The sequence below is a fragment of the Pleurodeles waltl genome, chromosome 7 (genome assembly GCF_031143425.1).
Source record: "Pleurodeles waltl isolate 20211129_DDA chromosome 7, aPleWal1.hap1.20221129, whole genome shotgun sequence".
NCBI lineage: Eukaryota > Metazoa > Chordata > Amphibia > Caudata > Salamandridae > Pleurodeles > Pleurodeles waltl.
In genome coordinates this window covers 284,666,939-284,739,027 of record NC_090446.1, presented here as the reverse complement: position 1 = coordinate 284,739,027, position 72,089 = coordinate 284,666,939, and positions in this window count along the sequence as shown.

The following is a 72,089-nucleotide window of genomic DNA, read 5'->3' as shown; positions in this document are numbered from 1 at the left end:
ACTCTTTCTGTGCATCTAGGATGCCTGGGGTGGCCTAAATCATCGCGCCCCAGACGTGGTGCCTCTTTTCCTGGGAGGCGCAGACTATTTGTGGAGTCGAGTGTCTGGCTTGGCCGGGCACAACTGTGTACACCATGACGTCCTTTGCTGAATGGGGTCCATGCCAGAAGGTCAATGTGGCGACCCCTGAGTGAACTTCCCAAGCAGTAGTCAAACCTCCAGTTGTTGACTGATCAGTCATTCTCTCTTTCTCCCCCCCCTCCTTTGCCCAGGATCCTGAATACGTGCAACCACCAACCTAGAGCGGCCTAATATAGGGGAAAAGTTACTCCAGCTCCAGTTCTTGGGGGTGGAAATTGGTTGGAGGAAGTAAGGGGTCCATAAGGGTCTGCAAGCTCATTGACAACTCACCTGCTGAATGTCAGAGCACCGCATTAGGGTGCTGGAAGTGAGGGTGTGCAGGTGCGTGTATACTAGCATGCCTGATATCTGTGGCACAGTGTAGTGGTGTGGAATGAGTGTGTGAAAGTGATTATCTGGAATTGACTACACTGTGCGGCCGAGGTGCTGTGCACATTGTTTACGATTATGGTTGACATTACAGTTTACCTGTGTGGCCTAGGCTGCAAAGCTATTTTAAAAGTGCTGAGATTCACTATATATACAAATTGCTGCTATCGTTGAGAACCAAGATGCATCCCATTACCATTTGATATTGAATTAGGATGATCACTGGGGGGTGAGTCTTGTGCTACCAACATGATTGCACTGCATGAGGGTGCTGGGAGGGAAAATATTGTTTTTTTCTGATGTGTCCGAACTGTTTATGTTGTATTAGCACAGTGGTCTTAATACTACCAGTTATATTTCTAAATGTGATTGATGCCCAGAGGTACATGATGTTCTCATTGAGTTAATTAATGTGTATGTTGAATACAACCTTTATTTACATACACCTCATGTGAAGTCTCTTTTGTGACAGTGTAATTGTTGTGTGGTGGTGCTATGCCAGTGCTTTACACACTGCCCCTGCGATAAGCCGATTGCTCTGTGCCAAAGTACCCAAGGTTGAGCTCAGGTTATACAGTGAGTGTAATCACCCACCACTGACAGGAGTGGTAGTTTCTGCCTGGCTTGGCCACACCTCAGCCAACCAGAACATGCCTCCTTCAACACAGGAAGAACCACAAATCCAACAAGCTGAATGAACTGCACTTGAACAGGATGGCTCCTGCTTTGTTGCATGATTGTCCGTTTAAAGTCACCTTTTATTGCATCTGTGGCTAGTAGACCTGGACCTGCAACATTTCACAGACTCTAATTACTGCAGACAGCCAAAGTAAGAAATGTCTAAGCCTACTAATGATGCCAGATAAACTAATCTTCAAAAATTTACAAGAGGCCATAAATTGTAGCATAACCCTAATATCTAGTTCTTGCCATCCTTTCATTAAATAAATTGTTTAGAGGAGGAGCGCTAACTCCTGAACCTAGTTTAGAAGGAGCTGTCTGGGAGAAATGGCTTTTGTGGATGGCTAGACTATCTCTGTATTTACTGATGTATGTTTTATATTAGTTTACCCATCATCATAACCACCACAGTATTATGATCCTCTCCTGCAAGGAATCAGGGTTTACAAAAGTGGGTTGCAAAGAGGTGTCAACCAATAGTGGGTGTAAGAAACTGAAGTTCTGGCTCAGTTTTCTAGCCAGAGAAATGCCCGAGTGCATGGGAGATGATCCACCTTCAGTTGAACAAGCATGGCTGCAGAGACCAAATGTGATGAGAAGTCAACAGGAAACTAAACGCTGGGATTGATCAAAATAGTATTTCAATCATTAGAGCACTTCACACATGCCATTACAGTACATATTTGTTTTTCGCTGTGAATTAGTTATATTTGTTTATATATTTACTTATATATTTAAGTTTTTTGTATGGCGCTCAACAAAAATATGCACTAATTTTAACGTGCTATACATTGGGTACACCTGTTTGAATGAAAACATTTATAAGGTTACAGGAGCACAAAAAGTGAGGCTGAAGATGAGCCATGAAATTTGCCTACATACTTCCTTCAGTCCATTGTGTTTGAATGTCTTAACCCCTTCGCTGCCAGGTCTTTTTCCCCTCAGATGCCATGCCTTTTTTTGATATTTGGGGCAGTTCACGCTTAGGCCCTCAGAACTTTTTTGTCCAGATAAGCTACCCATGCCAAATTTGTATTCTTTTTTCCAATATCCTAAGGATTCTAGAGGTACCCTGAGTGTGTGGGTTCACCTGGAGGAGACCAAGAAATTAGCCAAAATACAGCGACAATTTCTTTTTTTAAAAAAATAAATTGGAAAAAAGGTCTGCAGAAGAAGTCTTGTGTTTTGTTTCAATGAAGATGACATCAACAAATGGTTTGCAGTGCTAAACTCACCATATGCCCAGCTTTCAGGAATAGGCAGACTTGAATCAGAAAACCACATTTTTCAACACAATTTTGGCATTTTATTGGGACATCCCCATTTTTACAAATTTTTGTGCTTTCAGCCTTCTTCCAGTTAGTGACAGAAATGGGTGTGGAACCAATGCTGGATCCCAGAAAGCTAAACATTTCTGAAAAGTAGACACACTTCTAACTTCAGCAAGGGGTAATTTGTGTAGATCATACAAGGTTTTCCTAAAGAAAATAACAGCTGAAATAAAAAAAATGTATTGAAATTGAGGTGAAATAAAAGCCATCTTTCTCCACATTTTACTCTTTAACTTTTTCCTGCGATGTCAGATTTTCAAAAGTAATATACTGTTCCATCTACTGAAATCTTCTGGTTGCGGGGATATATAGGGCTTGCAGGTTCATCAAGAACCCTAGGTACACACAGCCAATAAAGGAGCTGCACCTTGCAATGGGTTTTCATTCTACACCGGGTATACAGCAATTCATTTGGTGAAATATAAAGAGTAAAAAATAGGTATCAAGGAAACGTTTGTATTTCCAAAATGGGCACAAGATAAGGTGCTGAAAAGCAGTGGTTAGTTGCATATCTCTAAATTCCAGGGTGCCCTTACTAGCATGTGAATTACAGGGCATTTCTCAAATAGACATCTTTTTACACACTGTCTGACATTTGTAAGGAAAAAATGTAGAGAAAGACAAGGGGCAATAACACTTGTTCTGCTATTCTGTGTTCCCTCAAGTCTCCTGATAAAAATGGTACCTCACTTGCGTGGGTAGGCCTAATGACCATGACAGGAAATGGAACATGGACACATATTGAAATCTGACGTGTTTTTTGAAAAGTGCCTAGCTGTGGATTTTGGCCTCTAGCTCAGCCGGCACATAGGGAAACCTACCAAACCTGTGCATTTTTTAAACTCCAGGGTGAGGTGACTTGTTGGGCTCTCATCAGGTTCTGTTACCCAGAATCCTTTGCAAACCTCAAAATTAGGCAAAAAAACACTTTTTCCTCACATTTCAGTGATAAAAAGTTTTGGAATCTGTGAGAAGCCACAAATTTCCTTCCACCCAGCATTCCCCCAAGTCTACCAATAAAAATGGTACCTCGCTTGTGTGGGTAGTCCTAGTGCCCATGACAGGAAATGCCCCAAAACACAACATGGACACATCACATTTTCCCAAAGAAAACAGAACTGTTTTTTACAAAGTGCTTAGCTGTGGATTTTGGCATCTAGCTCAGCCTGCACTAGGGAAACCTATTAAACATGTGCATGTTTGAAAACCAGACACCTAGGGTAATCCAAGATGGGGTGACTTGTGGGGCTCTCACCAGGTTCTGTTACCCAGAATCCTTTGCAAACCTCAAAATTTGGCGAAACAACACTTTTTCCGCACATTTCGGTGACAGAAAGTTCAGGAATCTGAGAGGAGCCACAAATTCCCTTCTACCCAGCATTCCCCCAAGTCTCCCGCTAAAAATGGTACCTCCCTTGTGTGGGTAACCCTAGTGCCCATGAAAGGAAATGCCCCAAAACACTATGTGGCACATCAAAATAATTAAATGCAAAACTACATGTTTTGCGGGGGGCATCTGCATCTTTGCTCCTGTGCTCAGCAGCCATATGGGGAAACCTACCAAACCCAAACATATCTGAGAACTAGACACCCAAGGGAGTTCAGGGAGGTGTGACTTGCATGGATCCCCCACTGTTTTCTTACACAGAATCCTCAGCAAACCTCAAATTTAACAAAAACAATCATATTTTCACACATTTCTGTGTGGGATCACCTTACCGGCACAAATTTCCTACCACCCAACGTTACCCTCAGTATCCTGATAAAAATTATAACTCACTTGTGTAGGTGGGCCAAGTGCCTGTGACAGGGAAGAGCCAAAAACATGTCGAAATTGATGGGGAACCAAAGCGGGTCCAAAAGGGCAATTTGAAAAAAAAACATTTTTAGGCTAAAAAGTGGAACAGAGTTTTTATCAGTATAGATGCGCCAATGCTGGGTGGTAGGAATTTTGTGGATTCTTGTAGATTCCGGAAGGTTCCACCACGCATATGTGGAAAAAATGTGTGATTTCCAGCAAAGTTGGAGGTTTGCAGGGTATTGTGGGTAAGAAAATGGTGAGGGGTGCATGTGAAGCACACCACCCTGGATTCACCTAGATGTTTGGTTTTCATATGTGTCTAGGTCTCGTAGATTTTTCTACATGGCAGCATCCCAAAGTCCAAAAAGTGCAGCCCTCATCTTTCCAAGTGGGACGATTTTGAGAGTTAGACAAGCTCTCATGGCCTAAATGTAAAACCAAAACCCAAAATATTCAAATGTTATCTTGCTTGCTGTGGCATAAGATGTTTTAGTGGACAAGGAGGAGCTGAAAGACTGATAGCCCCTTCAGTTGGGGTGGGTGCATAGCCATGCCCATACTGGTTGGTAACCACCACCCCACTATTTTTTATTTGTTTTTAATTCCCTGGCATCTAGTAGGCTTTCTGCCCCCCGAGGAGTGGATCGGGGGTAATTGCCCCATCTGCCCACCGGTGGGCAGAAAAACCTTTTGCCCATTTATTTGGGGTGGGGGTATGGCCATACTCCACTCTCTTTTTTTAAAACAAAATTCTTTCCTGGTCTCTGGTGGGCTTTCGGCCTCCCTTGGGGGCAGATGGGCCTTACAAAAATCGGCCGTAATGGTCAACAATAATGTGCCCCCCAAACAAAACACACACACGAATCCCTGTTGCCTAAGTGGTTTCTGCCCCCCCGGGGGCAGATTGGCCTAATAGAAATAAGACGATCTTCCCCCAAGGGGTGCAGAAATGGCTTAAAATACATTTGCCCCCCAGGGGAGCGACCCTTGCCTAAGGGGTCGCTCCCCTTGCATGAAATTGTCTCAAAAAAATAAAAATCCCTGGTTTCTGGTAGATTCTGCCCCCCCTTGGGGCAGAATGGCCTAAGAAAAATAAGTCAATCTACCCCCATGGGGGTCAGAAATGGCCTAAAATAAAATTGCCCCCCTGGGGAGTGACCCTTGCCTAAAGGGTCGCTACCCTTCTGTAAAAAAAAAAATCCCTCGTGCCTAGTGGTTTCTGCCCCCTTTGGGGGCAAAGCGGCCTAATTAAAATAGGCCGATCTACCCCTGGGGGAGCAGGAAAGGCCTAATAAAGAATTTCCACCCGGTGAGCTGCCCTTGCCTAAGGGGCCGCTCACCTTATAAGTAAACAAAGTGTAAGCAAAAAAAAAAAAAATCCCTTGTGTCTAGTGGGTTCTGCCCCCCCCCCGAGGCAGATTGTTCAAATTTAATTAGGCTGATCTACCCTCAGGGGGGCAGAAAAGGCGTTCTAAAAAATGCCCCCATGGGGAATGGCCCGTGCCGAAGGGGCAACACCCCTCATGCCAATTTCACCAAAAAAACAAACTCCCTGGCATTTCTGCTGCCCAATCACTTCACGATCGGGCAGCAAAAATGCTCAGAGAGACATCAAAGGGAAGAAAAGGTGTTTCATTTCCTTTGATACCTCTGCCACCCCCAGCACGTGAACGTAAGAGAAAGGCTTTTGCATTTCTCTTCTGATCCGTGCTGGAAGCTGAGCTTCCAGCGAGGTGGGGATGGCCTCTGATGAGGTCAGCGCTCATGTCATCAGACATCCCTGGGGGGATGGGGAGGAGGGTGGAAGGGGAAGCACTTCCCCTTCAAGCCCTTCCCTGGGAGGGTGGGCGGGAGGCCCTTGGGGGGAGGGCAAGCGCTTCCCCCCAGGGCCTCTACCCGGACATAACGGTTACGTCCTTGGCACCTCAGCACTGTAGCCAACGACGTAATCGTTATGTCCTTGGCGTGGAAGGAATTAAGAAATCAGCATGTTTTCAACTATCTTATGAATTTCTGAAAATCATCTTCAAATCTGAAGTGTAAATGCTAGGAGTTCCAGATGTCCACAGCTTAGAGTCTTCATTAACATGCATTACAAAAAGTCACATCAATATTGTCAGGCGAGTGGTTACAAAGCTTCTGAAGACATAGGGCCTCATTTACGAGACCTGATGCTTCACTGCTTTGTATCAGAAATGCGTAAAAAATACTTACACTGTATCAAAAAAGTTTACGACACCATGGATGTGTTATATTTACAATAAAGAACACCATGGCATACGGTCCAAGGATGCGTCAGAAAACCAATGTATCCAAGGGAAGGATGCCACAAGACATCCATTCAAAAACTGATGTATTGCTGAAGTTATTGACAGAACTAACACAACTTCAAAAATGCATCAAAAATTGAGGCGATGTGTCAATTCAGTTGACGCATGGAGCCTAATGTGTGATGACCAATGTAAAAGACTGTAAAATGGTGGAATGTCACTATCTATACTTTTACATTGGCCCTGGATGTAAGAGGTATGGTGTAAGAGGTATGGGATGGAGAATGACTATGTGTCACATTACTGTGGGCATATTCTAAGTATGTGTATTTAAAGACCTGAGTATGTGTGACATAGAGAGTGACCTAGCCATGTAAGTGAATATAAGTATTTATTTGAATGTGAAGTTGAAATACATGTGTTACCTACCCTATGTGTGTACTTACCTGTGTTCCTTTGGAGCATGCAGAACTGGACTGCGAAACCCATTCCTCCTTGGAGACGTGACAATCCTAGCCTGTCCCTTGAAAACAATAAACAATGTCATATTGCCTTGCTGCAGTGGATGATAATATCATAGGTGACATGGTCCCGGCTTGTTCATGGGGTCTAAACATGATCAATACAGGTGTAGAGCTACTACAACCACTGGGGAGGTGAAAAATAGACATCTTCCAGGGTGCAAGGTGACTTTTAAATGGCCAGTTTCCTGTTTTGAAACCACTGCATCGGTGCCTATGCAAGGGTTTTGGAGGTGTAGGAATTCTGTCACATTGCAGACTACACAGAACACATCTTGAAGAAATGTCAAAAGAGGAAAATCTTTGAAATACCACTGCATCAGTTGTAAGTGACTTTTTCTGATGGAGCACCCACTCAGCATACATTAAAATGTAAGTGATGCAGCAGGATCCCTCAAAAGATTTTATTAATGCGGGGCCAGGAAAAGTGTTGCATTTGGCCGAATGTGTCACTTTGTAAATATGGAGCTATCACAGCACCACTGCTGCGTCAAAAAAATGAAGCAACAGTGACGCAAGATGCTTCTAAATAAACCCCTTCATGAGCAGTGTGAGGGAGTGCAGAGGCAGTCATGTGTTCCTAGTGTTACTGGTAGTGTGGAAATTCTGTGCTTCAAGAATATGGACCTGGGGTCAGCAGATAAAGATTGTCTTCCTCTGGAAGTACTGAGGAGACACAATAGGTGTTTGAAATTGCAAAATGCTGTTAAACACTTTTATGTAATCAAGTGAAATTTTACAAAATTCACTTTGTGATTTCTTCTGTTAATATTGAACTTGAAGGCATATCCCCTTTACAAAAATCATGCGAAATGCCAGCAAAGGTGCTGCTTTTCTGAGAACATGTTTCCCTCAAGACATTTTGGAGCATATTTTAAGAGCCCCCCTAGCGCCATTCCAAAACCACATTAGCGTCATTTTTTTTACGCTGATGTGGAGATAGAAGGCCAAAAACGTTGTGCGATGTATACAAAGTGTTGCAGTGCCAATCTAAGAGATTTCCTTGTGCCAATTTTTTGGGAACATGTAATGCCTACTTAAAGCAGGCGTTAAAAGGAGGCTTCCATTGCTTACAATGGGTCTCTGGGTGCTTTGCAGGATTAGCATCAGAATTTTTTATACTAATCCTGCAAAGTTCCAGACTAGCGTCACAAATTCTGATGTTAGTCCCCCAACTACCTCCACGGTGCACCGTTTTTTAAATATGGCGCACACATGGTGGCACTACGGGGGTCTAACAGGTGCAAGAAAAGGGGCGCTGCACTGTGTGAAGCGCCACTTTCTTAAATATGCTCCTTTGTGCTTGAACCAGGCCCTACGTGGAAAAACGTCTGCAAAATGTTTGAACCCATGAAGTTCAAGAAATATAACAAAATTTGTGATTATAACATAACATTCAGTAATGCAAAGTTTGCATACTAAAAACTCCTAAGCTTTGAAGTCCGTGATGAACTGGAAAGGACTAAGGTCCCAATCGCTGTGAAAATGTGGTGGGCAGAGAGAAACTGAGGCCATATTTATACTTTTGTTGCATCACATTTGTGTCATTTTTTGATGCAAAGGAGACACAAACTTACAAAATACAATTATACTTTGTACGTTCGCACTTCTTTTGCGTCAAAAAATGACACAAATGTAGAGCAGAAAAGTATAATTATGAGTCTGAATCTTTAAAAAATTGAAGGAATTGACCGAAGGAAAGAAAATAGTGTCAATAGATGTAAGGGACCTTGTGATCACGTTGTAGGGAAGTTTGTAGATCATCAAGAGGTACGCAGGTTGTTGCAGGTTTGAACGGTTGCGATGTGGATGGAAAAGCCTTCACATGGAAGGTTTACATTGAAATCATTGGCATGCACCTCCCCCAAGCATAGTGCCTTTAGAATTTTCCTCTTTCCGGCAGGACACAAAGACCTCCTTCGAAATAGAGGGGTGTCACTGATCTTATGCTACCTTCATCCCAAAGCGCCACGAGTACACCCACACATACACAAAGACCACCTCCAGACATACACACTCAAAGACAGACATCGCGACCCCAAACACAACACACATCCGCGTTGCAAAATGAGCAAGGTCATCAGTAGAAGTGACTTTTTCTAGGTGTATGTTTGAATCCTGGGATTTGCAGTTTTATATTTCCCAATTTAGGTTTATGCTTTCAAGTCTCAGCATTCAAAGACTTGTGTCTAAAAACCCAAGATTGGATAAAGGTGTCACCTTTCACACTCGACTTACGACACATGATACAGAGGAAGAGCCTGTATACAGAGATCGTTTCAAATAGAAGGGATAGGTGGGTTTCCATGTTGGGTGCATTAGATGTCTCTCAGAGTGTGGTGAAAGATGGAGCTCCTTGGGGTGGACAAAGCGTGAGATAGTGTGAGAGAGATTAACCGAGATTGATTGAGAAAGGCTTCGAGGTATTGCCCTAGACTCCAACTTTACTACCATACATTCTGTGCTCGCCACGGAGATGGTTATAAACCTAATGCTGCTCATTAGCAGCAAAACTGGCTTTTTGCCCACGATTTTGTTCTGCAAAACCTGCCTTCGTAGGATATTTACCCCTTTTTTTCTGTGCTAAGCTTACCAAGATTTTAACAAAAACATATCAGAGAATTTGTTGAAGAAAAACTTAGCAATTTTGCACACCGTTTCAGTGAAAAATGTTTTAAAATCACACAATACAGCCAATGGTTAACTATCACTCCCGATCAAATAAAAAATCATCGCTTGTATGTCGTCCTTCAGGATCGCAGACACTAGAGGTTGATACCAAGTTGCATCGCGCAGAGTTCTGCAATTACCAGCACTGAAATCAGTAATATTGGCCGGAAATTCTACCCCTCTGCGCTCTACATTCACAACTTTTAGGCTTCGGGATGGGGTTAATCATGCAGACCCTAAATTTCCTGTTGAAAATGGTAGGTTTCCCAAGACTCCGGGGACCTTTGCACTCACATATACCACCTCGTTAGAGCTCGTGGCATATTAGTGGGGTTGTCCGGAGCGTTGTTATGTGTAGCCCATGTGTTTGGGAGGTGTTGGTCGGAGCAAGTTCAGGGGCTGCTGGGGACGAGCGCTAAGTGTCCCTCCGTGCTGCACAACAGGGTCAGGTGTGGGCTGAGCTGTGCTTGTGCCCTCTGCACTGAGTGGCTTTTCACCCGGTCAAACCGGGGACATTGCTTCAGCACCTGGTCATTTTGAATGCAGAAACACCAGGGCACAAGGGACTGATCCCTGAGGAAATATGAAGTAAACTGCTAGTTTGGTGAAGCGGAAAAGGTGCTAGTAGCTCTCCTGCGCAGTATTTTAACTCAGGCAAGCAAGAGTCTCTGGAACACTACTGCGCGGAGTGGTGGAGGTATTAGTGAATATTTCTGTCATACACCCACTGCCATAAAATGTCTGCCATATAGGTCCGAATACAATTAAAGAACAAAGCTCCCCTAGTGACCCCCTGTTTGTTTGGAAATGACAAAACAGCCATATTTTGGGTACACAGAGCTCCTCCCACCCAATTGTCTTGTGTCACTGAGCCTGTTGCACTAAAGAGAGTTAGCCCATTGCTCACAGGCACAGGGGTTGGTTAGTATTTATATGGCGTTATTTAGTGGCCAGTTCGCTCTTGGTTTGGGAGACACTGATATCAGAAAGAATATTCAACCTATAACGTGATCCATCAAATCTATCAAATTTAGAGATGTGTTAAAATAGAAGGATGAATAGTTCGTCCAATGTAGTGTTAAGATAGCACCACAAATATAACAAGTATTTGCAATGCTTAGATCTCGCATTTGCTTGATTTAGAGCTATTGGCGTTATAAATTGATAACTTGACATTTCTTGTCACATAAATTGGTGAACCCTGCCTCATAATTTGTTCTTTCCCTGCCACATAATTCTAGTGGTCATGTATATAACTAAAGCACTTTCATTTACCTTCTGCCTGTATCTGCAGCAAAATATGAACATGTAGCTCTCTCTCGATGTGTGAACAGTAACAAGTGCAACAAAATTATGTACAATGGCTTTCACAAAAGCACATATTTGTAATTAATAAGACAAGTCCAGTGGTTTGCACAAAAGACACATGTCCAGTGGTTTGCACAGATCACAATGAGGTGTACAGCACCTCAAGAGTGCATCCAGCAACACAAGGTTAACAGTTACCACCTAGATGTTGCAGAAGAGATTAAGCGTAGTAGAGAAGGAATAAACAGCAGTGCAAAAGAGTGAGGGCGGCCACAGCACCGCACAACAGGACTACACTGTAAAGAGAAATAGCACTCCATGGGGGACTTGGCATCCCGAGTACTGCACGAGACAGCTCACTACAGGTGAGAGGCGCTACTGCAGAAGAGAGAGCTCAGCAGTATGTGCGGGAAGAAATCTTCCAGAGAGACACATGAGCGTTGCGTAAATCCCAGCAGTGCACGAGAAAGGAAACACCGCGAGAGAGAGAGCCTGCTGCACGAGAGGTTCCCAGTACTGCAAATGGGAGAGAGCGCTATTTGATTAGATGAGAGATGTTTGTAAAAGAGGAGGAATGAGAATGTCTGCAACCCACTGCAGTGACGCCCTGACACTCACAGCCGGTTGCAGGGGTGTCTCTGGGCTCAGCCCCTAGGACCAGATCATGGACAGTGATGTGCAGCGCAGTCTGATAGGTGAGTGTCCCCCTCACCTAGTACATCCTTTTGCTAGTACCCAAACTCTGGTGCACATATCACAGTTAACATAGAAGGCTGGCCAAAGAGTACGTTCAGATAGTCTCTTGGTGCTAGAAATGTAAACAGCTGTTTAACTCAATCGTATGCCCTACAAGTTAACGACCTCGAAAAGATAAAAGGATAGTGGAGCCAGTGGGGTTCAGTAATGTGCACTCACTTGGGGTTGAGTACTATGCATTCTATGCCTGAAGCCAATTTGATGCCCCTATGTGTCCCAAACCACCTAATGCTCCTTGTCTGAGGATGGCAGTGTGAGCCGATTCCAAGCTCTATGGCTGCCATCAGCGTGAGTGCGAAGGAGAAACACAAAATAACAAAATAGTTCACTCACATGTAAAACATATCGGAAATTGCGTAATTATCCATGTAACAGGGTCGGTCCCCAAGGCCGTAACAAATCTGCCCCGGGACAAACGCAAAGCAATTACCATCAACGTCCAGGGATTTTTGAAAGGCAAACCCACAAACAAATGTAGGTGATGAGCGTAAGGTGGGAGTGGTTAAAGCCCACAGAAGAGATTACACTCACCCGGAAGCAGCGCGCTGCTACGTTCAACCTAAAAATGCAGTAGACCGATTTTCTTCTATTTTGTTTAACACTAAATCAAATTAGTGTGTAAATATCTTGCATTTTGCACAGTCCTTGAAGTCGAATTGAGATTGCGTAGGGAGGCAATTTAAATTTGTTGTAATTGCAACAATGAAGGGCATTTCGCAAGTTTTCTGAAGTTCATACCTAGCCGAGCAAAATAAATTTGTGTTAGCATTAGCAGACCTGACAAACTGTAATCTGGCAGCTCTACTCGCAAATTTTCCTGCTGATTTTGTTGTGGCTTGCTGCAAAGTTGTGACCAACCCAAATTGTAGTTTTAAATTAACAGCTCAGCTCCGAGGGATTAATACTCGTACATGTGTTTGAAATGCACTGCATCTACTTCTAGTTTTTATACGATGACTGATTTAGCATTTTGCACATTCCCTAATGTAATTTTTGGTTTTACTTACGACACAAGTACCATTGCCATTTTAATTTTTTTTTTAAAGTTATTGTATTTGTTAGGTTTTTATTAATATGAACAAATTCAATTCAATTCATAAAGCTTTATTCGGCACATATAAATGACCATGAAAGCATGAACAAAGAAGAAAAAAGACAACAGTACATATTTACAAAGACATTGCAATTAAAACTTACAGTTATTAATTATAGTTAATGGCTCATTGAGTAATACATACGGTCATTCATAAGTATATAAAATGAATAATAGAATACATTAAAAACTCATACTTTTCCTGGAATTGATGCACTGATTTAAAAAGGTGGCAGTATAAAAACAAATATCTGCCGATTGCAGATTAAAAATTAAAGCCATGGCATGTTTAACTGTACGTGTTCCGTATTTAACAAACAGAGGTTTCAAAAATACTATACGAAAACATGTATACAGTTTACAGAACAGCAGAAGGTGCACAGTGCTCTGTGTAGATACATTATCGCACCTACATGGCCCATTCGGGTGTTTCTTAATGTTTGGATGGGCTACTAAACAATGTGCCATCCCAAATCTTAGTCTGGTTAGCACAAATTTATGTGAATTCCTAGTCACCATAGTTAGGTAAGATGGAAAACCCTCCATTAGATTGTATCTATTATAAAAAATGACGGAAGACAAAGATCCGGCTATGGTTGCTCGTTTCCTTTCTGCATAAGTTAGAAATATACTTTTCATTTCTGATTTGGAGATCGTGGTTGCTGCACTAGGATTATTTAAAATATTCAGATTAAAAATGTCTGAAAAACAGACAACAACATATTTAACCCAGGGAATATCTCGATATTTATCCAAACGTAAGCAATCCTCAACAATAGTTCTGTTAAGTAGCTTCTCATCGCCAAGCCAGAAAGACCGCCAGATCATCAATGGTCTAAGTGATATCAGATCAGTTAAACAATTAATGGCTAATTCGCGGTGACTTAATTCAGTTGAGGCAGAGATGGGCAAAAACAGGAGCTTTTTAAAAAACATATTTTCCTCCAGCTGTAAGTTGTAGGTACAGCTATAACCCCATACTCCTGCCCCATACAGAGCAATAGTCACACATCTAGCTTGGTAAATCTTGAGCATATCCCTGGTTCGACGATCCCCAACTTTTGCAGCAAATCTATAGATACCATAAGCATTTTTTGCCATTTTATTCCGAATGTTATTAAATTCATTGTTCCATTTCCTGTTGTTAGAGAAGGTAATACCTAGGTAACAAAATTTATCCACCTGTTGCACCTTTTCGCCGTCTATAAAAAAGGCATTTAACGTTTTGGCTTTAGCTCCGCAGGTCATGGTATGCGTTTTTCCCTTATTAATTACTAGTTTTCTATCTTTAATGAAGGAGGAAAAACTATCCATTAGTCGTTGTAATCTAACAGGTGTTCGAGAGAGTAAAACAGCGTCGTCGGCATATAGTAACACCGGCACCGGAACACCGTTGATCTGAGGAGCATCAGCATTAACCTTTTTTTAAATATCATCAATTCCATTAATGAATAAAATAAATAAAAGAGGTGCCAAAACGCAACCCTGTCTAATTCCTCGTGTAACACAGATTTTTGGAGTACATTCTCCTCTGGTTCCAAAACGTACGTTGGTTTTCAATTTCTCGTATAACCTAGCGAGGAAAAAGATTATGCCTTCTGGGGCTCCTAAATTTAACAGAGTTGGCCATAAAATGGAATGATCTACCATATCGAATGCGCTGCTCAGGTCAGCAAAACAAAGATACAGGGAACCGGGTTTCGCTTCAGTATACTTCCCGATCAGTAGATCAAGATTGATGCAATGGTCGAGCGTACCTCGTCCCTTCCTAAAACCATACTGGCTATCAGCCAGTATGCTATCCTGCTCAGCCCATTCCTCTAATCTTGCTAACATCACTCTACTCATAACCTTGACTGAAGAGTCAAGGAGAGAGATCGGGCGGTAATTCTTAGCGTCAGATCTACTTCCCTTTTTATGAATTGGCACAATGATTGATTCACCCCAAGTTACAGGGGCCTCGGCACACACGGCAACATTAAAAACAATGGTTAAAAGGGGGCCCCAGACATCTGGCGCAGCTTTATAAACGTCTATAGGTACCCCGTCCGGGCCCTGAGCTTTCCCTCCTTTGCTAGCCTGTATACCATATTTGACCTCACTAACGGATATATCCAAAGGCAGAGTAGGCCACTTATTGGAACTAGGATCATTGACTTTATCAGAGTCAAAAATGCTGGAGAAATGTGCAATCCAACCCTCGCTAGAAACATTAGAAGTCAATTGTGGTGTTTTTTCATCCCTTAGAAAAGGCGAGTTGACCGTGGCCCAGAATAATGTACAATTTGATAATTCAGCAGCTTGGTTGAGGGAATCCCATGCCTGTTGCTGCAGTTCACCCTTCCTCTGTTTGAGCACACATTTATATTCCATTCTTAATTTATTTACCAGTTTTTTGTCCCTGGGCCTCGCTGCTAAAGCCTGCTTGAGGCCAGTTAGTGCGGAAGTGCAAAGGTGATTAAACCATCTCGGTCCGTTCCTACTTTGCCTACTATTGCGACTGGTAAACTTGGCATCAATAGCTTTATTAATTTGGTTAAAACAATATAACACCCTCTCAGAGTCAGAACTATTTTTTAAAATAGAAGCAATGTCCAGCAGGCTCTCATTAATTATGGAGCTAGTTAAATCATCGGCTCTTTCACCAATCCATCTTAGCCTTACACCGTTAGTCCTATGAGATTCTACATTAGAAATAATAATTCCCACATCCACCGAACTACCGGCCCAAAGGGTAGTGTCCAGAATAATACGGTTGTGGTCACTTAGGGTAGTTACTTCAATTCTTGGTGGATCACAGTAAGAACTAATATTAGAGGATGTGATCACATGGTCAATGACCGAGCTGGTGTGCCAATTTTTAAAAGTGGGAATGGGTAAACCATTAACATCTTTACAGCACTCCATTATTTCCAGGTCATAGCAGCCCATGAACTTATGCAGTGCTTCCCCATAACTGTTATGTCCAAAATGCGGGATATCCCAGCCGGCACTGTTAGTAACCCTACAAACCCTTTGTGTAGACAAATCGCACAAAGTAGTATTGAAGTCCCCTACCCAGATGAAGTCAAATACAACATTCTGTTCCAGACATAGATTTTCGACAGCGCCGGCTAAGTCTGTTACTACTTTGACCCGGGTAACATCAAAAATGTTATTATAATAGTTAATCAATAAAACATTATGGTCTTTGTCATCCACAAGCCAGAGGATCTGCACAAGGTCCCCTACAGGTATATACTTTTTAACCACAATAGGACGACAGATCGTTACAAGTATAAGGAGACCGCCTTTCGCTCTGCCTATACCACCTCCCAACGCCGGTAAATTGTAAGAAACGAATCCCTCATAGTTAACTTCATCTTTACACCATGTTTCTTGAAGACATAAAATGTCATGGGCATTAACAAACGTTAACCATCCCGGATCCCTCTCCTTTGATTTCAGCCCTGCCACATTCCAACAAACAATAGTAGTAGTATCCTTACCCCTAACACAATTACTATCAGGCACCATACCATTGTTTCGTCCCCAATTCGCATTCTGGTTTGAATTGCTTATGTCCCCACAATCAGGCGGTGCCCTTATATCCACCGCCAATTCAATTTCTGTGTTGTTGGGCATCTCTAGGGCCATGGTATTGTCTATACCAATATCCACACAGGGAATAATAATCACCTGGGGTAAGAACTGCCCTCCCTCATTAAGTCAATCATTTGCATCCAGAGAACTTAGGGGTTGAAACCGGTTTTGCATTGAAATATCAGGGCATAGCCTGTGTGTAGCAGGGCATAATCTACTTCCTCTACTCCCATAAGGGGCATTATTATGATGGCTGTAAAAGAAAGCAAGCGAGCGGGCACACACATTATTATCAGTAATTGGTAATGAGGCAGCTCTTAATAATACAGTGGCAGCATGTTGAGGGTGTTTAAAGTTTATAATGACACAGTCACCACTGAAACTTTTCTTAGAGCTCCCTATCCAATTTACCCTTCTGGTAGTCAGAACTTGATCTGAGAGTTCAGTTGGGAATCCACAATGCCTGTGCATCCAGGAAACGGTTTTATTTTTTAAAGACTCGTGGGTTTCCTGATGATTCCCCTTTGCAACAGGGGGAACATTAGCTAAAACTCCCACATATGGTGCGCAGTCAGGAGGGAGATTAATGGCGCGCCTTCGCCTTACCTCAGTCCAATCCTCTTTTCTATCAGGTATTAAAACAACCTGGCTATCATTACAGGCTAAGGACTGTGCTGTCGGGTAGTTCTGTACAACACTCCTACTAATATCTAAACCTGTAACATCACCGGGAGGAGCAACCTGAGTATCATGATTGCTTATTGTTATTGGGGCTGACACACTATCTGCTTCCACCAGTGTTTTTTTGAGGAGATCGCCTAATCTATTAACCTCCGCGGTTAGCTGATCAATTTTTACCATAAGAGGTTTGACAATACCCTTAATCTTTAAGTCAATAATACTTACTAAGTTTTTTGTTTTTTCTGCATCTAGTTTAACGTTGTCGATATATGCCGTATTATCCTCATCCTTATCTGGATTCTTGAGGGGGCTAACTAATCTTTTTTTTGCGGGCCGAGCACCCCCACGTTTAGTCTGGGTCTTTCTACATGCTCTAACCACTCTAGATAGTGGGGTGGGTGGATGTTGCACTATGGGATCAGTAGAGACCTCTAGATCGGCTAAGGTAGAAGTATTCTGCATAATAATTTCCCTATCAGGAACACCGGAATTAGTGCAGACACTACTACTGTCATCCAGAACCAATGGAGCAGGTGAGCGTTGCACACTAGATAATGGGGGGGGGGCTACTAAGCCCTAGGGATTGTCTCCTCTCACAATTGATTTTACTAACAATCTTCACTAAATAATTATCCAATGTTTGGGGTATAGAGGGGACTTTTTGCTTTGACATGCTTAACAGTCACAAATTATCACTTTAAAATCGAATAAGGCTCTCCCAAATTACACACAAATAATAAGATAATAAGGGGGGCTTGAAAACAAAATGTGATATACACAACCTACATACAGCCCAAAAAACACTTAATGAACTCTCACAGTGTACAGGTATACAGGTCAAAAGGTCAGCAGCCTGTATAAACCAGAACCTTGTCACGAACTTCTGCTTTAACTCTCAAGGTCTATTTGATTTGCCCCAGTTTCAATTTATCGGTCTCTTAAAGTCGTCAACTAGTCTAACAAGAGTGCCACCACCCGAGTCTCTCTCTGTTGAGATCGTTCTCCGGTTCACTGCCCGGGATCGGTGGTCAATTTATTAGTTCGCTAAAAAGAGGCAAACTAGCTGGCGTTAAGGAAAAATGCCACTAGAATCAGAGACTAAATCGCTTTTCCCGCGCTTTGCCATGGACCGGATGTTCCTCGTTACCTCAGGGTTTGTGGCCTAGGCCCCCGGCGCATCCCCCTGCGTTCTCTTCAGTAGCAGGCTCAAATGCTCAGCGAAGCCCTCGCGGTCTTTCGCATGGGCGTCTCCAAGCGTGCTTGTCTCTTCCAATACTCGTGCGCGGGTCTCTGCCGGCGTCAGCTTCCGTGTCTCTCGCTCGGCCCCCGTCTCAATTTCTCAAGGATCGGAGCTTAGCTGGTCGTGGCTCCGCGTGCCTCGGTTGCTAGTCTAGTCAGCCGTAGGCCTTTAGCTCCGCCCTGGTCTCGTCTTCCACGCGCCTGTGTGCAGGTGGTCTCCGCTCCGTGTCCTTCTGAGGGGGGTAGTCACACGCCCCGTGAACCGGTGAACCGGTGCTGGGCAGGCCTCTAACCTCGTGGGTCTTTGGATACGAACAAAATGGGGCCCACGAGCCGAATGGAGGACGCAGACCCAGCTTCTTCCTCACTGCACGACGCCACTCCTCCTCTTAATCCAGCCTTAGTCCTCGGTTCAACCCGCACGGCGGCTCGGGCTTCGGTCCCAGCGCTGCGCTACTCCGTGCCACTGAACGACTCCCTTGCGCGCTGAGTACGAGTGCCGTACTGCGACGCCCCACTATGACGCACCAAATCAAATCAAATCATCAGGAGCTGATTCCATTCGCGTATCGATGTATTTCTATGTCTTTCCTTCGGAGGCACCGGGATAACATCCTGCAGGAGCAGCAGAACGGGAGGCAGGCCGGTGGGAGCGGAAGTTGGGGTTCATAAGGTATATAAGTCCATAAATGAAACAACAGAAAACAGCCAACACGTGTTTTATCCTATCGGACTTTTTCAAGGCTGAGTGGTCACCCGTCCAAAGTAAGGAAACGGGAAATCCTTGAGTACGTAGGTCGCATGCAGCGCATGATAACGCTGCCGAAATGCGTGAACAAATTATTCTTCAACAGCTGCTAAATTTAAAATTAACAAAAAATCTATTGAAAACTGAAAAACTCAGTGGTCACTTTGGGGCTAAGAAGAGTTAGGAAGGGCAGTGGTTCCCAAGCTTTTGACTCCTGAGGACCCGTACTGAGTCACTACTGGAAGCCTGGTACCCCCAAGCCCTTTGTACGATTTACATTTTAAACATTAGAAAGTTAAATAACAAAAAATACATAAACAAGAACACACCCAACAAAATACTCACATGACTAAAGATATTATTATTTTATATGGAAAATATAAGCAAAAATCGAAAAAATAATGATTGGAAAGTTTGGTTGCATCTGGCCAACAAACGTTTCAATGTCTGGATTTATTTAGGAAAGCTGAATCCTCAGGTCAGATTCTACATTGACCAAAAGATATCTGTTTTTATTTTTTAGGTACATAAGATCTGAGAAAGCCTTTTCACATATATGTGTGTTGGAGAAATGAAGTAAAACTATAAGGGCCTTTCACCACTCCACAGCCTCTCTGTCACATGTAATCCATTTGTTTGATAGCACCTCTCAGACCAGTGTAGGGTGTTGAAGCACTTTAGAGGGAGACTACAAGTTCTAGGAGTCACAGGTCATCCACACTGGGTAGGCATTTTCTAAGAGTGCTTGGTCTGGAGAAGGACAACCCCAGGATTCAGAACATAACATAGTGGTTAGGGCTGACTTTAACAAAAAGAATGCATTTCTATGCAAGCAAACCTTTTTTAGCAGCATAAGAATAATGGAAGGATGGGAAAAAACATAACTGTCTAATTTGTGCCATGCAGTTAGCATGCAGGTTTTTGATGGCAGTCTGTAGCTCACTGTGCTAGATTACTATTGTAACTTATGAATTGCACAGTAAATAAAGTATCTCTGTGACAAAAGAAGTACCTACTGTGCTATGCATATAAAATACTGTTCTTAGCATGATGCACATTCTTTGCAGAAGGTATATTAACCATCTGTGCCACCCAAGACGAGTTAAAACTGCCACTAGACAAAAATCTCATCTCTGTCCAGCAAGAACATTAATCACCAAAGTTAACGGGACACTTTTATTTTTGCCCGAAACTGCTGGATGTACAAGGACCTTTGCAGTGGTTTTAAAAACTTTTAAAACTCCTGCACAAAGGAAGTATTACATATAAAAACATGCATATGTTTCTGTCAGAGGCCCAGCTGGAGAAGTGCCTTCCCCTAGGCAGGTGTGCTGGACTCCTGGGGGACCATAGAACACAGGTTGGGAACTGCTGAGCTAGGAGATAGAATGGAGAGGCTGATTACCAAAGACTGATTTTCAATTTTAATGCTTTAATGATCGCCATGTAAACACCATCAAAATGTTGCAATTCCTTTCACTATATTCTTTGATTACCTATTTTATAGACACTATTTATTTTAATTTATATTGAGGTATTTGATACATCTGAAGATTAGGTACAGCCATACAAGAAACAAATGGCATGAGTTAGATACATTTTGGAAGTGCTCGGGCTGTGTTCTGCAAATTACTACCTAGTTAGCGTTTGAGGGAAATATTGAGTGCTTAATTTGTGAAAGAGTGCCTGTGCCTAAGGTTCTGGTCAGAAGCCGAGGCAGGTGCAATTAAACATTGCCAACCATATACCTAGGCAGTGGGCTTTAATCCACTACCAAACACTCTGCCCCTTTTTCATGCCCTTGCTGGTTCCTGCTTTCTGTTTGTGATGTTTTGCTGCCTTTTTCTACCTCCATCTTTCGAATCTGGTTGGTTTTCCTTATCTTGCATACAGTAAATATCTGATACAGAAAAAATAAGTGCCAGCCCCCCAAAATAAGTGCTGCTGCCCGTAAGGCAATCACCCGCTCAAATTAAGCGCTGGAAAGATCAAAACATTAAGGCAGATCTTACCTACTTCAGACTGGCCATACCGGGCATCTGGCGTTTCCCCAGGAGGCTGTAAAAGTCATGGGGCTGCATTTGTTACTGGGGCGGTGGTTTTGTAACAGTGCAACAGTTAACAGTGATGCACAGTTCCTCCTAGATCCAACAGTTTTCAGGCAACACTAAATGTATCAAGAAAACTCTGATGATTAATGTACCTGCAGGAGGGAGAGATTGGCGTTTTGTCTAGTGCCAGTTTTGACTCATCTAAGGTAACGCAGAGGGTTAGTATGCCTGCTGCAAAGAATATCTACTATGCAGACCAGAGAACAGCATTATATCTGCATAGCTCAGTGGGATACTGCTTTTGTTACAGAGCTCATTTTGCTATTGTGCAGTTCATAACCTAAACCAGTGAGCTATGAACTGCGATCAAAGAGCTGCATTTAAACTGCATGGTACAGGTTAGAAAGTATTGTTTTCCTGCACTCTTTGATTAAACTAATTTTTCTAAGAAGGGTTTGTTTGGGCAGAAATAAAATTGCTATTAGTGAAGTCAACTAACCACTGTGTACATTTTGACTCCTGAGTGTTAGAAATGGCGTCTTTGGTTGGCAGTCAGGTTACCGCCTGTCCAAGCAAGGACCCTCACTCTAGTCAGGGTGAAGGAGAATCACCCTCAGCTAACACCAGCTCGCCCCCTCGGTAGCTTGGCACGAGCAGGCAGGCTTAACTTCAGAGTGCTAGGCGTAAAGTATTTGTACTAACACACAGTAACTCAGTGAAAACACTACAAAATGACACAACACAGGTTCAGAAAAATAGAAAATATTTATCTTATCCAGGGAAAACAAGACCAAAACAACCAAAATCCAACATACACAAGTTATGTTATTATTTAAAACGCAAAAAAAGTCTTAAATCCATGAGAAAACAGGTAAAACGCTGTTAGCGTCGAAAAGTACCTTGGTAGCATCAAAATAACATGCACAGGCATGTGTGCGTTAAAAAAGGTAAGCAATGAGTCGATTTCTCACCCGCAAGCGAGATCGTGCGTTGTTTCTCCTTCTCCAGTCAGGTCGGCGTGTGTTGTTTTTCCTCCCCACAGGGGAGTGATGTGTCAAACCGTGCAGCAATCGTTGCGTAGTTTTTTCCGCGCCCAGCAATTGCACGGTATCAGCAAAATCACACAATGTGGGTTGCGACGTTAACAGCCTCCGTCAGCGGGTGTTGAGCGTCATTTTTCTAGCTCCACGCGTTAATATTACAGCCACGATGCCGGTGGAGTGTCGATTTCCTCCACGAAGCTGGCAGCACGTCGTTTTTCATCCACGTCTCGGAAGTTGCATCAAAATTTTCCCCACACAGCGGTCTGTGCGTGGATTTTCAGTCTTAGTCTGCCAGCTTCACCTTCCAAGGCCCCAGGATGTGGATAGGGCACCAGTTGGCAGGGCAGGAGTCTCAGCAGAGAGTCCAGGTGCTGGAAGGAGAAATCTTTGATGGCCCTGAGACTTCAACAACAGGAGGCAAGCTCAGGACAAGCCCTAAGAGATTTCTTCACAAGCAGGAAGGCACACAAAGTCCAGCCTTTGTCCCCTTGCACAGACAGAAGCAGCAACTGCAGGATAGCTCCACAAAGCACAGTCTCAGGCAGGGCAGCACTTCCCAGCTCTTCTGTTCTTCAGCTCTTCTCAAGGGCAGAGGTTCCTCTTGATGTCCAGAAGTGATCTAAAGTCTGTGGTTTTGGGTGCTCTTCCTGTACCCATTTTGGCCTTTGAGGTAGGCCTACTTCAAAGGAAAGTCTCCCTTGTTTGTGAAACCCTGCCTTGCACAGGCCAGGCCCCAGGCACACACCAGGGGGTTGAAGACTGCATTGTGTGAGGCCAGGCACAACCCTTTCAGGTGGAAGGGACCACTCCTCACCTGCCTCCTAGCACAGATGGCTCATCAGGATATGCAGGCTACACTCCAGCTCCCTTTGTGCCACTGTCCAGGAGAGATGTAAATAGCCCAATTGACAAACTGACCCAGGCAGATTCACAGACTGCTTTAAGCTTCAAACATACAATCTAAAAACAAACTTCACTAAAAGATGTATTTTTAAATTGTGAGTTCAGAGACCCCAAACTCCACATGCCTATCTGTTCCCAGAGCGAATCTACTCTTTAATAATTTTTAAAGGTAGCCCCCATATTAACCTATGAGAGAAATATGCCTTACAACAGTGAAAACTGAAAACCAAACTTGGCAGTATTTCACTGTCAGGATATATAAAACACATTAGTATATGTCCTACCTTAAGCATACACTGCACCCTGCCAATGGGGCTCTACCTAGGCCCTACCTTAGGGGTGTCTTACATGTAAGAAAAAGGAAGGTTTAGGCCTGGAAAGTGGGTGCACTTGCCAAGATGAATTGCCAGTTTAAGCTGCACACACAAACACTTCAGTGGCAGATCTGAGACATGATTACAGGGCTACTAATGTGGGTGGCACAACCAGTGCTGCAAGCCTACTAGTAGTGTTTGATTTACAGGCCATGGGCACCTCTAGTGCACTTTACTAGGGATTTACTAGTAAATCAAATATGCCAATCATGGATAAACCAATCAACCATACAATTTACACAGAGGGCATATACACTTTAGCTCTGGTTAGCAGTAGTAAAGTGCTCAGAGTCCTAAAGCCAACAAAAGCAGGTCAGAAAAATAGGAGGCAGGAGGCAAAAAGATTGGGGATGATCCTGCATAAGGAAAAAAGTCCAACACGACCCAGTGGTATCCCAGTGGGCAGATAGTACCACCAGGGCCAACACAGAGGTTTTGCCCACTCCACCCCCGGGGTGTGACTCTTGTCCTCCCCAGGGGCAACTCTGTCCAGCAGGGAGCAAGCCACAGTGGCCACTGACAGCGGTCAGGAATGAGAGCCAGGCCCCAGGCCTCTCAAAGCTCTCCAACCACTGTGATTATGGAGAGTGGGGGTGGTAGCCATGGCACACTTTGACCACTCTCCCTTCCACCAGGTCAGGGATGACAGCCTGACCCTGGTCCTCCCCTCTGGGGCCCTCTACCCTCCGCCCAGGAGCAGCACCCCCAGAGTCGAATGTTGTCAGGGTGCTTTTAGAAGCAGTCCTGCACAATTCTTCCACCAGTGCAGGGGTGTTAACCTTCAACTGGTCTTCCAACCTGGGGTCTGTACCTTCAGGTTGGACCAGGTCCAGGGGTGAGGCTTCCCTCCCCCTGCCCTTCCTTCTGGGGCCTGCATCCCCCAACTAGGAATGCCCCCCCCCCCCAGAAGACAACATGACAGGGGCACTGTTAGCAGTAGCCCCTCCCTCCAGGTCAGGAAGGACACCCTGAATCTGGCCTTCCAATCCAGGGTCTGTACCCTTAGATTGAACTGGGGTCAGGGGCGAGTCTCTCCCTCCCCTGCCCCTACTCTAAGGGTTCTGCACCCCCACTCCCTCAGGGAGAGTACCCCTGTAAATCACACCAGGGGGAGTGATTGGGCAAACCACCCCCTTCAGGTCAGGGTTTACCCCCAGCACCTGATCCTCCAGTCCAGGGTCTGTAACCTCAGACTGGACCACTGCCTGGTAACCCAGGGCTTCCTGGGGGCACACCTACCCCCCACCAGGTCAGTGTTTATCCCCTAAACCCGGTCATCCAACCCAGAGTCACCACCCTGTGGTTGATCCACTGCCTGGCAAACCAGGATGTCCTGGGGGGCACACTTACCCCACACAAGGGACACACCATCCCCAAGCACCACACAAGAGTCTGGTTGGCGCAGGTCTCCTGACCTCTGCCCATCTGGCAGAGTCTGGATTCCCTCAATCCGGGAAATGGTCTCACCAAGGTCATTCCCGGGGGCTTTCTTTTCAGACTTGACCGTCCAGGTTCTCCCTTGGGGCTGCAACCCCTCTCTTTATCCTCTGTCTGGACTTCCGCATCCCTTAACTAGGAGTGGTACTGCCAGACACTAGAACTGGTGGGTATGCTGGCTACAGCCACCCCCCCCCCAAGTTCCCCTGACACTGTGGGGTCTCCCTCAGCAGATGGCCCTACTGTACAGGTTAGGATCCACTCCTGGTGTTCCCTCATGGAGCCCTCCAGGACCTGAGACCGGATCTTGGGACCCTGGGCCTCAGCCCATCCCCATTCCCTCTCCTCTGAGACTGGACATGGGATCCCGCACCCATCCCACTACACAGGGACCTACCAGGGACACTTCAATTCTTCCCCACCTCACCTGTTTGGGAAATACCTAGACCACTCCCCTCAGGAGCAACCCCAAATGCCTCTTCATACTCTCTGGTACTCACCCAGAGGTCTGCCTCCAGTGTAAGTTCCCTGGGGTCAGAGAACTCATACTCCATCTGGTGTTGGCGTAGCTCGTGGAAAATAAGGACTGGACATATGCTCTCCAGCAATTATATTACTCAGCCCCTCACATGAATTATCCAAACTACCCTTCACCCAACCATCCAGTGACTCAGCCTAGAAAAAGTACCCCACATCACCCTCCTGATACTGGTGAGAAAGCACCTGACTGTCCCTGACACTCAACCCACATTCCTCTGGGATGTCTCCACACTCCATAACCAGGACCGCTACCTGGGGGAAACCCCTCTCCCTGTCACTCTCACCTATAGTCAGTAGAGTGTCCCTCCCACCAGTAGGAATATGACTTCACCTGCCAGTTCCCCAGGCCACCTCAAGGACCCTGTGCATCACTGGAGCTATCTCATACCACTGAACCTCCTGGTGTATGTTAACTCCCTCCTTCAAGTAGGACACCATGTCTCTGGGCATGTATACTTCTGCAGTACTGAATATAGAATTATTGCTGCCACCATTCAAGCTGGACTCAGCCCTCATGACTTCCAGCTTCCTCAATCTTAGCTCATAAGCCAAGATTGTCCTTTTCTCTTCTAAGGCCATCCTCAGCTTCTCTAACTCAGGCTGGTGAGCCCTCTCCTCCTGTCTGTCCTGCAACTCTTCAGGAGTCAGACCCCTGGATGACACACTGCTACCTATCCTGGAGACCCTCCCCCCAGGTGTAACAGGTACATCCACAACACCCTTATGAAGGCTCTGCACCTCCGCACCCTCCTCATCCTCTTCTTCTGTGTGCCCCTCAGCTTCCTTGGCTGCTACCCAGGCCCTCAGTGCCTGTTGCAGCTCCTCCTTCCTGGTGGAGTTCTTAATGGGGCAGCCAAGAACTGTTTCAGTTGGGCCACTGTGTAACTCTCCAGTTTCCCTAAATCAAAAACAGCTCCAGCCGATGCATCTCCAGACTGAGGCACGATGGAGAGTTAAATGTGCAAAGTTCCAAAGGCAGAAAACAAGTTCCCAATGAAGTTCAAAAGTCAATCAAGGATTACAACAAAATGGAATTAGGGAAAAATCCAAAAAAGATAAGAAGCAAAATTACAAGACAGGTAGTATGTGGTCACATAGTGGTCTGCACTGAAAACAGTACTGAACAGTTAATAATTGTATGTCAAGTACAAGTACAAGTCCAATCCCAACCGCTGATCATCAATGTTAGAAATGGGGTCTTTGATTGGCAGTCAGGTTACCCCCTGTCCAAGCAAGGACCCTCACTCTACTCAGGGTAAAGGAGGATCACTGTCAGCCAACCCCCGCTCACCCCCTTGGTAGCTTGGCACAAGAAGTGCTAGGTGTAAAGTATTTGTACTAACACACACAGTAGCTCAATGAAAACCCTACAAAATGACACAACACAGGTTCAGAAAAATAGAAAATATTTATCTAAACAAAACAAGACCAAAACCACAAAAATCCAACGTACACAAGCCAAGTTATGAATTAGAAAGCAAAAAGAGTCTTAAATCCTTGAGAAAACAGGAAAAACACTGTTAGCGTTGAAACATACCTGAGTAGCGTCAAAATAACACGCACGGGCGAGTGTGCAGTGAAAAAGGTCAGCAGTGCGTTGATTTCTCAGCCGCAAGCGAGATCGTGCATAATTTCTCCTTTTCTGGTCGAGTCGGCATGTGTCGTTTTTCCTCCCTGCAGGGAAGCGATGCGTCGATCCGGGCAGCACTCGGGTCCAGGCAGGCGTTGCGTAGTTTTTCTGCACCCAGCAAGGTTTGCATCAAAAATCCTGCCGCAGGGTATCAGCAAAACCATACAATATGGGTTGTGACGTCAACAGCCTCTGTCAGCAGGTGTTGTGTGTCATTCGTCCAGCTCCATGCGTCGATTTTCCAGCCGCAATGCCGGTGGAGCGTTGATTTCTGCTGTGAAGTCGTCAGCGTGTTGTTTTTCAGCCATGTCTCGGAAGGTGCGGCAAATGTTTCACCACACTGCCGTCTGTGCATGGATTTTCATGCATGGTCTGCCAGCTTCACCTTCCAAGGCCCCAGGAACTGGATAGGGCACCACTTGGCAGGGCAGGAGTCTCAGCAGAGAGTCCAGGTGCTGGCAGGAGAAGTCTTTAATGGCCCTGAGACTTCAACAACAGGAGGCAAGCTTAGGACAAGCCCTTGGAGATTTCTTCACAAGCAGAAAGGCACACAAAGTCTAGCCTTTGTCCCCTTGCACAGGCAGAAGCAGCAACTGCAGGATAGCTCCACAAAGCTCAGGCAGGGCAGCACTTCTCCTCAGCTCTTCAGCTCTTCTCCAGGCAGAGGTTCCTCTTGATGTCCAGAAGTCATAAAGTCTGTGGTTTTGGGTGCTCTTCTTATACCCATTTTTGCTTTTGAAGTAGGCCTACTTCAAAGGAAAGTCTCTCTTGTTTGTGAAATCCTGCCTTGCCCAGGCCAGGCCCCAGACACACACCAGGGGGTTGGAGACTGCATTGTGTGAGGGCAGGCACAGCCCTTTCAGGTGTAAGTGACTACTCCTCCCCTCCCTCCTAGCACAGATGGCTCATCAGGATATGCAGGCTACATCCCAACTCCCTTTGTGTCACTGTCTAGTGAGAGGTGCAAACAGCCCAATTGTCAAACTGACCCAGACAGGGAATTCACATACAGGCAGTCACAGAATGGTTTAAGCAAGAAAATGCCTACTTTCTAAAAGTGGCATTTTCAAACACACAATCTTAAAACCATCTTTACTAAAAGATGTATTTTTAAATTGTGAGCTCAGAGACCCCAAACTCCACTTGTCTATCTGCTCCCAAAGGGAATCTACGCATAAATCATTTTTTAAGGTAGCCCCCATATTAACCTATGAGAGAGACAGGCCTTGCAACACTGAAAAACGATCTTGGCAGTATTTCACTGTCAGGACATATAAAACACATTAGTATATGTCCTACCTTAAGCATACAATGCCCCTTTCCCATGGGGCTACCTAGGGCCTACCTTAGGGCTGTCTTACATGTAAGAAAAGGGAAGGTTTAGGCCTGGCAAGTGGGTACACTTGCCAAGTCGATTTGGCAGTTTAAACTGCACACACAGACACTACAGTGTCAGGTCTGAGACATGATTAAAGGGCTACTAATGTGGGTGGCACAACCAGTGCTGCAGGCCCACTTGTAGCTTTTGATTTACAGGCCATCGGCACCTCTAGTGCACTTTACTAGGGACTTACTAGTGAATCAAATATGCCAATCATGGATAAACCAATTAACCATACAATTTACACAGAGAGCATATAAACTTTAGCACTGGTAAGCAGTAGTAAAGTGCTCAGAGTTCTAAAGCCAACAAAAAAAGGTGAGAAAAATAGGAGGAAAGAGGCAAAAAGATTGGGGATGGCCCTGCATAAGGAAAAAAGTCCAACACGAGGCCCATATTTATACTTGTTTAACGCCACATTTGCGCCGCTTTTTGATGGAAAAATAGCGCAAACTTACAAATTACAATTGTAATTTGTAAGTTTGCGCCATTTTTCCATCAAAAAGCGGTGCAAATGTGGCGCTAAAAAAGTATAAATATGGGCCCGAGTTTATGCTTTCCCAGTACAAGCACTATTAGAAAATTCTGACCTGTATGGATGACATGTTAATCCTACTCCTTGTAGTCCTTTTTGTCTTATATAACATTTTCTATACACTGATTCATTATCTCTGTACTTCTCTGTGATGTAAAGTGCTCCAACACCTTAGGCTGCTAAGAGAGGTGCTATAAAACACATGAAATACATGTGAGAGAGGTGCTAAGGAGAGATGAGGGGCACTGTTAGAGGGTGATGGTGAGTGAATCATTGAAGAGCCCCAATAAAGACTGTTGAGTGCTGGTGCACTGTAAGGTCATCATTTTCTATACTTTAAAAACTATAATGATTGAATAATAAAGAAAATGTGCTGTAGAATGCATCGTTTATGCTATTTTTTGCAAATTGTCCTGAAGTATGTAAACCCTTAAAAGAAAACAGGGGGGAGAGCGAGAAAACTGTTAAGGAGGGAGAAACTGAACACCATTTTATTGACACTGTTTTATTTGTTTGTATAATTATATTTATCTCTTCATACAGTCTGGTGTAGATTAGGGCATCCATTTTTAATCAACCTTTTAAATAGATAATGTGGATTTCTTGTGTGTGTCCATCCATGGGGAGAGAAATTTCAGAACCAACAATAAAAACAGTCTTCTATTGTCACAGAACTAATTGCTGCCTTATGTCCATCACCCTCAAATAAAGTGTGTGGAGGTTTATAAATTACAGCCACCAGATTCCGTGCCTCGTGTTAGTAAATTGGCTAAACCTGCACTTTTTCAAAAAGGTTTAGAATGTTTGAAATTGTGCCGTATTTGCTGCTAATGCTGCAAAAATGCATCAGTATCTCTGCATCAAGAAAATCCCTTCATTAGTTACCGGGAAAGGAAGGGATAGAACAACTGGCTGGTTTATGCCAATGAAGCAATTCAAATATCTAGTTAGCTGTGCAACACAATTCTAACTCATGTTTTCATGGAACTTTCGCAGTGGACTGGACACATTTTCCATATCGATACTCCCCTTCACGTTTATTCTGATCCTGGCTGTAGCAGATTGTGGTCAATGTGGACACACGTTTGGAAAGCTCTTCTATCCAATATAGAACTCTACTCTTTTCTTTCCTTCAAATAAGTATTTCTTCACTAAGCACACGAGCACCGACAGAAATTCCCATATTAGTTGCTACAGTAATTCCTTCATGTATTTTATTTTTTTGGTGGTTTTGGGAAAAGAGTATTTGTTTTACATGAGGTATGCAATTTATTAATTTTTGGAGTTGCAGGCCATTAGCTGATCACTTGGGAGGTATGTTAGTCACTAATTATTGGTCAAGTCCGAAAAGATCCTACGAGACCTATCTCGGCTTGAAAGTAAATAATGTTCAGTGCATCATCATGGGCTTCTTTAGGCATAAAACCACCTTATTTTCTTCACCGTGATTTGTTTTTATGCTGTGGATACGATGCCAGATTATAGTGAAAGGGAAGCATGAATTATTAGTGATGTAACAAACATTGCAAATATGGCCCTCACGCTCAGTCTCTCAGTTTCCTTCGCCCAAGTGTGATTATATTACAAGAAAGGCACATTTCCCTTTTCGAACGCAGCACCAAAATGGGTTTTCACTTGAAAGTGCACACTTCCTTGGCTAATTCTCCTGTGTTGACTGGCTGGACATTGTAAATGGCAGCACCCCACAAAGCAATTATCTGGTGCAAAAATCCTACAGTGACAGATGCAATTAATATGCACTATCTGGTGTAAAAATCCTACAGTGACCGATGCAATAAAAGCACTATAAAATGGAGTGCTCTGTGGCAGTTGAGACGGCTGCGCTGCTAAATCAAGCAAATAATACGGCTAGACTCGGAGACATTAAAAATTAAAAGTGAAACAGTTTACATAAGCAAGTCGATTCAAAGCACCACAGTCACCATGAGTGTGAGCGTGAAAGACAGATACAAAAGGAAAAAGAAGTTCACTTTCAGTCAAATGTATGGGCAAAAGTGCAATTATCCATGTAACAGGGTCGGTTCTCAAGGTGGTCACAAAACCGCCCCAATGAGGGACAAATGTAAAGTATTTACCAATGAAAAAGGAAGTGATGGGCATTGGGCGGGTGTGGTTAAAAGCCCACCTAGATATAAAGGTTGGAAAAACAGTGCTTGCGCGATGCTATGCTCAACCTAAAAAGCAAATTAACACAGAAATCATATATTAATGCTAAATTTTGCAATAACGATCCCCCATAACAAAGTATCAAATGTTGGTTAAACCATAACAACTCAAATAGCATCAGCAGGGTCGTAACCTGTTAGTGACTGGAGAAGTGTTGGACTGCATCCTGTACAAACTGTCTTTCAACTTGGACAGTACCTCTCAACGACTCGTAATCACAGTTCACACTTCCGGTCAGCTTGAAGAAGTTGCAGCTATTTTCTGAGCTTAGAGACGCTTACTCAACAACCACTTCCTCCTACTTGAGGCGGCTATCTAGGTTGTTATTATCTTTTGCCAAATCATGGCGATGCCTGGCAGTTAGGACACAGGATGAACAAACTTCCCTTATACCACAGGCTCTGCATGCGAAAAAACAGATGATTTGAATGTAATCAGCGTGTGTGTGGCGTGCTTGTCTGCTTAGGGGTTTGCTAAATTTGCATTATTTGTTTTTGTGTAATTGCACGAAATCATATAAAAGTTCTGCGAAACTATGCAAAATTAGGTATAAAGTAAGACTTGCACTTCAAGTCATATTTTAGAGCAAAATGCGCCCTCACGTCCATTTTGGATGTAAGAACACATTTCGTGCTAAAAATTACCTAAAAGAAAGCAAGTGCTGCAGTCAGAAGCCACGGTACATTCTGGTTGTTTGAGTTGTTTCCATAGCAAATTGTGGCAGCACACTGCATGTAATAATGTGGCATGGCATAGCATTGTAATTTTCAGGAATTTTGCCAGAGCATAGCACTTATGGGTATGTACTATGGGTTATATTCACACGGAACTGGCGCTGTGCATTCTGCCCCGCCCCACAATTGGCAGTATTGAAAATGATAGTCTGAAATGCAGGGATGTGCCGTAAAATACAAAAATACGTCAAACCCCTGTGTTTCCCCTACCAATGGCACTAAATTTAGCTGCCAGCACCAACATAGGCAACCATGCACCAAAGTGCAAAGGGGTCTGCGTTGAAGGGAATAATTGTTTATGTGCAGGAAGGGGTTCCTTCCTGCACAAAAACAATCTACATGGGGCAATTTGGCACTTCTATGTGTGCTCCAGAATGCAGCACACATTGAAGTAGCAAATCGTCATTATTGAATGATTGTTTATGTGCAGGAAGGGACACCTTCCTGCACATAAACAATCATTCATGACATTTTGCTCATTCTTTTGCAGAATGTAGCACACATAGAGAAAGCAAAAACAAGGAGAAATAAAAGTATTTTCCTCGTTGTGTTATGCTAAGGCCACCCCTGGGGTGACATTAGATTTTGGCGCTGCCTCAGATTTATGATACCTTTTAAATCTGGGGCAGTGTCAAAAGCAATGGGTGTTGTGGTGGAACTCCCACAGCAACACCCATTGTATACCCCTCTGCCGTGGAAAACTGCAACAGAGTGGCACATATTTACAAGGTGATGTTAAGCCACAAAAAAGTGAAGCTCCGGTGCTAGCGCGCCTGGTCCTTAGTAAGTAAACTTACAAGGGGACGGGTATAGGTCGATGAACCTTTTGGATCGCATGGAGTATCCTAGTCATGTAGTGACTACAGAGAGCAATAATCAGCATAACCAGCCTTTAACTTACAACCAACAACATCTATAAATATTTGTTCATGAATAACCTACAACTCAGTGAAGAGTTATTTCCCTATTGATTACAACACTAAATCATCTGTTAGATCAAATTTATTTAATCAGCTCAATTGTTAATTGTAGGAAAATGGCTCCCTGTTGCAGTTACCCCCCACTCTTTGCCTGATATTGATGCTGACTTGACTGAGAAGTGTGCTGGGACACTGCTAACCGGGCCCCAGCACCAGTGTTCTTTCACTTAAAATGTACCATTGATTCCACGATTGGCACACCCCTGGCACACAGATAAGTCCCTTGTAAAAGGTACCAGTGGTACCAAGGGCCCTGTGACCAGGGAGGGTCCCTAAGGGCTGCAGCATATGTTGTGCCACCCTAAGGGACCCCTCACCTAACACATGCACACTGCCATTGAAGATGGGGAGAAAAAGGCAAAGTTGACATGGCATCCCACTCAGGATGCCATGCACACAAAATGCTGCCTGTGGCATAGGTACGTCACCCCTCTAGCAGGCCTTACAACCCTAAGGTAGGGTGCACTATATCACAGGTGGGGGCATAGCTGCATGAGCAATATGCCCCTACAGTGTCTAAGTCTATTATTAGACATTGTAAGTACAGTGTGGCCATATTAAGTATATGATCTGGGACTTTGTCAAAAATGAACTCCACAACTCCATAATGTCTACACTGAATACTGGGAAGTTTGGTATCAAACTTCTCAGAATCATAAACCCACACTGATGCCAGTGTTGGATTTATTACAAAATGCACACAGAGGGCATCTTAGAAGATGTCCCCTGTAATTTACCCAATCCATCAGTGCAGCGTCAGCCTACCACTGAGATGAGTTTCTGCCCCCCTGGGGTGAGAGCTTTTGTGCTCTCTGAGGACAGGTATAAAGCTTAGCACCTCCCCCATGCAGGAACTGTAACACCTAGCAGTGAGCCTCAAAGGCTCAGGCTTCGTATTACAATGCCCCAGGGCACTCCAGCTAGTAGGGATGCCCACCCCTCTGGACACAGCCCACACTTTTGGCAGCAAGTCCAGAGGAGATAATGAGAAAAAGAAGGAGGAATCACCCACCAGTCAGGACAGCCCCTAATATGCCCTGAGCTGAGGTGACCTCTGCCTTTAGAAATCCTCCATCTTGGTTTTGGAGGATTCCCCAAATAGGATTAGGGATGTGCCCCATGCCCTCAGGGAGGAGGCAAAAAGAGGGTGTGGCCACCCTCCAGGACAGTAGCCATTGGCTACTGCCCGCCAGACCTAATCACACCCTTAAATTTAGTATTTATGGGCACCCCAGAACCCAGGAAATCAGATTCCTGCAACCTGAAGAAACAAGAAGGACTGCTGACCTACAAGCCTGCAGAGAAGGAAGAAGACAACAACTGCTTTGGCCCCAGCCCTACCGGCCTGTCTCCAACTTCGAAAACCTGCTTGAGCGACCTCTGTAGCCTCAGAGGACTGCCCTTGACTAAAGGACCCAAGAAACTCCAGTGAGCAGCGGCCCTGCTCAAAACCAGCTACTTCTTTGCAACAAAGAAGCAACTTTCAAAGACTGCACGTTTCCCGCCGGAAGCGTGAGACTCTACACTCTGCACCCGACGCCCCCTGCTCGAGATCCAGAGAACCAACACCACGGGGAGGACTCCCCAGTGACTGCGAGCCCGTGAGTAACCAGGGATGACCCCCCTGAACCCCCACAGCGACGCCTGCAGAGAGAATCCAGAGGCTCCCCCTGACCGCGACTGTAACAAGGGACACGACGCCTGGAACCAACACTGCACCCGCAGCCCCCAGTACCTGAAGGAACCGAACCTCAGTGCAAGAGCGACCCCCAGAATACCCTCTGCCTAGTCCAGGTGGTGGCTCTCCCGAGAAGCCCCCCCTGTGCCTGCTGCAAAGCTAGAGTGACCCCAGGTATCTCCATTGTTTTCTACCTGAAACCCAACGCCTGCTTTGCACACTGCACCCGGCCACCCCTGTGCCGCTGTGGGTGTGTTTTGTGTGCCTACTTGTGTCCCCCCCAGTGCTCTACAAAACCCCCTGGTCTGCCCCCGAGGACGCAGGTATTTACCTGCTGGTAGACTGGAATCGGAGCACCTCTGTTCTCCATAGTCCATGTGTTTTGGGCACCTCTTTGACCTCTGCACCTGACTGGGCCTGAGCTGCTGGTGTGGTAACTTTGGGGTTGCCTTGAACCCCCAATGGTGGGCCGCCTATGCCCCAGAACTGAGACTCGTAAGTGTTTTACTTACCTCCTAATCTAACCTTTACTTACCTCCCCCAGGAACTGTTGATTTTTGCACTGTGTCCACTTTGATAATAGCTTATTGCCATTTTTACAAAGCCTGTATATGATATTGCTTTTATTCAAAGTTCCTAAAGTCTCTAAGTGAAGTACCTTACATTTAAAGTGTTTACTGTAAATCTTGAACCTGTGGTTCTTAAAATAAACTAAGAAAAGATACTTTTCAATATAAAAAACCTATTCGCCTGGAGTAAGTCTTTGAGTGTGTGTTTCTCATTTATTGCCTGTGTGTGTACAACAAATGCTTAACATTACCCTCTGATAAGCCTACTGCTCGACCACACTACCTCAAATAGAGCATTAGTATTATCTAATTTTGCCACTGTCTTACCTCTAAGGGGAATCCTTGGACTCTGTGCACACTATTTCTTACTTTGAAATAGTACATACAGAGCCAACTTCCTACATTAATCCATTAATCCATTAATAGATCATGAAAACATAGGTTGAAGAAAAACATATAGGAAAATGCACCTACATACGCTAAAGAATATCAGCCTTCATAGCAGAATTCAGCAGATAGCTCGTCAGTCGTTGTTAACGTCACCCTAAAAGCCTACCTAACCAAGATTAGCATCAGCATGTGGGACTTCATGCAAAACAATTTAGAGAAAACATGAATTTGGAAAACCTCTTTCTAAGTGAAAATCTTTTAATCAGCCCAGAAGAAGCATACTAGAAGAAAAGGTACAATCAGCCAGTCACATTTTCATAGGTACCTATCCACAGAATGGATCAGCAACAAAGTCAGTCTTCGTCTTCATGTCATCAATTGGTCAGCTACACACCAGGCTCTCAGAGTATGAGCCCAATGACAGAATCTTGAACAGCGTTTCCTGACGTCATTAATTATCCCCTCGCATGTCTCTTTTCAGTCCCTTGTCAAGACTTTTTATTAGGGTCTCCCAGTACATCCCCCTAATTCCCAATTGGTCAGTCAGTCCGCAGATATGTCTTTAACCTATAATATTTGTTTACCAAATCTACAAATTTTAACATCAGTCCTTTCAGAAGATGCGGATTGGTCAGCTATTAGATGTCCTCATCATCCGGCTCTTCAGGTATCAAAATTGTTGCATGTTCCTCTTCAGTCAGTGCCTTCATTGTTCAAATCCTGGGAAAGTACATTTAGCCTACTCTACACATAATTGTATCAAATTGTCTTCATCATCTCCTGTCCGCCGGTACATTGCAGAGAATTCTAGCTAAGCAACTTTAACATCGGGCAGATCAGGTCATTTCATACATCCAGCTTCTTGCAACGCGGTTAATAGTCCAGGTCTCTTGTGCGAGGCCTAGGAAAACTAGGCCATAATTTCAGCTTAGTTAACACTACAAGTTAAGGTAAAACACAGGTGTAGGAGGCTGGACTGGCTTGTAGTGAGTACCAAGGGGTACTTACACCTTGCACCGGGCCCAGGTATCCCTTATTAGTGTATAGGGTGTCTAGCAGCTTAGGCTGATAGATAATGGTAGCTTAGCAGAGCAGCTTTGGCTGAACTAGGAGACGAGTGAAGCTCCTACAGTACCACTAGTGTCATATGCACAATATCATAAGAAAACACAATACACAGATATACTAAAAATAAAGGTACTTTATTTTTATGACAATATGCCAAAAGTATCTCAGTGAGTACCCTCAGTATGAGGATAGCAAATATACACAAGATATATGTACACAATACCAAAAATATGCAGTATAGTATTAGAAAACAGTGCAAACAATGTATAGTTACAATAGGATGTAATGGGGACACATAGGGATAGGAGCAACACAAACCATATACTCCAAAAGTGGAATGCGAACCACGAATGGACCCCAAACCTATGTGACCTTGTAGAAGGTCCCTGGGACTGTAAGAAAACAGTGAGGGTTAGAAAAATAGCCCACCCCAAGACCCTGAAAAGTGAGTGCAAAGTGCACTAAAGTTCCCCAAAGAGCACAGAAGTCGTGATAGGGGAATTCTGCAGGAAAGACCAAAACCAGCAATGCAACAATGATGGATTTCCAGACAAGGGTACCTGTGGAACAAGGGGACCAAGTCCAAAAAGTTACAACCAAGTCGAGAGTGGGCAGATGCCCAGGAAATGCCAGCTGTGGGTGCAAAGAAGCTGCTACTGGACAGTAGAAGCTGAGGATTCTGCAGGAACGACAAGGGCTAGAAACTTCCCCTTTGGAGGATGGATGTCCCACGCCGTGGAGAGTCGTGCAGAAGTAGTTTCCTGAAGAAAGACCGCAAACAAGCCTTGCTACCTGCAAGTCGTGCGGTTAAGGTTTTTGGATGCTGCTGTGGCCCAGGAGGGACCAGGATGTCGCCAATTGTGTCAGGGGACAGAGGTGGTGCTCAGCAAGACAAGGAGCCCTCTCAGAAGCAGGCAGCACCCGTAGAAGTGCCAGAACAGGCACTACGAAGAGGAGTGAAACGGTGCTCACCCAAAGTTGCACAAAGGAGTCCCACGCCGCCGGAGGACAACTCAGGAGGTCGTGCAATGCAGGTTAGAGTGCCATGGACCCAGGCTTGGCTGTGCACAAAGGATTCCCTCGGAAAGTGCACATGAGCCGGAGTAGCTGCAAAAGACGCAGTTTACAGCAATGCAGTCTGGCGTGGGGAGGCAAGGACTTACCTCCACCGAACTTGGACTGAAGAGTCACTGGACTGTGGGATTCACTTGGACAGAGTTGCTGGATTCAAGGGACCTCGCTCATCGTGCTGAGAGGAGACCCAGGGGACCAGTGATGCAGTTCTTTGGTGCCTGCGGTTGCAGAAGGGACGATTCTGTCGACCCACAGGAGATTTCGTCGGAGCTTCTAGTGCAGAGAGGAGGCAGACTACCCCCACAGCATGCACCACCAGGAAAACAGTCGAGAAGGCGGCAGGATCAGCGTTACAGAGTTGCAGTAGTCGTCTTCGCTACTTTGTTGCAGACTTGCAGGCTTCCAGCGCGGCCAGCAGTCGATTCCTTGGCAGAAGGTGAAGAGAGAGATGCAGAGGAACTCGGATGAGCTCTTGCATTCGTTATCTAAGGAAATCCCCAAAGCAGAGACCCTAAATAGCCAGAAAAGAGGGTTTGGCTACTTAGGAGAGAAGATAGGCTAGCAACACCTGAAGGAGCCTATCAGAAGGAGTCTCTGACGTCACCTGCTAGCCCTGGCCACTCAGAGCAGTCCAGTGTGCCAGCAGCACCTCTGTTTCCAAGATGGCAGAGGTCTGGAGCACACTGGAGGAGCTCTGGCCACCTCCCAGGGGAGGTGCAGGTCAGGGGAGTGGTCACTCCCCTTTCCTTTGTCCAGTTTCACGCCAGAGCAGGGCTGAGGGGTCCCTGAACCGGTGTAGACTGGCTTATGCAGAAATGGGCACCATCTGTGCCCATGAAAGCATTTCCAGAGGCTGGGGGAGGCTACTCCTCCCCTGCCTTAACACCTTTCTCCAAAGGGAGAGGGTGTAACACCCTCTCTCTGAGGAAGTCCTTTGTTCTGCCATCCTGGGCCAAGCCTGGCTGGACCCCAGGAGGGCAGAAACCTATCTGAGGGGTTGGCAGCAGCAGCAGCTGCAGTGAAACCCCTGAAAAGGCAGTTTGGCAGTACCCGGGTCTGTGCTACAGACCCGTGGGATCATGGGATTGTGCCAACAATGCCAGGATGGCATAGAGGGGGCAATTCCATGATCATAGACATGTTAAATGGCCATATTCGGAGTTACCATTGTGAAGCTACACATAGGTATTGACCTATGTGTAGTGTACGCGTGTAATGGTGTCCCCGCACTCACAAAGTCCGGGGAATTTACCCTGAACAATGTGGGGGCACCTTGGGTAGTGCCAGGGTGCCCACACACTAAGTAACTTTGCACCTAACCTTTACCAGGTAAAGGTTAGACATATAGGTGACTTATAAGTTACTTAAATGCAGTGGTAAATGGCTGTGAAATAACGTGTGCGTTATTTCACTCAGGCTGCAGTGGCAGGCCTGTGTAAGAATTGTCAGAGCTCCCTATGGGTGGCAAAAGAAATGCTGCAGCCCATAGGGATCTCCTGGAACCCCAATACCCTGGGTACCTCAGTACCATATACTAGGGAATTATAAGGGTGTTCCAGTATGCCAATGTAAATTGGTGAAATTGGTCACTAGCCTGTTAGTGACAGTTTGGAAAGAAATGAGAGAGCATAACCACTGAGGTTCTGGATAGCAGAGCCTCAGTGAGACAGTTAGTCATAACACAGGTAACACATTCAGAGCACACTTATGAGCACTGGGGCCCTGGCTGGCAGGGTCCCAGTGACACATACAACTAAAACAACATATATACAGTGAAAAATGGGGGTAACATGCCAGGCAAGATGGTACTTTCCTACACAACCCCCCCCAAACGAAGGACAATAAGACTAGTCATTACCTGATGGGTCTTCATTGTCTAAGTGGAAATATCTGGAGAGTCCATCTGCATTGGAGTGGGTACTCCCAGGTCTATGTTCCACTGTATAGTCTATTCCCTGTAGGGATATGGACCACCTCAACAATTTAGGATTTTCACCTTTCATTTGTTTTAGCCAAAGTAGAGGTTTGTGGTCTGTCTGAACAATGAAGTGAGTGCCAAACAGGTATGGCCTCAACTTCTTCAGTGCCCAGACCACAGCAAAGGCCTCCCTCTCTATGGCAGACCAACGCTTTTCTCTAGGGGTCAACCTCCTGCTCATAAAAGCAACAGGTTGATCCTGGCCCTCAGAATTAAGTTGTGATAAGACTGCCCCTAACCCTAATTCAGATGCATCAGTTTGGACAATGAATTTTTTGGAGTAACAGGGGCTTTTCAGGACAGGTGCAGAGCACATGGCCTGCTTCAGCTCCTCAAAAGCTTTCTGACAGCTAGCTGTCCACAATACCTTCTTAGGCATATTCTTTGAAGTGAGGTCATTAAGAGGGGCTGCAATGGAGCCATAGTTCTTTATGAACCTCCTATAGTACCCAGTGAGGCCTAAAAAGGCTCTCACCTGAGTCTGAGTAGTAGGGGGGACCCAATCTATAATAGTTTGGATTTTCCCCTGAAGTGGTGCAATCTGTTCCCCACCAACCAGGTGTTCCAGATAAACCACCTTTCCCTGCCCTATCTGGCACTTTGAAGCCTTGATAGTGAGGCCTGCCTTTTGCAGTGGCTCCAAAACTTTCCATAGGTGGACCAGGTGATCATCCCAGCTGGAGCTAAAGACAGCTATATCATCTAGATATGCTGCACTAAAAGCTTCCAGCCCTTGCAGGACTGTATTCACCAACCTCTGAAAAGTGGCAGGTGCATTTTTCAATCCAAAAGGCATTACTGTGAATTGGTAATGGCCTCCAATGGTTGAAAATGCAGTTTTTGCTTTTGCATCTTCTGATAATTTGATCTGCCAATACCCTGCAGTCAAGTCAAAAGTGCTTAGATATTTGGCAGATGCCAGTGTATCTATGAGCTCATCTGCCCTGGGTATAGGGTGAGCATCAGTTTTGGTTACTTGGTTGAGACCTCTATAGTTTACACAAAACTGCATTTCCTTCTTTCCATCCTTGGAATGAGGTTTTGGTACAAGTACCACAGGAGAGGCCCATGGACTTTCAGAGTGCTCAACCACTCCTAGTTCAAGCATTTTCTGCACCTCTTGCTTTATGCAGTCTCTGACATGGTCAGGCTGCCTATAGATCTTACTTTTGACAGGCAAGCTGTCTCCAGAATCTATAGTGTGCTCAAACCAAGAAGTGGTACCTGGCACAGTAGAGAAGAGTTCAGAAAACTGACCTAGGAGATTTATGCAGTGGTCTTTCTGCTCAGCAGTAAGACTATCTGCCAAAACTACACCTTCCACTAGAGCATCTTGTTCTGTGGAAGAGAAGAAATCAGGGAGAGGGTCACTCTCTTCTTCCTGTCCCTCATCTGTTGCCATGAGCAGGGTGAGATCAGCCCTGTCATAGTAGGGTTTCAGGTGATTGACATGGAGCACCCTAAGGGGACTCCTGGCAGTGCCTAAGTCAACTAAGTAGGTGACTTCACCCTTCTTTTCAACAATTATGTGGGGTCCACTCCATTTATCTTGGAGTGCTCTTGGGGCCACAGGCTCCAAGACCCACACTTTCTGCCCTGGTTGGTACTGAACCAAAACAGCCTTCTGGTCATGCCATTGCTTTTGGAGCTCTTGGCTGGCCTGAAGGTTTTTACTGGCCTTTTTCATGTACTCAGCCATCCTTGATCTGAGGCCAAGTACATAGTCCACTATGTCTTGCTTTGGAGCTTTTAAAGGTTGTTCCCAACCCTCCTTAAGAAGTGTTAGAGGACCTCTCACAGGGTGTCCAAATAGGAGTTCAAAGGGGCTGAAGCCCACTCCTTTCTGGGGTACCTCCCTGTAAGCAAAAAGGAGGCATGGTAAAAGGATATCCCATCTCCTGCAGAGTTTTTCAGGGAGTCCCATAATCATGCCTTTGAGAGTTTTGTTAAATCTCTCCACCAGTCCATTTGTTTGTGGATGATAGGGTGTAGTGAACTTGTATGTAACACCACACTTCTTCCACATGGCCTTTAAGTAAGCAGACATGAAATTGCTTCCCCTGTCTGATACCACCTCTTTTGGGAAGCCCACCCTGGAAAAGATTCCCAGGAGGGCCTTTGCCACTGCAGGAGCTGTAGTGGTCCTTAGAGGAATTGCTTCAGGATATCTGGTGGCATGGTCCACTACCACCAAGATAAACCTATTGCCTGAAGCAGTAGGAGGGTCAAGGGGGCCAACTATGTCAACCCCTACCCTTTCAAAGGGAACCCCAACCACAGGCAGTGGGATAAGGGGTGCCTTTGGAGTGCCACCAGTCTTGCCACTGGCTTGACATGTTTCACAGGACTTACAAAATTCCTTTGTGTCCTCTGACATTCTAGGCCAATGAAACAAGGGGACAAGCCTGTCCCAAGTTTTCATTTGCCCTAAATGTCCAGCTAAGGGAATGTTGTGGGCTAGAGTTAGGAGGAACTTTCTGTACTCTTGAGGAATCACCAATCTCCTGGCATTTCCAGGTTTTGGATCCCTTGCTTCAGTGTACAAGAGGTTGTCCTCCCAGTAAACTCTGTGAGAGTCACTGACATCCCCATTTGATTGTTTGACAGCTTGCTGCCTTAGACCCTCTAGTGTGGGACAGGTATGCTGTGCCACACTCAGCTCCTCCCTGGCAGGCCCCCCTTCACCCAAAAGCTCAGCAGTGTCTGCTTCCAGCTCTTCTGGTGTAGGTTCTGCACAGAGTGGAAATTCTTCTTCCTCAGAAGTAGAATCCACTGTAGAGGGAGGGATAGTAGGTAGTGCTTTACTTCTACTAGCCCTAGCTTTAGGGAGCACTTGGTCCATTCTTCCAGGATCCAAGTCACCCTGTCCTTTTTGCTTTTTGGCCTGAGCCCTGGTTAAAGCAAAAATATGCCCTGGGATGTCCAGCATTGCTGCATGGGACTCCAATTCCACATCTGACCAAGCTGATGTCTCTAAATCATTCCCTAATAGACAGTCTACAGGTAAATCTGAGGCAACCACAACTTTCATTGGGCCAGTAACCCCCCCCCCCAGTTGAGATTTACAACAGCCATGGGGTGGCTAAGTGTGTTGTTGTGAGCATCGGTTACTTGGTACTGGTGACCAAGTAGGTGTTGTTCAGGGTGGACCAGTTTCTCTATTACCATTGTAACCCTGGCACCTGTGTCCCTGTAGGCCTGAACCTCAACACCATTTATTAGGGGCAGCTGCTTGTACTTATCCATGTTAAGGGGACAAGCAACTAAGGTGGCTAAATCAATAGCCCCCTCAGAGACGAACACAGCCTCTGTGGTCTCCCTAACAAGACCAACCCCAACTAAGTTACCAAAAGTGAGCCCAGCTACTCCCTTGGATTGGCTATTAGTAGGTTTGCTCTCACCACCACTGCTATTACTAGGGGCACTAGGTGTAGCAGCAGGGGTTGTAGTGGTAGGAGGCTTGGTGCTTTTCTTTGGACAACTGGGATCTGTTGTCCAATGGCCTTTTATTTTACATAAATAGCACCATGGTTTCTTTTCTTTGTTTTGATTTGAAGAGGATTTGGGCCCACCACCCCCACCAGAGTGTTTTTGTGGGCCTGATGAAGACTAATTTTTAGATTTGTCCCCACCCTTGTCAGAAGACTTACCATCCTTCTTCTTGCCATCTTTGTCACCCCCTGTATGAACTTTTCTGTTCACCCTTGTTCTGACACATTTGTCTGCCTTCTTTCCCAGTTCTTGGGGAGAGGTCAGATCAGAGTCCACCAGGTACTGGTGCAACAAATCAGACACACAATTATTAAGAATATGCTCTCTCAAGATTAAGTTATACAGGCTTTCATAATCAGTAACTTTACTGCCATGTAACCACCCCTCCAAGGCCTTCACTGAATGGTCAACAAAGTCTACCCAGTCTTGTGAAGACTCCTTTTTGGTTTCTCTGAACTTCATCCTGTACTGTTCAGTGGTTAAGCCATAACCATCTAGGAGTGCATTCTTAAGAACTTTGAAATCATTGGCTTCACTTTCTTTCACAGTAAGGAGCCTATCCCTACCCTTTCCACTAAATGATAGCCATAGGATAGCAGCCCACTGCCTTTGAGGGACATCCTGTACAACACAGGCCCTCTCAAGTGCAGCAAACCACTTGTTAATGTCATCCCCCTCCTTGTAAGGGGGAACTATCTTGTGCAGATTCCTAGAATCATGCTCTTTTGCAGGATGATTATGGGGAATACTGCTGCTGCCACCATGGGTTTCTAAACCCAATTTCTGTCTTTCTCTTTCCACTTCTAGGGACTGTCTATCCAAATCCAGCTGTTGCTTCTTGAGCTTCAGTCTGGTTTGTTCCACTCTCTATCTATTGAGCTCCCTTTCTAACACTCTGTCATCAGGGTGGGTGGGTGGGACATGCCTTGAAACAGAAGTATGGTGAGAATGAACAGAAGGAGACCTGTCCCTAACAGATGGCACCCTAACAGCTTGGCTAACAGACACATCACTTCTACTATGATGAGAAGGAATACTCTTGCTATGATGTGAGACAACACTATCAGTATGGTGTGACTCTACATCAGTACCAGCTATGCTAGGTTGTCTGATAATGGGCAGGCTAGGAAGTTTCCTTTCTAAATCTTTTGCTAGGGGTGCCCCAGGATCAGATTGGGAACTATCAGCTACTTTTTCAACAGAAGTGGCACCTCTGGCCTTATCCTGTTCGACAAGCATATTAACTAACAGTTCTCTAGAGGGATTCTTCCCTACACTTATACCTCTTTCTATGCAGAGACTCCTTGCTCCTTTCCAGCTAAGGTGATCATAAGCAAGTTTGGACAGATCAACAGTTTGGCCTGTGCTAGACATTTTAGAAAGTGTTTAAGTGATAGAAAAAGTGAGAAAAAGTTTTTAGAACTTTTTAAAGAACAGGAAAAAAAAACTTTAAAAACTTTTTAAGAACTTTTTGAAAGTTTAGAGGTACTTTTCAGCACTTAGAAAAGAAGTGAAAGGAGAAAAGCAAAACTTTTTGGTTAGGTGTACATACACTGAACTTGTTTTGTATATTTTTCTCTTATGAAAATTAAAATGACAAAAGTGGTAAGTAGTTGCAAAGTACTTATCCCACCGCTGCACAACCAACGTAGGAGGCTGGACTGGCTTGTAGTGAGTACCAAGGGGTACTTACACCTTGCACCAGGCCCAGGTATCCCTTATTAGTGTATAGGGTGTCTAGCAGTTTAGGCTGATAGATAATGGTAGCTTAGCAGAGCAGCTTTGGCTGAACTAGGAAACGAGTGAAGCTCCTACAGTACCACTAGTGTCATATGCACAATATCATAAGAAAACACAATACACAGATATACTAAAAATAAAGGTACTTTATTTTTATGACAATATGCCAAAAGTATCTCAGTGAGTACCCTCAGTATGAGGATAGCAAATATACACAAGATATATGTACACAATACCAAAAATATGCAGTATAGTATTAGAAAACAGTGCAAACAATGTATAGTTACAATAGGATGTAATGGGGACACATAGGGATAGGGGCAACACAAACCATATACTCCAAAAGTGGAATGCGAACCACGAATGGACCCCAAACCTATGTGACCTTGTAGAGGGTCGCTGGGACTGTCAGAAAACAGTGAGGGTTAGAAAAATAGCCCACCCCAGGACCCTGAAAAGTGAGTGCAAAGTGCACTAAAGTTCCCCAAAGAGCACAGAAGTCGTGATAGGGGAATTCTGCAGGAAAGACCAAAACCAGCAATGCAACAACGATGGATTTCCAGACGAGGGTACCTGTGGAACAAGGGGACCAAGTACAAAAGTCACGACCAAGTCAAGAGTGGGCAGATGCCCAGGAAATGCCAGCTGTGGGTGCAAAGAAGCTGCTACTGGACAGTAGAAGCTGAGGATTCTGCAGGAACGACAAGGGCTAAAAACTTCCCCTTTGGACGATGGATGTCCCACGCCGTGGAGAGTTGTGCAGAAGTGTTTTCCTGAAGAAAGACCACAAACAAGCCTTGCTACCTGCAAGTCGTGCAGTGAGGGTTTTTGGATGCTGCTGTGGCCCAAGAGGGACCAGGATGTCGCCAATTGCGTCAGGGGACAGAGGGGGCGCCCAGCAAGACAAGGAGCCCTCTCAGAAGCAGGCAGCACCTGCAGAAGTGCTGGAACAGGCACTACGAAGAGGAGTGAAACTGTGTTCACCCGAAGTTGCACAAAGGAGTCCCATGCCGCCGGAGGACAACTCAGGAGGTTGTGCAATGCAGGTTAGAGTGCCGTGGACCCAGGCTTGGCTGTGCACAAAGGATTCCCTCGGAAAGTGCACAGGAGCCGGAGTAGCTGCAAAAGACGTGGTTCCCAGCAATGCAGTCTGGCGTGGGGAGGCAAGGACTTACCTCCTCCAAACTTGGACTTAAGAGTCACTGGACTGTGGGAGTCACTTGGACAGAGTTGCTGGATTCAAGGGACCTCACTCGTCGTGCTGAGAGGAGACCCAGGGGACCGGTGATGCAGTTCTTTGGTGCCTGCGGTTGCAGGGGGGACGATTCCGTCGACTCACGGGAGATTTCTTCGGAGCTTCTAGTGCAGAGAGGAGGCAGACTACCCCCACAGCATGCACCACCAGGAAAACAGTTGAGAAGGCGGCAGGATCAGCGTTACAGTGTTGTAGTAGTCGTCTTCGCTACTTTGTTGCAGTTTTGCAGGCTTCCAGCACGATCAGCAGTCGATTCCTTGGCAGAAGGTGAAGAGAGAGATGCAGAGGAACTCGGATGAGATCTTGCATTCGTTATCTAAGGAAATCCCCAAAGCAGAGACCCTAAATAGCCAGAAAAGAGGGTTTGCCTACTTAGGAGACAAGATAGGCTAGCAACACCGGAAGGAGCCTATCAGAAGGAGTCTCTGACGTCACCTGCTGGCCCTGGCCACTCAGAGCAGTCCAGTGTGCCAGCAGCACCTCTGTTTCCAAGATGGCAGAGGTCTGGAGCACACTGGAGGAGCTCTGGGCACCTCCCAGGGGAGGTGCAGGTCAGGGGAGTGGTCACTCCCCTTTCCTTTGTCCAGTTTCGCGCCAGAGCAGGGCTGAGGGGTCCCTGAACCGGTGTAGACTGGCTTATGCAGAAATGGGCACCATCTGTGCCCATGAAAGCATTTCCAGAGGCTGGGGGAGGCTACTCCTCCCCTGCCTTAACACCTTTTTCCAAAGGGAGAGGGTGTAACACCCTCTCTCAGAGGAAGTCCTTTGTTCTGCCATCCTGGGCCAAGCCTGGCTGGACCCCAGGAGGGCAGAAACCTGTCTGAGGGGTTGGCAGCAGCAGCAGCTGCAGTGAAACCCCTGAAAAGGCAGTTTGGTAGTACCCGGGTCTGTGCTACAGACCCGTGGGATCATGGGATTGTGCCAACAATGCCAGGATGGCATAGAGGGGGCAATTCCATGATCATAGACATGTTACATGGCCATATTCGGAGTTACCATTGTGAAGCTACACATAGTTATTGACCTATGTGTAGTGCACGCGTGTAACGGTGTCCCCGCACTCACAAAGTCCGGGGAATTTGCCCTGAACAATGTGTGGGCACCTTGGCTAGTGCCAGGGTGCCCACACACTAAGTAACTTTGCACCTAACCTTTACCAGGTAAAGGTTAGACATATAGGTGACTTATAAGTTACTTAAGTGCAGTGGTAAATGGCTGTGAAATAACGTGTGCGTTATTTCACTCAGGCTGCAGTGGCAGGCCTGTGTAAGAATTGTCAGAGCTCCCCATGGGTGGCAAAAGAAATGCTGCAGCCCATAGGGATCTCCTGGAACCCCAATACCCTGGGTACCTCAGTACCATATACTAGGGAATTATAAGGGTGTTCCAGTATGCCAATGTAAATTGGTGAAATTGGTCACTAGCCTGTTAGTGACAATTTGGAAAGAAATGAGAGAGCATAACCACTGAGGTTCTGGATAGCAGAGCCTCAGTGAGACAGTTAGTCATAACACAGGTAACACATTCAGGGCACACTTATGAGCACTGGGGCCCTGGCTGGCAGGGTCCCAGTGACACATACAACTAAAACAACATATATACAGTGAAAAATTGGGGTTACATGCCAGGCAAGATGGTACTTTCCTACAACAGGTTATACATTGAAGTATGACATATTACTACATTATTTTTGTATATTTTTAATAATTTATACAGTTTCAGTTATATTAGTACAATCTCGTATAAGTGGCTGTCATGCTCCGAGGGCAATATTCAAACGTGCACATTATTTTCTCTATGATTAATTTCACTACAAACGTTTCATTATTCAAACACATAAACATCATTATCAGCTTTAGCATATCTGCTTCAACAGTCCCTCCTCCTGCTCTGCACCGGGACCTCTGAATAGTGAGCACGTGGAGCTGGGCTGGCTCCTTTATATAGAGTCTTGGCCCAGCCCACAAACCACACCCAGTCATGCTGCATAGAAAGCTTCTAGAAGGCCCTGGAAGGGACCACACCCTGACACACTCTGAAAGCCTGCAGCAATACATTGCAAATGAACAGTATTTATAAGCCCCTTGAATATAAGTCTTTAGGATTCAACTCTGCAATGCAAAAGGTTAAACAACAGCATATTTGTATAATGCATGAATTACGTTATCTTGTAAGTGCTGTGTTTTTGCATTCCAGTCGCCCGTAGAGCGAATACTGCCCTGATGTTGACATGCATCTTGTAAGTATATTTGTAATGACATTTGTATAGCACAAACCTACGAGGGAAGCAATGACGCACATTTACACTGTATTTAGGTAGTATAGTGTTTTTTTTAGTTTTATCTTTGTGAATGCTCCATGCTTGTTTCATATGCCAAAGCCTAACGGTGGTAATGGGGACTGTTATGTGGGAAATGGAACTGCTGACTATTTGATAGTTTCAGTGGCAAAGAGTAATGCTCCAGGAATGGAATTTGGCTTCTGCGAGGTCATTTCTAAATCACACAATATTTTCATTGGCATATCATTACAAAAAATAGTCTTCACAGAAAACATTTCAGTGTAGACTGTGCTTTGTCCTGATGATAACGGGTGCCAGAGCAAGAAATCTTTATGGGGCCACTGTTTGTAACAATATTGAATTTTAATACCCATTTTTTCAAGCACTATCTTGCCTAACATCATCAATGTATGCATTAAGGGGCATGTTAATAAAATGATCACACAGCATGGCAAGACACTTTGCTATGTACTGCGTGATAGGGAAAGAGTAGGCTTTCCAACATTTTCCAGCATCGGTGCACAATGTGATGCTTAGTTCTGCCTCCCCTGGGGAGGTGTAGCAGTTTTGGCGCATTGCCAGGTCTACCACTTATGTTAACTGAGGGAGTACATTTAGTCCATGGGTGTTGCGTTGGAACACCCACACACCACCCATTAAAAGCCTCCCGGGGGCAGAGTAATGCAACACAGCAATTTCGATTGCATGCCGATGCATTACTCCATATTAATCAATCAACTCAGGGCATTTTCAAATCCTAAGAACAGCCACCACGCAATGTGGCTTGATAAATCGCATTTAGTAGTTGAGTCAGGCTTGCACCCCATTGAGTAGTGCAAGTGCAACACAACTACATGATAAATATGGCCCTACAGTTATAGATACAAAAAACACAGAAGTGCATTTGAGGGAAAGTTTACTTTTACAGGGGGCTCCTTCGAAGGTGGGGGGCTGCCAGTCTGGCATTCGTGGGGGAGGGGGTTTTCCCACCTCGTATCTGATTTGCTTTGTTGTCTTATTCTCTTCTGTTCTCTTCTTTCTTCTCTGCTTCCTGACTGTGTATGCAGTAATGAACATGTACTTTGTTTTGTACTTGTTTCCTGCCTTTGCAACTCCCAAAAAACATTTAAACACAAAGGTTGGGGCCCTGGGAAACTGCCCACATTGCCAATGTCTTTAAATGCCTCTGCACCAAGGTTCAAACTTGTGCATTTTGCGCATCCCATGACCATTCGTTCTGTAGGAAGTCTGTGTCCGAACTGGAAGGTAAACACAATGAAAACGTTTAAGAGGAGCAGGGTAAATGAAATTGGTAATTACACGCTTTTTGTTCTGAATGCAAACAGATAAACAACACAGAGTATAAACCAAAAAGAAGGCATATTTTCAACATCAGAAGATCACCTGTACTTCATTTACTTTAGCTTCCTCTCCTTCAGCAATTTATTTTTCCCAAAGAACATTGCATTCTGGTATTTGTAGTTTTAAGTTGACCGTTGCACGTACATGCTAAAACATTATGGCATGCCTAATGCAGGTGACTGAATGTGTCACACAACATGAGGTCTATGACATCTATGTGAGTGTGCATTTGCTTCTTGTGACTGTACATGTCAATCTTTGTGCTCTGTGTGCACCAGTACAGATCGGGCAATATGGTATTTACCAAGGAATACTGTCCTGCTCTTCTAAGCCTTTCATTTAAATGAAAAAGCAAAAGTTAAAAGTATAATTTGTCTTACTAAGTATTATGTAATAAAGTGGTAATAGGTAGGGAACTACAATAAAAACCTACTACTTACCTGTATCTAAGGCTGTAACACAGTACACTGCCAAAGTGCAGTAAAAGCAATATGACTGCCTTTTCACTTCCTAAAACAGCCACTACCCAATTATATGTTGGCTAGTCATCGCCATGTACCAGTATAACTAAGGCCTAGCTGTATTATTGTATTGTGATGCTCTTGTGTCACTCATTGTGTCATATGGGCAACACAATATATAAGTCAGACTCCAATTTGTAACAGTTTGCTTGGCTCTGCACTACTCCACTTCAATGTACGCCACTACGTTCTACACTTATCCACTATAGCCTACACCACTCTATGCAACTCCATTGTTCACCACTCCACTGTATGCTATTCCACTCTATGCCAGTCTACCCTTCTACACAGCACTGTATGCTATTCCAGTATGCGCTGCTCCTCTGTACAGTAATCCATTCTTAGCCACTACAGGGTATGCCATTCTTCTCTAATCTGCTCCAATGTAAGACACTCTCATCTACTCTATATAATTCCATTCTATGAAAATCTACTACACTTTATGACACTCCAATCCGCTCTACTTCACACTATCCTCATACACTCCATTGTCCAACTCTATACTCCACTCTATGCCCATACACTTCATTGTGCAGCATTCTATTCCACTATATGGCACATTTCTATTCACTATTAACAGCACTCCACTCTACTCTATGAGACCCCACTCCAATTTATACTGGTTTATTACCTACCCAACACCACTGCACTACACTCCTTGCTACTCTAGGACATGCCAATATTCTCAATTATACTTTACGCGTTACACCATTCCACTTCACTCTACTCCACTGTGCAAGACTTTACCCCACTTTATGCTACTGTACAACAATGCACTGTTTGACACATGACTGCTACAGGCAACATCATGCTACAAAACTGAACAGCACTGTATGACACTCTGACACTTTACTTCAGTCTATACCCCTACCCTCCAATGTATTACACCGTACTACACTGTATACCACTATACAATACCCTACTCTATGCTGCTCTGTGATACTCTTGCCCACTGTATGGCATTTCATGCAACCCTTTGTATGTCACTACACCCCACTTTAATAGTGTACTCTATGACACAGTACTCCACTCTAATCCACTACTCCACTGTACGCCACTCCACTCTGTACATCTCTATGCCATTGTACTCTATAACACTGTATGCCAACTCACTCTACCACACTTTCCAACACTGTATTGTACCATACTCAGCTCAACTCTACAAAACTCTATTAGACTCTATGCTCCTCTACCCTACTGTCTACAACACTTTCCAATACTGTATGACACACTACAACCCTCTACTGTACTTCAATTTATAACCCTCTACTTAATACTGTCCTATGCTACTCAATGTCACTATATTCTACCACATGCCACTCCACTCTATGACACTTTACTCCACTGTACCCTACTCAAGGACTATAACTTGCACCCTAAGATATGTATAACTTGCGTCGTCACCATGCACAGTTTATTCTTCAATAATTTGACTGCTCATGTTTCATTTGTAATGACATCATAGAAGTTGACATGAGTGCTGTTTTACCTGAGGTAATTAGCAGTGCATGGCGAGTTATAGCTACCTTAGGGCATGAGTTAAAGTTACTTGAAATAGCTATAACTGCTGACTTTCTATGGTTTTGTGTGAGTAAATTCAGAACCTAACTGTAATGTCCCTGTAACCTTTGTTTTTTTAAATGAATTTCTGCTGATTTTTAAAAATTCTATTGCCTAACTACAAAGGCCTGGTAACCTTTTTTTTTTTCAGTGAACTTCTAAGGTTTTTTAATGTTAAGTAATTTTACTTACTATACGTTAATCCAACCATTAACGTGCATGGCCTTTGGCCATTCGTGGTGAGGGATGGTAGCTGGGCATCACACTCAACCGAAGGGTCTTGGTGTGAGAATAGGTGTGAGAGGGTGTCTCTGGGTGTTAGAGTGTCTGTCTGGGTGTCAGAGTGGTTTTGGGAGTGGATGTGTGATGGTCTGAGTGTGTCTGTGACTGGGTGCATCAGTGTCTGAGTGGGTCTGTGAGTGAATGCGTGAGTGTCTGAGTGGGTCTGGGACTGGGTGCATGAGTGTCTCAACAAGTCTGTGAGTAGGTGCATGAGGGTCTTAGTGGGCCTGTGAGTGGACGTTTGATGGTCTGAGTGCATCTGTGACTGGGTACATGAGTATCTGAGTGCTTCTATGAGTGAATGATCTAGTGTATGAATGAGTTTATGGCTGTTTTTAAAAAAAGTTTGCAGAGATTGTTTGTCACTGATATTCACAAATTTGTCACATCGTTACATGGGGCATATTGAGAGTCGCAATGTATTTGTGCATATCATGCAACATGGAAAAAAATGTTTGAAAGTGCATACTTTCACCCTCAAACACTGCAACATCACAGCACTGGGGTCAGTGTACCTCCACCCTGACCCCTCATACTTCTGTCTCCCGGGACCTTAAAATGGCGCGAGCAACTTTCTGGTCAGGATGAGGCCAGCCAGTCACACAATTCCAGGTGGCACAAGCATTCACAAAAGGCTGTGACCATCGCAAAAACGTCACAAAGGATCAGCGGCCCTAGATATACATATATATTTTCCCTTCAATATCTCCGAAACTACTGAACAGATTTATGCCAAGTAACCAAAAGAACAAACTCGACCCTCAACTAGAGTCCCTAGATTATTGGAGTCTTCTAGTAGTTTTTTTGTTGAAAGTATTTCAGCATTATCACTCATTATTTTTACTTTCATCTGGTTTTTAATCTTGGTCTCTACCTCACCTATACTGATTAAACTTATGATGTTGTTTTGAGGTGGATAACCAATTTTACTTTTGTATCACTCTCTCCGGTTTGTGTTGGATCCTATAATAAGGTCCTCATCCACCTAACCTGGATCTACCTGCTACTTAGAGAGCTATATGGTTAAGAGCTCCCTTAGGGGAGCCCACAAGGCATTGCAGCACCAGCCTGGTGAAGAGCGTTCCTGATGATGAAGCTAGTCATCCATTGAGATGCATGAGGGTTCTGAGCTCTAGCCACTCCTGGTCCTCTGGTTGGCTATTTTGGGAACAGTGTACACCTTATACAATTATTACTTTGGGAGAACATACACTGGCCCAGCAATCTCCCGGTCCCTTCCCCCCCCCCCTTTGGATTCTGATATATGTACAGCAGCTTTGCTGTGGGACCCTAGAAACAAAATCAAAATCAAAATTTCTGACGTCCTGTTGAAATCTCCCATAATGGATGAATTCAAGGGTCTTAGTTATGATGTCGAGATGGTGTCAGCAATACTACAGACACCTTCCATCCTCAGCAACAATGGTTCTGCTCCATCGGGGAGTCTTATGGAAGATTGGAATAAACTGTCTACTTTGAAATAAAAACTGTCATGCATGGGACCATCATGACAGAATATTCATCGGGAACGCTTTTCACCAGGCTGGTGCTGCAAAGCCTGCTGGGTTCCCCTGAGTACCAAAAGCTAGATTTATTGCCAAATTTGGTGTAATTTTGTCCAGTGGTTGGGGCAATAGTTGTGTTCAAAGGTTCTATGGGAATTAACATGGAAAACACAGCTTTATTTACCCCCCTTTTTCTTGGCCCCCGATTGACGTATCGCCCCAAAACTTACCATGTGGAACAAGAATCACCAAAATACCTTTTTTGGGAATGTTTTTGTGAAGATTCGTCAAATGACATCAAAGATATAGGCAAGTCAAAAACAGTTTTTCTTTAGTAACATGGTCCTAACTATATATATATATATATATATATATATATATATATATATATATATATATATATAAATATATATATATATATATATATATATATATATATTGTTAGAAATGGGGTCTCTAGTTGGCAGTCGGTTTGCACCCTGTCCAAGTAGGAGCCCTCACTCTAGTCATGATAAGGGAGAAACCTGCTCAGATAATCCCTGCTCACCCCCTTAGTAGCTTGGCATGAACAGCCAGGCTTATCTCAGAAGCAATGTGTAAAGCATTTGCATATAACACTCAGTGATACAGTAAAAAACCCTACAAAAGGACACCACACCAGTTTTAGAAAAATAGCCAATATTTATTTGTGTAAAACATGACTAAAAGGAGAAACATTCAACATACAGTGCTAAAGATATGCATTTTGTACAATTTAACTTTAAAAAACAGTTCCTTGAAGTTGATAGCTCCACCTGGGGCTATCACTGCATCATGATCAACAAAACCAACAGTTCAGTCCGGCTGCGGTGTCGCGGGCCAGCTACGGTGTCGGGAAGACCCGCAAACAGTACCTTGGATTTCAGTGGTGAGCTCTGGAGAGAGGCGTCACTGGTGTCATTGTGTTGACTCCGGAGCCAGTGTGGGAGTCATTAGGCTCTTGAAGTCACACATGTTGCAGATTGAACTCCAGGCTGATGAAGTCAGGAGCACGGGCGTGGATGGTGTTGGGGCTGTGGTGCAAAGCGGGACGGTGCGACGTGCGGTGCCCACAGGTCTCATTACAGGCAACGGCTTGGTGACAGTCGCCCAGCAGCTTCAGTGAGACCAGGGCCACGGTGTGAAGCAGGGCGATGCGACGTGTGGTGTCACCAGGATATGTGCAGGCAGTGGCAGCATCGTTGCTGAAGTGCTGTCGTCTGTAAGCCCAATCCGGCAGGACGGGACTGTGCTTCCTGCCCCTGACGACAAGCAGTGTCCACAGGCAGGAAGTGAGGAAATTCGATTTTTAATACGATCGTATCGACCCGCCATTTTGTGGCCCGCCGCCATTTTATGTTGCCTTCACTCAGGCAGCACAGCGAATGAAGTCCATTCTGCCTTTTCTGCTTATTCTGCAACATGGTGTTCAAAACAGCCTTCTGCCTCTATCTTTACAAGGCTGGTATTAAGGTCTGACCGAGTACACTAATCCCTGTCTGGTTTTCTAATCCTTGTTTCAACTATCTGTAGGCTCACACTATTCTCCGCCGATCTTATCTTATCGTCTGGCCTTCGCTGTCCTTTGCTAGTAATCTCTCATTTCACAACTGTCCTCCAAACGCACACAAACTTATCGCACCACATGCAACTTCGTTGTGGATCGGTTAATGAATTAGTTCAAGGGAGGGGTGACAAACACAGCTGGAGGGGAGGCAACCTTAAGTCACTTGATACTTTGTTTTCCAATTCCTTCTATTGGTGCTGTCTTGTTTTCCGACATTTCTATTGGCTCTGTTCTATCTTTACATTATTCTTACTGGCTCCTTTCTATGTGTTCTGGGAGTGTATGTAGTTAATAAATGGTTTTTATACGGTATATAAGATTGTGCGCCACAAAGTAAAGTGGCAGTCTCCTGAGAACATACCTTGTGTACTTCTTGGACAACTGTACTAGCTGCAGCTAATAAAATCTGATCTTTTACGCCTGACAGAGTGTCCCGTGTCTCTGTTAGTTGAGGCAGGTGAATCCAAGGAGATTTCAGGCGTACCCTGCGCCGCCAGGCCCATAAGGTTCTGGTTCTTCAACTGGCGCCCAACGTGGGGCGGCTTCAGCGGTACCGGTTCTGCCTGAAGGTCGTGAGGAACCCCGCAAGAAAATTCTGGAGGAATCGCGAGCCACGTCAAGCGACCCCTGTATGTCGAAGTGGTCCGAAGGTCTTTTTCAGCGCGGTTACTCCTTCCTGACGGCTACTGACGACTGCTGCCCTGACTGCCGCCCTGCCTTGGCCCTTTCTTTGATGATGTATGGTAAAGCGAGACGATAGACGGGCCTCTGTTGGTGTAAGAAGACATCCTTAGTTAAGTATTTGGTGGGTCGCGCCCACAAATTTTGGTCTTTGTTTTGTCCTTAGGTCCTTAGATTTGGCCATTGCAGTGGCCAAAGCCGAGGGGTAAGTGCATTTGTGCTGTGTAAACTGAAAGTTTTACCCCCTTGATGTTTGTGAACAGCCAGTAAAAATCGTGAGATGTCTGGTCTGACTAAGTTTGGAAAACTTTGTTGCTTTGGTTGTAATAGGGACTCCCAGCTTGAGGACTCCTGTCCGATTCCTTCGGTTGGAACTCCCACATATGAGCTCTATTCTAAACATGGTGTTGGTCCTATTGCCTTTAATAAGACATGGACCCGATATACAAAGAAAGATGGTGTTTTAAAATGGCCAGAAAATGGTAGTTTCGAAACTGATGTGCTAGATAATTTAGAAGCAACGTTATTTAAAAGAAAAGCCCGGCCGGCAATGTTTGACTCTTTTCGCCTTTGGCGTAAGGAAGCCAAACAGAGAGAAATTAAACAAGCGAAACGAGATAGGAAAACACAGGGAATGACGATTATACAGGCTGCTCAGCAATTCAAAGATGATGAAATAGATAATGCAATGGAAATTTCAGACAGACAGCATCGAATGGCAATAGATAAATGCTATCCGACGTTGCCTATCTCTTCCCTTGATAAGAGAAAAGATTTTGAGGAAGATTCCTTAATGTCCCACTTATTGAAATTGCCTCCGCCCTATGTACAAGGTGCTAATGCACCCCCGATGTTACAGCCTGTTCAGCCGCCAGTTGTGCTTCCGCCTGCTCCAGCTTTTCCACATTTGCCTCCTCAAGTATTGCCTATGCCAGCTTTGCCTTTTACTCCTTTGCCTTCTGCTCCTTTGGCAATTCCTAATGCTCCTTTAGTTAATTCACCTAATACCTTGTCCCCTATCCTTATGTCAAATTCTCCATCTATGCGTAAGCAATTTGCAGATACTGTCTCTGGTCTCTTATCACCTTTCTTTGAAGCTTTAAATGTGTCTCCAGCTTTTTCTCGAAGACAGTCTCGTAGTCAATTCCCAGACTCCGAAGAGCGAGAAAAATTGGACTCACTTGCTTATAGATGGATCAAGAAGGGTCCTCAATATAGTACGTCTGATATTATGTCCACCTTTCTGCAATGGAATGCACCTACGCAGAGATATGTTTTTAAAGTTATGTGCGATACTCTCGCTAAAGAATGGGAGGATATGAATTTGGGTTCGGTCCCACAGGATCTGTTAGATGTTCAGGCTGACTTTGACAAAGGACTTATTGTGGGTCCTAAGGTTGAAAACGCTGTCAGAACACTTATTTCTTTCAGATCCCTATTGTTCTCACAGACTTTTCCTGATTCTGATCCTTCAGTTAGGACAGCACTGAAAAACTATCCCATGAGAGAGGTTTCTCCAATATGGAAGGAAGAAGTTGCAGCAGCAGGTGCTAATCCAGCTATTCCTGCGCATTTTCAGCGCATATGGATACATGTCCCCTGGAAAAGGTCTGAAGTTTTAGCACTTAAACAGTCACTACCAGATTCACGCAAAAATCCTGCTGGTTACTATAAAGAGTTGTCGCAAACAGTTGATGCATGTACTATGAATCTAGCAGATATTGACATGTTGATGGGAAATGTAGTTCCACAGACAATATGGGCTAAAATTCGTAGAGAGGATCACGCTCAAGAATTAGGCGGCGATTGGAACGCTATTATTGCCGCAGATAGAGGTCAAGTAGGTGGTGCAAAGCCCGACGCTTTGATCTCAGAACTCCCTGGTAGGATTATTACATTAATGAAAACAATGATGCCTGCTTTGAGAGTTAATTGGGATAAGCTAGCAGCATGTAAACAAAAGAAAGATGAAAGTGTTTCCGATTTCTTTACCCGATTCGAGGAGACATTCATTGATCACAGCGGTCAAGATATGGCTACAGAAGGGGGACAGCGATTATTTGTGGATAAGTTCGTATATAACTTGCTTCCTGAACTATCACACAAGCTAAAAGACTCCGAGAGTTCATGGGCAGTTTCTTCTTCCGCCCAGATTTTGGCTACTGCACAATATTATGAAAATAGAGACAAAGAAGAAAGGGAAAAACAAGAGAAAAAGACGAAAGAATTAAAAACTAAAGTTCTCTTGCAACAGGCTTATCCTCCTCGTTATGTTCAGCCTCAGTTTCAACAGCCTCCGCAGTTTCAGAGGTTGTATCAAAAGCCTGAACCATTCATTTCAAGACCTTTGCTAGGTCCCAATCAATGTGCTTATTGTAGGGAGGAAGGTCATTTTAAGAACAGTTGTCCGGCATTGTTGCAGCGTAATGGAGCAACATCTGCTTCACGAGGTCGTGGTGGTCCTCAGTCAGCAAATAGAGGTAGAGGTCGAGGTGTGTTAACCCAAGAGCAGCGTTCTTTTGTTCCTCCAAATTCCGGAAATTACTTTGACCAGCAAAATGTTAGGTCTACACAGTATTACAGTGAGGATCAGTATATTGAAGGAGGGAATGAAAGTCTTCATTTTGAATAGGACAGCCATGGACAAAGTAAGGGGGTTACGTCAATTCCAGTGGATCAGAATGGACCTTATGTTAATGTCACTACAATGGGTGTTTCAGAGCCATTTCTTTTAGATACTGGTGCCATGAGAAGCTCTATCATTCATTCTAAACTCCCTGGCGCACCTTTGTCTGGCTTAACGAATGTATCTGTAGGATTTTCTGGCGCCCCTGTTCGCAATCCAGTTTCTTGCCCTTTGCCTATTTCAATAGGCCCTTATGATTTAGAAGCTCCGCTTCTTCTGACGAATGGTTGTGGTGAAAATCTGTTGGGTTTAGATCTATTAAAAAGAATGCATGCTACGATATATTGTTCACCTTCTGGTGTATACCTCACTCTAGGACAGAAAATGACTAGTCCAATGTACTTATCAAAAGATCAATTCCCATCTGAATTGCTTTCTCTTCCCGAAACGCTTTGGGCTACGGGTCCGAATGACGTTGGTTGTCTTGAGATCCCACCTTATGTTGTTACTCTTAAGCCCAATGCTGAAATGCCACGTATTCCGCAATACAGAATCTCTACTGAAGGTGAGAAAGCACTTCTGGAAATTGTCCATGATTTGATTCAGAAGGGTGTGGTTGAGGAAACGAGAGGAAATACATGTAACAGTCCTGTTCTTCCGGTTCTTAAACGCACTGATCCTTCTCAGCCTCCTGTTTATCGTTTTGTAATTGATCTTCGGGAGGTAAACAAGATTGTCGTACCGCAGTTTCCTGTAGTCCCAGATATCACTGCTCTGTTGACGATGATACCTTCTACAGCGACTTGGTTTTCAGTTATTGATTTAAAGAATGCTTTCTTTAGTATTCCCATCGCCGAAGAGAGTAGAGATATTTTTGGTTTTTCCCTCGGAGGCCGAAGCTTCCGGTTTAAACGCGCACCTCAAGGTTATTGTGAAAGTCCCTCTATTTACAGTCAAGCTCTAAAATGTCATCTTGATGCCTTTTCCTTACCGTCCGGTGCCGCTCTCATTCAGTACATGGATGACTTATTAGTTGCAGCTGATTCAGAGGAGATTTGCAAAAACGTGACCGTTGCACTGTTGCGTCATTTGTTTGATCTGAATCACAAGGTTTCTCCTTCTAAATTACAATATGTCTGTCGCGAGGTGACTTATTTGGGTCATCTCTTGTCAAAGGAGGGACGACGATTGACCCCCGAACGAATTCAGGCAATTGCACAAATGTCAGTGCCATCCACACAAAGAGAGGTACGTGCCTTTTTGGGCATTACTTCTTATTGTAGACAGTGGATTCCGAGTTTCTCTTTATTGGCTAAACCGCTGTTGGCGCTAACTTTAAAAGATACGCCTCAGCCTCTTCCGTGGACTGACGAGTGTCAGAAGAGTTTTACTGATTTGCGTATTGCTTTGTGTTCTGCTCCTGTATTGGGTACTCCTGATTACAGTAAGCCCTTTACGCTCTATGTCCACGAAAGAGAGGGTTGTGCATTGTCAGTCTTAACGCAGCGTTTTGGAGATCAACAGCGACCATGCGCATATTTCTCAGCTACGTTAGATCCAGTAGCTAAAGCATTGCCTAGTTGTCTTAAGGCGACAGCGGCAGCAGCAATTTCTATTCGACAGTCTGCTGGAGTAGTGCTAGATAATACTCTCATTGTTATGGTGCCACATGCAGTGGATACTTTACTAAATAGGACAAAAACGCAGCATCTTACGAGTGCTCGGTTGTCCGGATATGAGCTGACGCTTTTGGCTAGTCACATACACATCAAACGATGTAATACCCTGAATCCAGCTACTTTGTTGCCTCTTCCAGAAGAGAGAGATGTCTCTGAACAGCATGATTGTTTTCTCCGTACTGAAGAAGAGACTAAGGGTAGAATTGACCTAAAAGACACGCCATTAGTGAATCCAGATGGAACACTATGGGTAGATGGTTCTTGTTTCAAGCTCCCGAATGGAGATACAGTTTCAGCCTACGCTATTACTACTTTGCATACGATTGTGGAGACAGCACGCATTAGACATAATTCAGCTCAGGCAGCTGAATTGATAGCCTTAACTAGAGCGTGTGTGTTATCCAAAGGAAAAAGAGTAAACGTGTACACTGATAGCCAATACGCTTTTGGTGTAGCGTTTAACTTTGGGCGCTTATGGAAGGAAAGAGGATTCTTTACTTCCCATGGTACTAAGATACAACATGGTCAATTAGTGACTGAACTTCTTGAGTCACTTACAATGCCTACTCAGATAGCAATCGTGAAGTGTAGTGCACACAAAAAGATTGTGGACGATGTTGGTCGAGGAAATGCATTTGCAGATGAGGTAGCGAAAAAGACAGCCAGAGACAACACAAGTCGAATGTATGTTGCAGGTCCCGCAAACTGCGTAAGAGAAAAGGGAATGTGTGAAGATACAGTAGAGAGTGTGAAATCAATTCAAGGAGAGACTACGGAGAATGAGTTGAGAAAGTGGAAGGAAAGTACAGGAATGTTAGATGAGATGGGATGTTGGGTTGAATTATCAGAACATCAACGTTGGCTGTTACCAGATGCTTATGTACTACCTGTAGTTACTATGGCACATGGTCCAGCTCACCTAAGTGCAAAAGGAATATGTAAACTTCTGGCTCCAGTGTGGCAAAATGAGGGGATCCCAAAGTGTGCAAATAATGTAGTAAAACATTGTATTGTTTGCTTGATGTACAATCCGGGAAAGGGAACCCCAACTCCAGCAGGTCATTTTGCTCCTCCAACATATCCATTTGAGGTGTTGCAGATCGATTATATTCACATGGAACGATGCAACAACCTCAAATATGTTCTGGTGGTAGTATGTGCTTTTTCTAGATGGGTAGAAGCCTACCCTCTGAAGGACAATACTGCTTTATCAACTGCCAAAATACTTTTGAAAGAATTCTTCCCTAGGTTTGGTTTGCCGCGCATTGTCTGGAGTGACAATGGGAGCGAATTTGTGGGTCAAGTCATGCAAAAAGTTTGTGCAGGTCTTGGCATAAAACAGAAGTTCCACGCGGCGAATCACCCACAGTCGGCTGGTTTAGTAGAATGCTACAATGGAACCTTGAAGCTTAAAATTGCTAAGGTGCAAGCTAGCACAGGACTTAATTGGCCTGATGCTTTACCATTGGCTCTTCTGTCCACCAGAACAGCAGTACACTCTCGTTTGGGGCTTAGCCCTTACGAAGTGATATTTGGTCGCCCAGCTAATGTATGGGGAGTTCCTCGCCCTAAGAAATACTCAGACTTGCCATACCCGATGTTGATTGACTACTTGCATGACCTTACAACTAAATTGCGTGTTCTTCATCAACAGGTTCAGAGTGCTCTACCAGAGGCTTCCACAGACCCAGGTCATTCCATCCGACCAGGTGACTGGGTCTGCACAAAAAATTTCCAACGACAGAGAAATTTGGAGCCCAGATGGAGAGAGCCACGCCTGGTTCTTTTGACCACAAGAACAGCAGTTAAAGTCGAAGGAAAGAAAAACTGGGTGCATGCCGTGCACTGCAAGAAAGTGCCTTTGCCCTTGCCTTTCGATCAGTGGGTCCGTAGAGGCATCAGTGACTCTGAAAGTGAGAAAGTTCCGCAATTTGTACCATTCAGTGATGCGCGTCTAATTGGAACACTTTCTGAGAAAGAGGACGACGACATCCTTCAAGAAGCAATACCATCGCATCGTCGCTTGAACACGACAAATCCAGGAACATTGTTTCAAAACCAGACTGCCTCTGGACAGGAACGCTATAATTTGAGACCAAGACCAAAGAACTTGTAAATTTCTCTCCTATGTAGTACTCTATCCCGGTTGCAGGGTCACGGTAGGAGTCTTAGTTACGACCTGAGTAAGTGGCAATAGGCCTGCAGGACCTCACAGTGTCATAGGACGGTAGATAATCGTGACTACAGTGATTGAGGAAGATTGCCGTGAGCATCCACTTAGAAAGATGGAGGCTACATTAGATAAAAGAGAAAGTAAAAATGTAAAGAATAATTGTAAAGAAATATGTAGTCGTTGTAGTATTGCTCTATGCGTCATTATATTGTCGTGTATTCTTTTGGCATCTGTAAACTGGATCATTATTACTCTGCAGCAAAAAGTTGTCTCTTCTCCTACCTCTACATCTTCTTCTACTATCTCTCCGCACCTATTTCACACTCTTCCCCAGCATGAACTCATCAGAAGAACTGAATACTTTAACAATTCCTTCGTCCAGTTGTTACATCAACATCAGTTAGTGATCAATACAACTGACTGTTGGGTGTGTGGACTCATACCACATACGGTAGAAAAAGGAATGCCATATTTAGTTCTTCCATTCTCCTATGAAGGTTCCGCTTGGGCTTATTTTGTCATTTTCAATAATGCATATCAAAGTAAAATTAAACAACCTGTCAGTTCACATAGTGTTGGTTCAGATTTCAGTCATAATTTATTGATAAAGGGAATGGTAGCTATGGCTAAAATCATGGAAAAAAGTGAAGCTTCCATAGATGAAAGAAAAGCATATACCAATTGGAACATAACTAATTACATTTCCAGCCTCAATGATAAGGTTGAGCAAGGAAAATCTCCTCCGATACGGGTCATACCCCAACAAGGAAATTTCTGTCTGCAAATAAATGGTAGAACTCCAAACACCGGACAAAGAGAAAGTTTATGTTCCCATACATATGTTTATTCAGCCCTGAATTCACTGCCGTTAGTACCATCTCAAGGTACATACTTCGTTTGCCACGATAGGGCTTATACATGGTTGCCAGCTGATTTCTCTGGTACTTGTTATATAGCCTTTCTTCTTCCCCCTACATACACCGCTCCTGCGAACCATCATAAAAATAGATATGGCAGAGGGATTGTGGATTCGAAAGACACAGCAGGACAAGAGGGAGGAGATTTCCTCAAAGGATTTCTTCCCTTCTGGGGTCCAATGGCCAACAGCAGAAATATAAGGCAATTGGTTCGTGTCGTAGAAACCACCATAGACATCACTGTAGGAGCTTTAAGTAACATTACAGCTGAACTACAGGCTGATCGTCTTATGACCTTGCAGAACCGTGTTGCCTTAGACTTTGTTCTTGCGGACCGTGGTGGAGTATGCAAATTGATCGGATCAAGTTGCTGTATTTTCATACCTAATGACGCTCCGACAGTATACCAAGCTATCTCTAAGTTACACATAATCTCCGAGTCGATTCATCAGGACGAAGGAGATTGGTCCTTTTCAGAGTGGTTTTGGGGATTACTGTCCAAATGGGGTTGGAAGGTATTGACATTCTTTGGAGTAATTTTAGCTTTTATATTCTCTTGTTGTCTTTGTATGCACTGCGGTCCTGCCATCTGCAACCTATGTGCTACTGCATGTATTCCCAAACCCAAGTCACAAAGAGCAGAGAATATCAAAATGATGGTACAGCAACAGCTTGATGACCTCATGGCCATAGACATCGACTCAGATTAACATGAGTTTGTGTATCTTGCCTGAGTTCTGGCAAAAGGAGGGTCTGAGGAAATTCGATTTTTAATACGATCGTATCGACCCGCCATTTTGTGGCCCGCCGCCATTTTATGTTGCCTTCACTCAGGCAGCACAGCGAACGAAGTCCATTCTGCCTTTTCTGCTTATTCTGCAACATGGTGTTCAAAACAGCCTTCTGCCTCTATCTTTACAAGGCTGGTATTAAGGTCTGACCGAGTACACTAATCCCTGTCTGGTTTTCTAATCCTTGTTTCAACTATCTGTAGGCTCACACTATTCTCCGCCGATCTTATCTTATCGTCTGGCCTTCGCTGTCCTTTGCTAGTAATCTCTCATTTCACAACTGTCCTCCAAACGCACACAAACTTATCGCACCACATGCAACTTCGTTGTGGATCGGTTAATGAATTAGTTCAAGGGAGGGGTGACAAACACAGCTGGAGGGGAGGCAACCTTAAGTCACTTGATACTTTGTTTTCCAATTCCTTCTATTGGTGCTGTCTTGTTTTCCGACATTTCTATTGGCTCTGTTCTATCTTTACATTATTCTTACTGGCTCCTTTCTATGTGTTCTGGGAGTGTATGTAGTTAATAAATGGTTTTTATACGGTATATAAGATTGTGCGCCACAAAGTAAAGTGGCAGTCTCCTGAGAACATACCTTGTGTACTTCTTGGACAACTGTACTAGCTGCAGCTAATAAAATCTGATCTTTTACGCCTGACAGAGTGTCCCGTGTCTCTGTTAGTTGAGGCAGGTGAATCCAAGGAGATTTCAGGCGTACCCTGCGCCGCCAGGCCCATAAGGTTCTGGTTCTTCAGAAGGCCTGGTGACAACACTGGAGTCAATGGTGCTGGCGTCGGTGGACTGGGGCTGTGGTGCGGGATGGGACGGTGCTTCATGTACCTCTCGAGTGCTGTCCACAGACCAAGGTGCTGGCAGCTGTTCCAGTGTCAGAAGGAGCGGTGCCGTTGGGGATGCCCAGGCTGCAGTGTGAGCAGGCGATGCTGGAGTGTGGGGCCCACAGCACGAGGTGTGAGTAGCGGCTCGGGGAAGTCATCCGATAACGGCATTGGTGAGACCAGAGTCATGGTTCAAAGCAGGGCAGTGCGGCACCGTGCATCGTCAGCAGGTCACGGTGCAGGCTAGCAGCATTGTTGCAGTGATTTTTCTCCTCGAACAGCACAAAACACACAGGGGGTCATTCTGAGTCTGGCGGGCGGCGGAGGCCGCCCGCCAGACTTCCTCCCTCCAAAATACCGCTCCGCGGTCGAAAGACCGCTGAGGGTATTTTGGCTTTTGCACTGGGCTGGCAGGCGACCGCCAAAAGGCCGCCCGCCAGCCCAGTGCAAAAAACCCTTCCCACGAGGACGCCGGCTCAGAATTGAGCCGGCGGAGTGGGAAGGTGCGACGGGTGCAGTTGCACCCGTCGCAAATTTCAGTGTCTGCAAAGCAGACACTGAAATTCTTTTTGGGGCCCTCTTACGGGGGCCCCTGCAGTGCCCATGCCATTGGGGCACCGCGACACCCCATACCGCCATCCTGTTCCTGGCGGGAGAACCGCGGTATGCGCCGCCATGGAGGATTCAATAGGGCAGCGGAAAACCGGCGGGAGACCGCCGGTTTTCCCTTTCTGACCGCGGCCAAACCGCCGCGGTCAGAATGCCCTGCGGGGCACTGCCAGCCTGTTGGCGGTGCTCCCGCCGACCCTGGCCCCGGCGATCAGAATCACCCCCTCAGTTCCCAGTGCTGTAGGAAGAGGAAACTGAAGTCTTTGATGTCCCTGAAACTTCCAACAGGAGGCAAGCTCTACTCCAAGCCCTTGGAGAACTTCCTCAAGCAGGACACATAGCAAAGTTTGCCCTTTGCACTCTTTTCAGGCAGAAGCAGCAACTGCAGTCCAGCAAAGCAACACAGCAAAGAGACAGTAGTCCTCCTAAAGCTCTTCAGCTCTTCTCCTGGGCAGAGGTTCCTCTTGATTCCAGAAAGATTCTTAAAGTCTGGGGTTTTGGGTCTACTACTTATACCCCTTTCTGCCTTTGAAGTTGGCAAACTTCAAAGCAAAGTCTCACTTATTTGCAAGATCCTTCCTTGTCCAGGCCAGACCCAGACACAAATCAGGGGGTTGGATACTGGATTGTGTGAGGGCAAGCACAGCCCTCTCAGCACAGATGGCTCATCAGGATATGCTGGCTACACACCAGCTCCCTTTGTGTCACTGTATAGAGGAGAGGTGTAAACAGCCCAATTGTCAAACTGACCAAGACGGGGAATCCACAAACAGGCAGAGTCACAGAGTGGCTAAAATAAAGAAAATGCCTACTTTCTAAAAGTGGCATTTTGAAACTCTTAATTTAAAAACAACCCTTACCAAAAGATGTATTTTTAAATTGTAAGTTCAGAGACCCTAAACTCCATGTTTCGATCTGCTCTCAAAGGGAATTTGCGCTTTAATAATGTGTTAAAGGCAGCTCTCATGTTAACCTATAAGAGTGATAGGTCTTGCAACAGTGAAAACCGGATTAAGCAATATTTCACTGTCAGGACATGTAGCACACAGAAGTACATGTCCCACCTTTAATTAACATAGACTGCACCCTGCCCATGGGTGTACCTAGTGTCTATCTTAGGGGTGCCTTACATGTAGTAAAAGGGAAGGTTTGGCCTGGCAAGTGGGTGCACTTGCCAAGTTGAATTGGCAGTTTAAAACTGCATGCACAGACACTGCAGTGGCAGGTATGAGCCATGTTTACAGGGCTACTAATGTGGGTGGCACAACCAGTGCTGCAGGCCCACAAGTAGCATTTGATTTACAGGCCCTGGGCACATCTAGTACACTTTACTAAGGACTTACCAGTACACCAAATATGCCAATCATGGATAAACCAATCAACAGTACAATTTCCATAGGGAACACTTGCACTTAAGCACTGATTGGCAGTGGTAACGTGTACAGAGACAATAAACCAGCAAAAACAAAGTCTAGTACACCATATAAACAGGAGGTCAGAAGTCAAAAAGACAGGGGGGACATGCCAAAAAGCTGCACGCTATAACATATATATATATATATAGATAGAGAGGGGTAGAGGGAAAGGGAGAGAGAGAGCGATATTACCTAGTGTCTGTCGCCACTAGATAATTATAGTTAGGACTTTTTTTTCCAGAGACAGAACATTTTGTTTTTGCCAATAACTTTGGCGCCGCTTGAAGAATCTTCATGAAATTTTCAGAACGTATACTTTGGTCTGTTCTGCTGCTATCCTAAATGTTTCAGGGTGATCTGTAAAGTGGGGGCCACCATATTAAGTCAATGGGATTTTTCAAATTGTTTAGCTAAACTTCAGGCGGAAACCCTGGATGGAATTACACCTAATTGGCAAAAAGCTAGCTCTAGGTCGAGAAAGCGAGCTTTTGGGGATTTGGCATAAATCTGTTTGGTATTGTCTGAGATATTAGAGTTTAAAAAATATAGACGTCTAGGGATGCATATCCTCTGTGGATCCAACTGTCCCTGTGCTGAAATCTGATTGGCTGCCACCACTTCAAGCAGGACGTGTTGGCAGCCATCTTGGGACTCTGCTTCAGCTGAGACCCAGAAAAAAACATAAAAATGAAAAAGAGTCAGAGTAGGGACACCCTGATTCATTAGCTCTGGTGCTGAGGTCCCAGAGGCGACCCACCAGGGCTTACAAGCATTTTTTTTTTTTAACGTCAGAAAAATCTGCAGATCCACAGATTTTTCCAACAAAAAAAAAAACAGGTGTTTTCCCACCCTTTTTACGAAACGCCCAGCTGGGCCACGTACAGTGGGCATGCAAAAAATAAGGAGGGGGTGCATTGGGCCCCCCTCCTGGGCCTGCCAAAGCCCCTAGCGACCCCCACCCCCCATGGCCAATCTAGAATGTTCTGCAGGAGGCTATGCAGCAGCCCCACAGACCCAGGGACCACCACCTTCTCAGGGCGAAGACATAGGGGGTCATTCCAACCCTGGCGGTCATAGACCGCCAGGGCCGGGGACCGCGGATGCACCGCCAACAGGCTGGCGGTGCATCCTGGCCAATTCTGACCGCGGCGGTAAAGCCGCGGTCAGAAAAGGGAAACCGGCGGTTTCCCACCGGTTTTCCCCTGGCCTGAGGAATCCTCCATGGTGGCGCTGCAGGCAGCGCCGCCATGGGGATTCCGACCCCCTTCCCGCTAGCCTGGTTCTGGCGGTTTTGACCGCCAGAACCTTGCTGGCGGGAACGGGTGTCGTGGGGCCCCCTAACAGGGCCTCAGAAAGATTTTCAGTGTCTGCAAAGCAGACACTGAAAATCGCGACGGGTGCAACTGCACCCGTCGCACCCTTTCCACTCCGCCGGCTCCATTCGGAGCCGGCATCCTCGTGGAAGGGGGTTTCCCGCTGGGCGGGCGGGCGGCCTTCTGGCGGTCGCCCGCCGGCCCAGCGGGAAACTCAGAATTACTGCGGCGGTCTTTTGACCGCGCTGCGGTATTCTGTCGGGGGAACTTTGGCGGGCGGCCTCCGCCGCCCGCCGAAGTCAGAATGACCCCCATAGTTATGTGCCACATGGCCTCCCCACATCCCTGGGGACCAGAACCTCCCTGGGTCTAATGCAATATCGTATGTGGGGGGCCGTGCTGCTCCCCATACCTCACCTCCCCAGGACTAAAATCCCAAAATTCAGGGGGTCTGTAGCAGACTTCCGGCCCCAGGGACCACCACCTCCCTGGGGAAATAGTCATTGGAGAGGGGCCATGGAGCCTCCCCTCAAGGTACCAATGATGGCTCTGGGGACCCCATCCCTGAGGGCCAGTTCCTGCTATGTCCCGGAGAGTCCACCACCAGAGCATAGCTGTTTGCTTTTGCTTGGTGGGAGCAAAATCAAACATATTCTCTTTCTGATAGCAGGAGCTATCAGAGCCTAAAGAAACTTTTAATCTCTCTCCCTTTCACTCTCTTTCTCTCTCTCAATTCCTATCTTTCAATCTCTTTCTCCCACTGACACTCCCACTCAGACCCTTACTCACCCACTCACAAACCCACTCAAAACCTCATGCACCCACTCACACCCTTGTGCATCCACGCAGACCCTCACATATCCACTTACAGACCCACTTAGACTTTCACAAACCCACTCACAGGCTCACTGGAACCCTCTTGCACCCACTTACACACCCACACAGACACTGATACACCCACTCTTACACCTAGACAGACACTCTCACACCCAGATACACCCTCACACCTCTATTGTCACACCCAGAGAGACAAGCCATGTCCAACGTCCACCGCCTACAGCCAAAGGCTGAGGACAGTGTGTGGTTATAGGGGGTTGGCCACAGGACCTAGCCTCAGGGCAGGCCTTGCGGCCAAGCCCCGCCATGCATGGCCTATGGCTGTGCATGTCTGTGGTTAGATTAAGGAATAATAATCAAAAGTACTTTACGTTTTAAAAAAAACATAAAAATGTCCTAAAAAAAACAAAGGTTACAGGGATGTTATAGTTAGGAAAGAGAATAAAAAAAAATAGAAATTCACTGAAAAAAAGGTTACAGTGACGTTATAGTTAAGCTCACATTTCACACATACAAAGACAGTGAAATTCAGCATTTATAGGTACCTCAGCTAAATATAACCTGAGACCTCCTAATGCACTGCTTATGACCTCACATATTACATCACTCATGAGATAGTCAGTGACATCACTGATGAAATCACTGATGACATCTCAGTTTATATCACTGATGACATGCACAAAAAAATTCAGACACCCATTCATACCACCATAAAATCAATTGCACATCCACACAGACAACTACTCACACACTGATTCATACACCCATAGGACTAAACACACGCACTACCTCACACATTACTAAGTCAGCTATTCATACACTTACACAGCTACTCACCCACCCACTCACACACCCATATGGCCATTCAGACACCAACTCATACACCTGTACAACCACTCACAAAAACAAATAACATACCCACACAGCCACTAATGTACCCACTTACTCACCAATACAAGCAGTCACATACCCACTCACTCAGCGATTTAGTCACAGACACAGACACTCACTGCCTAATACAGTCACTTGACCAATAAATGTCACCTGTACAACAACTACCACACCCAGTTTCTCACCCGTACAATCACTGACACATCCAGTCATTCACCCATGCAGACACTAACACACCAACTCACTTACTGCTAGAGCTACTCACACATACACTCATTCTCCTATCCAGTCATTGGTACAGCCTGTCACTTTTGTATAAAGTCACTCATTCACCCACTCAGTAACCTATACAGTCACTTACCTACCCAGTCACTCACTGATACAGTCACTAACACACCCACTCACTCATCCATACAAGCACTCACACACCCACTCACTCACCCATACAGCAACTCATACAACCACTCACTCACCAATGCAGACAATGACACACCGATGACTAACCAATACAGATACTCACACATCTGCCACCAATCCACAGCAAACAGTTAAGTCCGGGGGGTGGGGAGCCTGGAACATAGCAGGAGCCAGCCCTGGCTGCATGGCCCCCCTCCAATGAAAAGAGCCCCATGGTGGTGGTGGTCTCTGTGGGAGTGGGGTCTATTTCTTAGTGTTTGCCCTGGGAGGTAGTAGTTGCCGTGCAGGGAAAGCGCTCGCCCCCCTTCATAGAATTTGATTGAAGTCCCAAGGAGGTGGTGGTCCCAGGGGAGCCACACGTCCCCTCGCATAGAATCAAATTGAAGCCCCGGGGAGGTGGTGGTCCCCGGGGCCGTAGGGGGGCTTCAGAATGCCCTGCATATATTAACATTAAAGCCCCAGGGAGGTGTCGGTCTCCAGGGGTCTGAGGGGGGCCTGTGCACCCCCCTTGCAATTCATAAAAGCCCCGGGGAGGTGGTAGTCCCCGGGGCTCAAGGGTGAGGCTGGGTGGCCCTCCAATTAAAACTAACAATGACCCCCGTGACTTGGCCCACCTGGGTACTTCAGTATTACCAACTGTGGGAACTTGCAATTTTTTTAAAAAATTTTTGCTGGCTCCATCGTGAATTGCATAACAAATGGTAAAAATGCTCTATAGCCCGGTAGGGGGGTGGTCCCTTTGAGACCCCAGCACGACAGCAAAAGAGTCATGGTACCCGGGCTCCTTTTCTTTATTTTTAACCTTTTTTCTGTGACTCGGCTGAAGCCGAGCTCCAACATGGCTGCCCGAAATTCCTTGTTGTAGTGTAGGCAGCCAATCAGATCTTAGCACGAGATCGGGAGGGGTTGCGAATTCTTCGCTTCCCTATATATACAAATTTGTTTCTTCTTAAATTTCACAAAACCTACTGAATGGATTTACACCAAATAACAAAAGGCCTTTTTCTGGACCTAGTGCTACCTTTCTGCCAAATTTGATGTAATTCCATCGAGTGGTTCGGGAACTATCTCTGTTCAAAATTGCTTTGGAAAAATGAATGGAGAGAATGTGTTTGAGCACCCCCCTTTTTCTTTGGCCCCACTAGATGGATCACCCTGAAACTTAACCAGACAGTAACTGTAGGGAACCACATTGTTTTTTGGAAACGTCAGTGACGATTCATCAAACAGTGCCAAAGGTATTAGCAAAACAAATAATGCTTTTTCCATTGAAATTAGATCCTAACTATAACTACCTAGTGACAACCACCTCTAGGTAAGATACATATGTAAATATATATAAATATATATCTTAATTAGTGGTAGTCGCCACTAGGTAGTTATAGATAGGACTTTTTATTTTTACCATAGACGGAGAGCCTAACTGCTTGACCAGCTACCTCAAAGATGTGAGCAATAGGTGATCTGTTTTTTAACTCTAGAAACCAACGTGTGGTTGCCTGGAACCCCTGCACATTGTGCCTAGCTTTGCACCCTACATAGAGAGCCAGCCTCTCATGACACTATCACACACAG